Raw genomic sequence first — 72089 nt, 5'->3', positions numbered from 1 at the left:
TACAACTTCCGTACGGGCTCGGGAGAGACGAAGGTTGAAAGTCATGCGTCCTGTATATGGTAATGGATATATTGTAAAACACAGAATCCCACATGATCCATATGTCCAGGTAGTTTACTTTTCCCTCATCAGTCTGCAAGGTGAATTTGAGTTTTTCAGAGCTCCTGTTTTGTAGAGTTTGGAATTCATTTAGTTCCTGCTGACTTCCCTCCCAGAGCACAAAGACATCATCTATGTATCTTTTCCATAGAAGGATTTTAGAAACTTACCCTGAAGGCACAGTGATGCCGAAACATTGGTAAATACCAAAATAAATTACTGGGAGTTTAGATAAGGAGTGTGCAACTTTCTTTATTTTGATCTAAAGTATTTAAGTAAAAATACTGTTTCTGTACTTAAGTACTTGGTTTTTTTTTTTTTACATATTTTACTTAACAACATTCCTAAAGAATGTTGTCATACCTACTGCCTCTGATCTGACGGACTCACTAATCACTAATGCTTTGTTTTAAAATTATGTCTCTGGTTTGCTTAATTTAAGGAATTTGAAATTCATACTTTTACTTTTGATACTTAAGTATATTTAAAAACAAACACTTTTAGACTTTTAATCAAGTAGTATTTATTGGCTGACTATCAATTTTACTTGAGTCATTTTCTACTAATGTAACTTTACTTTTATTCAAGTATGTCATTTGAGTACTTTTTCCACCACTGGTTATTTACATTTTAGTCATTTAGCATACGGTCACACTGGTCACCCGTGGGAATCACACCCACAACCCTGGCAACTAAACCACACTGTGCTTCATCAAATTGCATAACCAAATTATTTGGTTTGAAGTTGAGATTACATTAAAAGTACATGGTGCAAGTGATCAATGCTGTTCGAGATTCTACAGACTACAGCAATTGTGAATATCTCCACAGATCTGCCACAAACTACAGTATGCATGCCATCTTGAACATGCACGCTTCATAAGATTAACGTTACAAATGTATAGTTACAGTAACCTCAAAATATGGCTAAGACACTGGCTTAATTCCTTTCTATAACTTGTTGGTTGAGTTGGAGACATGAAGACGAATAAAATGTATTAACTTGTTTTGTCGACAAATTAATAGGCTATTTATTGTATTTCAAAAATTATATTGAAATGTGTTTAGTCGACAACATCAATTTAGGCATCAGGCATGTCACTTCCCCCATTGGCTGACGGTGCTAATACCGAATGGGACCAAAATATACAAGAAAACCAGTTTTTCCAACTTAGCAACTATTCAGACTCCTAAAGATAAATTTTTTTTAAAGTGACTAGCGATAAATCTAGCGACTTTTTCCAGGGTTATTGGAGACCGATCGTTCTTACTCTTCTCAATGTGGGCCCCACCCCCGTCCCAAAGCACTCACAGGCGGCCCAATACTCGGGCAGCAGTCCCTCCCAGCTGCAGTCAGAGCAGGAGATGTTCACCTCTCCAAGTACAGACTGCAAATTAATTGCGCATGCGGGAAGCTGCCGCTGGCTGAATAAATATAAAATGTTCTGTGTCTAAAATAAATCACTGCATTTGACTCACACAGCCTCAGTCACTTACTCACCTTGTCCACTGTGTGTGTGCCTCTCTGTGACGTAAGCTAAACATCTAGCTTCATGTCTCAGTCCAAACTCTACACTCAAAAATACAGAAAGGAGTGGGAATCAAACCCTGAATCCAAAGGCTGGTCGAAGCCGTTTATTGGAGATGATACACAGGCATTCTGCATGTATTGTAAGGCTGATTTCTACGCCAAACTTAGTGATGCAAAAAAACACATGACAACTATGAGGATTCTGTGTTATGCACTATAGCCCGTTACCATATATGTGATTGAATAATATCTGCTGTTGGCTTGTGTGGATGTATGTAGGTGTTATGCAACATAGCTGACTTGAAACATTGTTAACAGTTTCAGGGCCATGGGCCTTCCTCATGATGGAAAAATACAGAATAACATAAAAACGGACACATACAGAACGTGGTGTAGCAAACCACAGACTGTTAGAACTCAAACTTAACAATAACAGAAACCAGATATGTGATAACGGTATCTAGGGAACGAGCGCATAGATACTCGACACAGCAAGTTACATCTATCAACTGGAGCGCCCGGGGGCTGGTACCAGCTCGTACGACAACAATCAACGATTGGGCGTGGTTTAAACTCACCCAGCCTGTCTCTACTTTGACAGGCCGGCTCGGAAGCAAGAACTACTACTGTCAGGATATACAGTGCCTTGCGAAAGTATTCGGCCCCCTTGAACTTTGCAACCTTTTGCCACATTTCAGGCTTCAAACATAAAGATATAAAACTGTATTTTTTTGTGAAGAATCAACAACAAGTGGGACACAATCATGAAGTGGAACGACATTTATTGGATATTTCAAACTTTTTTAACAAATCAAACTGAAAAATTGGGCGTGCAAAATTATTCAGCCCCCTTAAGTTAATACTTTGTAGCGCCACCTTTTGCTGCGATTACAGCTGTAAGTCGCTTGGGGTATATCTCTATCAGTTTTGCAAATCGAGAGACTGAATTTTTTTCCCATTCCTCCTTGCAAAACAGCTCGAGCTCAGTGAGGTTGGATGGAGAGCATTTGTGAACAGCAGTTTTCAGTTCTTTCCACAGATTCTCGATTGGATTCAGGTCTGGACTTTGACTTGGCCATTCTAACACCTGGATATGTTTATTTTTGAACCATTCCATTGTAGATTTTGCTTTATGTTTTGGATCATTGTCTTGTTGGAAGACAAATCTCCATCCCAGTCTCAGGTCTTTTGCAGACTCCATCAGGTTTTCTTCCAGAATGGTCCTGTATTTGGCTACATCCATCTTCCCATCAATTTTAACCATCTTCCCTGTCCCTGCTGAAGAAAAGCAGGCCCAAACCATGATGCTGCCACCACCATGTTTGACAGTGGGGATGGTGTGTTCAGGGTGATGAGCTGTGTTGCTTTTACACCAAACATAACGTTTTGCATTGTTGCCAAAAAGTTCAATTTTGGTTTCATCTGACCAGAGCACCTTCTTCCACATGTTTGGTGTGTCTCCCAGGTGGCTTGTGGCAAACTTTAACCAACACTTTTTATGGATATCTTTAAGAAATGGCTTTCTTCTTGCCACTCTTCCATAAAGGCCAGATTTGTGCAATATACGACTGGTTGTTGTCCTATGGACAGAGTCTCCCACCTCAGCTGTAGATCTCTGCAGTTCATCCAGAGTGATCATGGGCCTCTTGGCTGCATCTCTGATCAGTCTTCTCCTTGTATGAGCTGAAAGTTTAGAGGGACGGCCAGGTCTTGGTAGATTTGCAGTGGTCTGATACTCCTTCCATTTCAATATTAATCGCTTGCACAGTGCTCCTTGGGATGTTTAAAGCTTGGGAAATCTTTTTGTATCCAAATCCGGCTTTAAACTTCTTCACAACAGTATCTCGGACCTGCCTGGTGTGTTCCTTGTTCTTCATGATGCTCTCTGCGCTTTTAACGGACCTCTGAGACTATCACAGTGCAGGTGCATTTATACGGAGACTTGATTACACACAGGTGGATTGTATTTATCATCATTAGTCATTTAGGTCAACATTGGATCATTCAGAGATCCTCACTGAACTTCTGGAGAGAGTTTGCTGCACTGAAAGTAAAGGGGCTGAATAATTTTGCACGCCCAATTTTTCAGTTTTTGATTTGTTAAAAAAGTTTGAAATATCCAATAAATGTCGTTCCACTTCATGATTGTGTCCCACTTGTTGTTGATTCTTCACAAAAAAATACAGTTTTATATCTTTATGTTTGAAGCCTGAAATGTGGCAAAAGGTCGCAAAGTTCAAGGGGGCCGAATACTTTCGCAAGGCACTGTATTATAATATCTTTGTCAGGAACAAGTCAGTTCTCTGTTTGCCCTGCGAGGTGGGACAGAGAGCCCGTATATAGAAAAATTGCATTTACCACTTATTGCTTAGCTAATAAAAAATGCATAGTATACAATCGGTGACTCATTGTCATATTTATCCTGATACCAGATTCGAATTGACGCAAATCGAACACAACTCAAAAACAAAAGGCATACATAGCCTTATAACAGTTCCACCCAAAACAAGCTGCCATTTATGGTTAAAAAAATTGACTCTGCAAAAAAGGCTGAGGCCACCATGGCATTAGCTATTGCTGAACACTGTTCCATGCTGGCATGTGATCACATTGGAGAAACATGTAGAGCTGCTTTCTCAGACTCCACTACTGCTACCCACTTCAAAATGCACAGGACAAAGTGCACAGAAATGATTAATGGTGTTCTAGCACCATACTTTCTGAAAAAGTTGGTCGCAGATGTGGGTGACCAGCGTTTCAGCCTCCTCCTCGATGAGTCCACGGATGTAATTGTTTCTAAGTACCTGGGGGTTGTGATAAGGTAATTTAGTGACACCAAGCGGACACTTGTATCAACATTTCTGGGGCTTGTTGAGTTGGAGGGAGGAGATGCCAAATCTATAGCCCGTGCTGTTGTGGCTTTCCTCGAGAAGTGTTGTCATAAAAAAGAGAAACTCCTGGGGATAGGGACTGACAATGCCTCTGTTATGACGGGGATTAACAATGGGGTCCATAAAGTGCTGAAGGAGGAGTATGGCCTCAAATATCTGGTTCTTATTCGCTGTGTGTGCCACTCTCTGCAGCTTGCTGTAAGTCATGCTTCCAATGACACCATCCCCGTAGTGTGGAGTACTTGGTACGAGAGACATTTATAACTGTTTTTCAGTGTCTCCAATGTGCAGGGAGGCCTACAAGGCCATATATGAGACCATCAAATGTGGGGAGAGACTTTTACAGATAACCAAAGTGTGTGCCACACGTTGGCTCTCCATTGAACCCGCGGTTTCACGCATATTAGACCAGTGGGAGGAGCTTAGGCTGCATTTCGCTGTCACCATGTTCAGTGAACAGTGCTACATGGCTGAGGTTTTATACTCCATGTACAGTGATCCTCAAAACATATTATATCTGACTTTTTTGACATCAGTGCTGGGTGAGGTACAGTTGGCCATCAAGGCTTTTGAGGGAGAGCAAGTAGATCCTCTTAAGCTACTTGACAGCTTGGTTAGCCTGATAAGGTCTGTGAAGCAGCAGGGTGCTGAATCCACTGGCAAATGTTGATGTACTCAAAAGGGCCAAAAAAATTGATGGATACATCAGTCCCAAACCGTACCTTGGTTACCTTTTTGAGTCAAAAGCAGCTGAACTCCACCTTGCTCCTGAGGCTGAAAACAATGTCTGAAAGCGGTGTGTAGCCTTCACCATCTCCCTCACTAATTAATGAGTTGAGGGTAAATGGAATGAGACAAAAAACACACCGGGCTTCTGGAGTGAGAGTTGGATGTTCAGGGATGCAGCTGATATCAACCTAGTTGAGAACAAGTTCTCATTTACAACTGCGACCTGGCCAAGATAAAGCAAAGCAGTGCAACACAAACAACACAGAGTTACACATGGAATAAACAAACATACAGTCAATAATACAATAGAAAACGTCTGTATATAAAGTGTGTGCAAATGAGGAAAGATTAACGGAGGTAAGGCAATAAATAGGCCATAGTGCCGAAATAATTACAATATAGCAATTAAACACTGGAATGTGCAGAAGATGGGTGTACAAGTAGAGATACTGGGGTGCAAAGGAGCAAAATAAATCAATTAGATAACAGTATGATGATGAGGTAGTTGGATGGGCTAATTACAGGTGGGCTATGTACAGGTGCAGTGATCTATGAGCTGCTCGGACAGCTGGTGCTTAAAGCTAGTGAGGGAGATATGAGTCTCCAGCTTCAGTGATTTTTGCAGTTCGTTCCAGTCATTGGCAGCAGAGAACTGGAAGGAAAGGCGACCGAAGGAGGAATTGGCTTTGGGGGTAACCAGTGAAATATACCTGCTGGAGCGCGTGCTACGGGTGGGTGCTGCTATGGTGACCAGTGAGCTGAGATAAGGCAGGGCTTTACCTAGCAAAGACTTATAGATGACCTGGAGCCAGTGGGTTTGGCGACGAATATGAAACGAGGGCCAGCCAACAAGAGCATACAGGTCGCAATGGTGGGTAGTTGACAAAACGGATGACACTGTGATAGACTGCATCCAATTTGCTGAGTAGAGTGTTGGAGGTTCTTTTGTAAATGATATCGCCGAAGCCAAGGATCAGTAGGATAGTCAGTTTTACGAGGGTATGTTTGGCAGCATGAGTGATGGATGCTTTGCTGCAAAATAGGAAGCTGATTCTAGATTTAATTCTGGATTGGAAATGGTTAATGTAAGTCTGGAAGGAGAGTTTAGTCTAACCAGGCACCTAGGTATTTGTAGTTGTCCACATATTCTAAGTCAGAACCGTCCAGAGTAGTGATGCTGGGCAGGTGTGGGAAGCGATCGGTTGAAGAGATAACGGTAGTTGTTGTAAAATTGTTAGATTACTTGTTAGATATTACTGCACGGTCGGAACTAGAAGCACAAGCATTTTGCCACACTCGCATAAACATCTGCTAACCATGTGTATGTGACCAATAACATTTGATTTGACTACAAAGTGAAAATGCACTGACTGAAGGAAGCAGGAAACATGCTTAACGTGTGAGCCTCTTTTGTCCCACCTTTCCCTTGGTTATTGGCTGTTTGGCCCGAATCGCTGACATCTCTCCTGGAAAACATGTCATTTTCGAAAAAGACATTGTAATTAAGAATAGGTCCATGTGTATGTAAGGTATAGGCATACCGGTCAGATTTTCTTCATAGAAATTGCCTTCCACTGATGATCCTGATGGCCCTGGGACATAACCATCTTCACTGTTGTCAATACTGGTTATTGAGTCATCAGTCTTGTATCCAAGTATAGCTTTGGTCAACTGTACTGCAGAAAAAAAGTATTTGGACACTGGCATATTTTGATTAGTTATGGCTCTGTGCTCCTCTACTTTACATTTTGTTATAATACAATGAATATGGGATGAAAGTGCAGACTTGCCTATCTTTGATTTTCAAAGCTGATTCACAAGAACTTACAGTATGTGCTGGTGTTAAATGACACTAACTTACATATACACGGTCTGTTCTGATCAACGGCAGTGCATCATCCAACACATGGACTATCGACCCAGAGGTACTGGCAGCCTCGGTGTCTGACATCTAACGATAGAATAAAATGAAATTAGTAATGTGCAAATTAGGCAATTGAATATGATTCAACCATCCCCAGTATCCTCATTCTAGCAACTGACAAACCTGAGCTTCGGGATTTATTATTTCCTTTTCAAATCTAGCCTACAAGTTGAATTATGTTTCTTTTAGTTTCCATGCGTCTTCTTAGACTCTGCAGTGCCTGCGTAAAGGAAGACAAGTTGGGCTGGGGGACACCAATGACTGTTATCATTGACTGAATGAGGTCCAACAAAAATCTATTACAATTTCCTTTTTTAAACGACTTTCAAGGAAAAAAGCAAGTATAAGCATAACATAAGCATATTATACAAGTTCCTGGATACAACTAAAGCTGATATGCTTTTATGGATGGACTAAACGAGAAACAGTATGAGTGATATGGCTAAAGGAAGGCATGTGAATTGGCACAGTCCTAACAAATGTTACACTTTCCACAATCCTTATTCCTGTTGTGGTGTAGCTCCCTCCAGTAACCACGAGCACAACCGTGCCTTGATTTTTTAACTATAGCGGCTTTATTCTATAGATTTAGTCAGAATTATCACCTTCCGTGAGAACTATAAAATAAATGAAAATACATTTAAGCACACTCTTACAAACTTATCTTACGAGTGACTTATTAGCTTGGGATAACTGAAGTGCTTACATACATAAACAATTTAGCCGACGCTGTAACTGTTTCAGATTAAACACGAATAAAGGAAAAATAACTAATTGGCTGCTTATTACAGAAGGGAGGAAATCAAACTTCACCCTTATTATTCCTGGCATGAATTCACACTTCATCCTTAATTATAATAACGTTACCATCCTAACATACACACTTCAACCTTTACGAACTTCACCCGATGACATGGAAATTTAGCTAACAGAGCGCGGGTTTGCCTTCCCTCCAAAAGTGTGTTGCTACAATAAGGATCCCCGTTACAACAGTTATTAGCTACGTAGTTCCGCTTGTCTTATCATTTCCCACGCACAGCGAACAAGGTAAACAATTCAAACAAAAAACAACGACATAGACTTACAGGTGAACTGTCAGATACATGTGGTGTTTCACTCTTTTACATGCAAAGCTAAAATAACTTGCAACGTATTTATCTTTGGGTGAGAAAGGGCGATAAAAAAACTGCCAAAACTTAAAATAATTTAATAAGGGGATGTATTTAAATATTTCGGCACACATGCATGCTTATGACTTGACAAAACAGATGAAAATGAACTGGCTTTTCTAGCTAGCTTGTAAACCAATTCAAGTTACACTGGCAATATTATTTTCCAATGCATGTAACATTGGGTTAACCAAAATCATATATTCTGAATCAAGGACATGTTTACCAATTATGCTAAACTAGCACGCTAACCGCTAGCTAGCACGCTACTCATTAGCAAGCAGTAAATAAGTATAAGGTAAATAAGTATAAGTACAAAGTAACAATTGCACATTAATAAATTGTTTGGATAAGCCTACCAATTTCAAACTCATGGTGAAGTATATCTGATACAATGCGGCTTTCGGCCATTGTCAATGTATGTTGTATTCCACCGAAAGACATACATGAGCTAACATTAATTACAAATAAAGACAATGGGAACATGCATTGCTTGCCAATACACCACATACAATTATAGTTAAAATATTGGTTAATAGCTTACCTTCTTGCATGAATGTGAACGTCTGCAACCATCCTCCTCATCCTTACAAAAACGTGCTGCACAGCTACTTTTGTTGTGATCATGCTCAGGCAGAGACAGGCTTGCCAGGTCATTTCCCATTTCTAGTAAATTCAGTAAAAGTTTTCAGGCTTTGAAACAGTTATCACAATCTCTTCAAATTACAGGGAAATTGATGGATTATTTAAACATACCATGTTGGTAACGGTGCAATATAGAAGTAGTATAAAAACGTGCACCCAGCGACCAAAACTTTTCAGCTGCAGCAAAGTTTTAAAACGACCTCAATAAAAGAAAAACAATTGCATAAATGGCAACCCTGGGGAGAGATTTGTCACTGCTGCATGGTGGAGGGGGAACTGTGTTGACCTGTGAAATTGTTGGTAGTTTGGTACTTTTGTGCACTCTGCAGTGGGGGAAGGGCAGAGTCACGAGTGAAAATTATGGAGAGTAGACAATGATTCCACCAGGCCAGATTTCTGAAAATGTGTGCAATAATATTACTGTCACCTACATTTCCTTAGACAATTTGGGTTTGTAGCTTACACAGTTAGTATCAGTGAGGTGTTCAGTGCAGCTACTTGAATGGTCTGTAGACTTGCTGACACAAAAGTAGTTTATGGCAGGTTAAGATTCTAACTAGCAACCTAACCCCTCAGCAATCAGGTTCACTACCTGCACACAGACCAAACAGCCTAGTGATATTAACAGCCATCTCTTACTATAGGCACTCAGCTACTCTCACCATCTCTCTTTCTCTCTCATAACAGGCCTTTTTAAAAAAAATCCTATTCACATTTACCCTCCACTAGACCCCTGGTTTCACAAGGTGGAATAAAATGTACTGATAATAAGTGATTTCAGGTTTGTACTGCTGTGAAGACGTAGGCCGTTACATCAAGATTGATCTCTTTGCAAAAAGCCTCAAGAAAACTCATAATAAACTTGGGTAACTGATGTTCATATCTTAAAGGACAAATCCCTATAAGCTTTTGTCAGGAATCAGGATTAGATTAATAAAGCCAACGCAACCTCATGTTTTACAAATGGTAGGCTACCTTATGGTAGGACTAGTTATAAAATTACATTATAGGCAGACACTGTACTATAGGCCTATTTCTTTGCCGGATTATGGCCTGGTCATGGATAAAAAGCACCTGTTCAAAATGAGGTAAAGCTGAGGGAACATAAGGCGGTCCCCAGGATTTCAGCTCCCTGTGTTAGCTGTTGTAATCCTCTTTCTGCATTTATTTGTAGATAGACTCACCCCAACAGGGAGTTATGAGTTGGGAGATATAATAAAAATGTCTGCTTAATGCTTTAGAGGGAGCAGAAGAAAAGTGTATCCAAGCTGGGGTACCCCTTGCTAGAATTGTTAGTTGTAGCAGCAGTAGTAGCCATGTAATGGCAGCAGTGTTGTAGTCAAGTCACTAAAGCATAAATCCGAGTCAATACACAAGACCCTATGGCTAACTCTGAATTGAGTCAAAGTCGTCAATGTCTGAGTCGTGTCACAAGTCCCTGCGTTTGAATCCCGGTCCAAGATTTCAAGTCTAAGACAATGGGTCCATATTAACTTAATATTAAGTTGTTAACCCAGTCAGATAGTGGCGGGGGGAATTTGATCAATTATTTTTTCAATTTATGTGCCAACAAATGTTTATATGCTACAGGCTGACCAGATAACATGATTGAACATGGTGTGAGTGCACAGCTTCTCTATCTTTGATGTAATCTAAACAGAAACTGTAAGACACAGACAAACACAGATACACTTTTATAAACGATACTGATGTCAGATATTAGTGGCTAATGTTCACATTCTGTGGAGGTCAACTGCTCCTAAATCTGTGTGTACGTGGTTTGGTTTGAAGCTTCTCTAACCAGCTCTGTGTTGTTGTCCTCTGGAAACACCTCTTTTCAGCGCTGCAGTCGGACATAGACCGTCTGGCCTGAGCAGGAGGAGAGCGGGGCCTTTGGTCCTGGATGTTTGACCTCTGGAGAGGATTGGCCTGGATCCTTCTAACCAGCTCTGTGTTGTTTGTCCTCTGGAAACACCTCTGGTTGTCAGTGCTGTGATAGAAGATTAGCGCAGCAGCTGTGGCAGACAGATTCTGCTAGTGAGCGTAAACTGAGAGCACACGGCTGATTAACCCCTTCACTGCCGGCCAGAGAAATGTATGCAAATGTTTTCCAGTTTATGCAAATACTTGCACCATGACGTGACCAGAAGGCCATGTTTCAGTTATGGTGACGCACGATCACATGTAGCCTAACTAACCTAACCTTCTTTCTTGAACCAGTTCTAGAACAATTGATACAGTCATACTGCTAAGTCATAGCTTCTCATGCATGTTTCTAGAGAGGAACTGGGTACGATGCATGACTGATCTTACACTGCAAGTTGAGCCTTTGCACTGCCCCCATATAAATCTCTACAAAAATGTGGTAACACCTCTTAAACGTGATGGATATCTTTATAATGCTAGTAAGCTTTGGGCTTTGGTGGAGAGAATACGTTTTGGAATTAACCTTAGACAACAATACATAAGTTGCCAAAAATTATTTATTATGATGGACTGTGAAAAACCCAAGGGATCATCATCTATTAATGTACAGTGTGAGAGCAGATATGACATTTTCTGTCATTTAGATAGTTGAGGCTGTGTGTAAGTTCAGATGGTGTTCAAGGTACAATGTGTTCAACCTTTCGTTACAGACCTTTAGTGCCCCCCTGTGGAATATCACGTGTATCACATGGGGATCAACATTTGTTTGTGAGGGTTGAAAAAACAACATCATGCTGAGGAAGCTTTATTCAAATGACAGAGGATGAGACACGAGGTGTCGTACAGTGTCAGGCTTCAGATCAAAAGAAAAACGATACAGTCACTGCCTCGCAGTCCAACCAACGGTATTTTAAACTAAGCACAGTTTGAAGGCTAAGCAAAAGTCATTCATATTTCACAAATGTAAGGCAACACTACACATATTCCAGATAAAGGGGTCATTTTTATTTGTATAAATGGAAGATTTATATAAGCATTGTGTTATGTGGCACTATCCAGGTCTTTCTTGCAAAAGTGGGTTATTTTGGCAAGAGAGACCTGGTTACCGTGTAACCCAGCAGTTATATTAAATCTGCAGCTGTCTGCTTCCCTTACATGTGCAATTTGAGACAGGGCTTCTTGACTCAAGCGAAGAAACCTTTGGTCAAATATTATGAAAAACAAGCCTATTGGTCAGAAAATGTTGTTCAGCATTCTCGCATTTAATAAACACTGTGTTTGGATAGATCCTCATTTCCAATGCTGTAGTACAAATAGTTTCACCTTAGAATTTGTCAGTATTGCTATACATTGATAACATGAAGAATTATGACACTAAGATGTGCCACCTTCGGAATAATACAAATTTGAATTGGAACTTCACTTATATTAGTCCGGTCAGCACTTACCTCTTCTCTTTGGTCAACAAATCAACCAATCCAATGAAGAAATAAACATTCTACTAAAAGGGTATACTTCATAGCTCACAAGAAACCAACAACACACACCACAGATCATTTTCAACTGCAATAAAACTGTATAGAAACAATTCTTTGGAACACGGTGATGATAAATTAACATTTTCCTGACTAGAATAACAAGTGAATTAATATTAATCTCTAGTTGATACTGAGGGACATATTCTATCATCACACCAGTGTACTCGATACTCTGGATACTCCTAAGGGGTTGAAGCAGTCCATCTTCAGGAAGAGAACACTATTCGAGAAGCTCCACACCCCAGGGATGAAAGTACTTTGACAGCTTGTGGCTCCTGTTGGGTCTCATAGGAAACGTCTGTTCCAACAGTACTTCCGACAGTAGCTGCTGCTGCTCATGCAGAACAGGCTGGATCGGTGGGCACTGGATCATTTCTGTCACCTGCCCTTTGTGGTTTGGGGTTGAAAGGGCAGTGGAGGAACTAGGATGGCAGGCATGGCAGACGCTGGGATGATGCTGGCTGATCCTCTCTGGTTCATGGGAGGCCATGAGGTCTCAATAGGGCTCCTGATTGGCGCAGCGGTATAAGGCACTGGTCCCATAGGGCGGCTCACAAGAATTTGTTCTTAACTAACTCCACAATTTAAATAAAGGTTAAAAAAATGAAAGGAAGATATGCGTGTGTGTGTGCGACCCCTTACAACTGTCTTTGCTCCATCTCTTCAGAAAGAGCCTCTTCTTCCACCTCCAAGATCGAGGGCAGTGATGGAGAGACACACACTGGGAAGAAAGGCCCAGACTTAAAGTTAACGTCCCAGTGAATGGGCTTCACTCTCTTCCTGCGCCCTCGTTGGCTATTCTCCCATTCCCGCTCGGCCTTAGCACGGGAGGCGGGCATGTGCCCCCACTTGATAGGCTGTTCTGCCAGTGGGACCAAGGGGGTCAAGAGGATTTCAACGGGGCACTTCTCACCCGCCTGCCGAATGGGACCAAAATATTGTGGGATTAGCGTTGACTCAAAACGAATGCACGACAAGAAAACACACACAACTACTACTATTATAGTATAGAAGTCAAAATACCTGTAGCTATGTTCCTACTTGGACATAATCAAAAACATTGACACCACAGTGATTCTCCTTCTAAGAGGATGCTATAATAAATAGATCATTGCGATTTTCAGATTTATTTGAGTACTGGGAATTTATTTGTCGTGCATATATGCTGATAAATTGAATATGAAACTAAAATCATGAATTTTTTTCAAAGGCGTCTGTGTGGCGTCAGGTTTTCAGGTTTTGATTTGTTAAAAAAGTTTGAAATATCCAATAAATGTCGTTCCACTTCATGATTGTGTCCCACTTGTTGTTGATTCTTCACAAAAAATACAGTTTTATATCTTTATGTTTGAAGCCTGAAATGTGGCAAAAGGTCGCAAAGTTCAAGGGGGCCGAATACTTTCGCAAGGCACTGTATGTTCCCTCAGTTCTACCCCATTTTGAACAGATGCTTTCATCCATGACCAGGCCATGTTTTGGCAGTTTTGCTGCACTAGGCAAGACAATTGCAGACATTCTCCAATCCGGCAAAAGAATAGGCCTAAACACTGTACAGTGTCGGCCTATAATGCCATTTTATAACTAGGCCTAACGTAAGATATCCTACCATTTTTAAAACATGCAGTTGCGTTGGATTTATTAACCTAGTCCTGATTCCTGACAAAAGCTTATAGGGACTTGTCCTTTAAGATATGAACATCAGTTATCCATCAGCTACCCAAGTTTATTACAGGCTTTTTGCAAATAGATCAATCTTGATGTAACGGCCTACGTCTTCACAGCAGTACAAAGCTGAAATCACTTATTATCAGTACATTTTATTCCACCTTGTGAAACCAGGGGTCTAGTGGAGGGTAAATGTGAATAGAATTTAAAAAAGGCCTGTTATGAGAGAGAAAGAGAGATGGTGAGAGTAGCTGAGTGCCTATAGTAAGAGATGGCTGTTACTATCACTAGGCTGTTTGGTCTGTGTGCAGGTAGTGAACCTGATTGCTGAGAGGTTAGGTTGCTAGTTAGAGTCTTAACCTGCCATAAGCTACTTTTGTGTCAGCAAGTCTACAGACCATTCAAGTAGCTGCACTGAACACGTCACTGATACCTGACTGTGTAAGCTACAAACCCAAATAACACCAAGGAAATGTAGGTGACTGTCACGGTTTTCGTCCTCCTCTTCTGAGAAGGAGTAGGAAGGATCGGACCAATACGCAGCGTGGTAAGTGTTTGTCATATTTTTAATCAAAACTGAACACTACACAAACTGAAAACGAAACAGTTCTGTGTGGAAAACACAGACACAGAAAACAATCACCCACAACCAAAATGGGGAAAACAGGCTACCTAAGTATGATTCTCAATCAGAGACAACGATCGACAGCTGCCTCTGATTGAGAACCATACCAGGCCAAACATAAAAAAAAAAACATAGACTACCCACCCCAACTCACGCCCTGACCAAACTAACACAAAGACATAATAAAGGAACTAAGGTCAGAACGTGACAGTACCCCCCCCCCCCCCCCCCCCCCCTAAAGGTGCGGACTCCGGCCGCAAAACCTGAACCTATAGGGGAGGGTCTGGATGGGCGTCTGTCCACGGTGGCGGCTCTGGCGCGGGACGTGGACCCCACTCCACCATAGTCTTGGTCCACTTAAGTGGCGCCTTTGGAGCGGCGACCCTCGCCACCGCCCTCGGACTGGGGACCCTTGCAGCGGGCCCCTAATAGATGGGAGACTCTGGCAGCTCTGGACAGGCGGGAGACTCTGGCAGCGCCGTAGTGAAGGGCGACTCCGGAAGCGCCGCAGTGAAGGGAGACTCCGGCAGCTCAGGACAGACGGGCGGCTCCGGCAGCTCCTGACTGACGGGCGGCTCCGGCAGCTTCTGACTGACGGGCGGCTCCGGCAGCTACTGACTGACGGGCGGTTCCAGCAGCTCAGGACAGACGGGCGGCTCCGGCAGCTCAGGACAGACGAGCGGCTCCGGCAGCTCAGGACAGACGGGCGACTCCGGCAGATCTGGACAGAAGGGCGGCTCCGGCAGCTCAGGACAGACGGGCGGCTCCGGCAGCTCACGACAGACGGGCGACTCCGGCAGCTCAGGACAGACCGGCGACTCTGGAAGCGCTGGACAGACAGGCGACTCTGGAAGCGCTGGACAGGAGGGAGACTCTGGAAGCGCTGGACAGGAGGGAGACTCTGGAAGCGCTGGACAGGAGGGAGCACCTGGAGGGAGGAGACGGAAAGACAGCCTGGTGCGTGGGGCTGCCACCGGAGACCTGGTGCGTGGAGGAGGCACCGAATGGACCGGACCGCAATGGAGATCTTGAGCACCGAGCCTGCACAAACTGTCCTGGCTGGATACTCCTCGTAGCCCAGCAAGAGCGGTGGGTTGGAATAGACCGCACTGGGCTGTGCTGGCGAACCGGGGACACCTTGCGTAGAGCTGGTGCCATATAACCCGGGCCGAGGAGACGCACTGATTGAGAACCATACCAGGCCAAACAGAGAAATACAACATAGAAAAAATGACATAGACTACCCACCCCAACTCACGCCCTGACCAAACTAACACAAAGACATAGTAAAGGAACTAAGGTCAGAACTTGACAGGGACAGTAATAATATTGCACACATATTCAGAAATCTTCAAGTTTTTATACTACTTCTATATTGCATGATATTTTTTTTTTATCCATTAATTTCCCTGTAATCTGCTGAGATTTTGATAGTTTTCAGGTTTTGAAGGGAGTTTTCACTGGATTTACTAGAAATGTGAAATTGACCTGGCAAGCCTGTCTCTGCCTGAGCATGATCACAACAAAAGTAGCTGTGCAGCACGTTTTTTAAGGAAGAGGAGGATAGTTGCAGACGTTCGCATTCATGCAAGAAGGTAAGCTATTAACTAAACTGTTAACCAATATATTAACTAAAATGGTATGTGGTGTATTGGCAAGCAATGCATGTTCCCATTGTCTTTATTTCTAATTTCTGTTAGCTCATGTATGTCTTTCGGTGGAATCCAACATGCATTGACAATGTCCGAAAGCTGCATTGTATCAGATATACTTCATCATGAGATTGAAATTGGTAGGCTCATCCAAACAATTCATTAATGTGCAATTGTTACTTTGCATGTTTTTACCTTATACTTATTTACTGCTTGCTAATGATTAGCGTGCTAGCTAGCGGTTAGCGTGCTAGCTAACGGTAATTGTGCTAGTTTAGCATTATTGGTCAAAATGTCTTTGATTCAGAATAAATAATTGTGGTTAACCCAATGTTACATGCATTGGAAAATAATATATATAATAATAATATTGCCAGTGAATTCAATAACTTGAATTGGTTTACAAGCTAGCTAGAAAAGCCAGTTCCTTTTCATCTGTTTTGTCAAGTCATAAGCATGCATGTGTGCTGAAATATTTAAATAAATCCCCTCATTTAATTATTTTATTGAAGTTTTGGCAGTTTTTTTATCACCCTTTCTTACCCAAAGAGAAATAAGTTACTAGTTATTTTGGCTTTGCACGTAAAAGAGTGAAACACCACAACAGGAATAAGGATTCTGGAAAGTGTCAAATTTGGTAGAACTGCCAATTCACATGCCTTCCTTTAGCCATATCACTCATACTGTTTCTTGTTTAGTTCATCCATAAAAGCAGATGTGCTTTAGTTGCATCCAGGAACTTGTATAATGTGCTTATGTTATGCTTATACTTGCTTTTTTCCCCCAGCTCATCCCCTTTGTTGTGTGCCGAGCAATCTTGTCATTCTTTTAAGTGTCAACCATTCTTTTAGAAACTTGTCTTCCTTTACTCAGGCACTGCAGAGTCTAAGAAGACGCATGGAAACTCTATAAGAAACATAATTCAATTTGTAGGCCAGATTTGAAAAGGAAATAATAAATCCTGAAGCTCAGGTTTGTCAGTTGTTTAGAATGAGGATACTGGGGATTGTTGAATCATATTCCATTGCCTAAGTGGCACATGACTAATTTAATATTATTGTATCCTTAGATGTCAGACACCGAGGCTGCCAGTACCGTATACATAAGTTAGTGTCATTCAACACCCGCACATACTGTAAGTTCTTGTGAATCTGCTTTGTAAATCAAAGACAGGCAAGTCTGCACTTTCATCCCAAATGATTTGTATTATAACAAAATGTAAAGTAGAGGAGCACAGATCCATAACTAATCAAAATGTCCAAATACTTTGTGTTATCTCTCTAGTTATCTAAGATGCTTTTTTCTGCAATACAGTTGGATACAAGACTGATGACTCAATAACTAGTATTGACAACAGTGAAGATGTTATGTCTCAGGGCCATCAGGTTCATCAGAGGAAGGCAATTTCTCTGAAAAAAATCTGACCGGTATGCCTATACCTTACATACACATGGACCTATTCTTATCTGATATGTCAGTGCATTTTCACTCTGTAGTCAAATCAAATGTTATTGGTCACATGCACATGGTTAGCAGATGTTTATACGAGTGTAGCGAAATGCTTGTGTTTCTATTTCTGATTTTGCAGTAATATCTTACAAGTAATCTAACAATTTCACAACAACTACCTTATCTCTTCAACTGATCACTGCTCACACCTGCCCGCCAGCCCAGCATCACTACTCTGGATGGTTCTGACTTAGCATATGTGGACAACTACAAATACCTAGCTGTCTGGTTAGACTGTAAACTCTCCTTCCAGACTCACATTAAGCATCTCCAATCCAAAATGAAATCTAGAATCAGCTTCCTATTTCGCAGCAAAGCATCCATCACTCATGCTGCCAAACGTACTCATGCTGCCAAATGATCCTTGACTTCGGCGATGTCATTTACAAAATAGCCTCCAACACTCTACTCAGCAAATTGGATGCAGTCTATCACAGTGCCATCTGTTTTGTCACCAAAGCCCCATATACTACCCACCATTGCGACCTGTATGCTCTCGAAGGCTGGCCCTCGCTTCATATTCGTCGCCAAACCCACTGGCTCCAGGTCATCTATAAGTCTTTGCTAGATAAAGCCCCGCCTTACCGCTCACTGGTCACCATAGCAGCACCCACCCGTAGCACGCACTCCAGCAGGTATATTTCACTGGTCACCCCCTTAGCCAATTCCTCCTTCGGCCACCTTTCCTTCCAGTTCTCTGCTGCCGATGACTGGAACGAACTGCAAAAATCACTGAAGCTGGGGACTCATATCTCCCTCACTAGCTTTAAGCACCAGCTGTCCGAGCAGCTCATAGATCACTGCACCTGTACATAGCCCTCCTGTAATCAGCCCATCCAACTACCTCATCCCCATATTGTTATCTATTTTATTTATTTTACTCCTTTGCACCCCAGTATCTCTACTTGTACACTCATCTTCTGCACATCTATCACTCCAGTGTTTAATTGCTATATTGTAATTATTTCGCCACTATGGCCTATTTATTGCCGTACCTCCGTTATCCTACCTCATTTGCACACATTATATAGACGTTTTCTATTGTATTATTGACTGCATGTTTGTTTATTCCATGTGTAACTCTGTGTTGTTGTTTGTGTTGCACTGCTTTGCTTTATCTTGGCCAGGATGCAGTTGTAATTGAGAACATTTTCACTCTGTAGTGTCAACTTATGGCCGTACTGTGCTGGTCCAGATCAATCCTGTCTTTATCAGTTAGTGTATTTCCAACCATGCCAGCACAGAACGGTTCGGTTTGGATTGGACACAAGTCAGCCTACCTGGTTAAATAAAGGTGAAATAAAAAAATAAAAAATACACACAAGTGTAAAGGAATGAATAAGAATATGTACATGTAAGTATATGGATGAGGGAGATACAGTAGATGGTATAGAGTACAGTATATACATATGCGATGAGTAATGTAGGGTATGTAAACAGTTTAGTAAGTGGCATTGTTAAAAGTGACTAGTGATACATTTATTACATCCAATTTTTTATTATTAAAGTGGCTAGAGATTTGAGTCAGTATGTAAGCAGCAGCCACTCAATGTTAGTGATGGCTGTTTAACAGTCTGATGGCCTTGAGATAGAAGCTTTTTTTTCAGTCGTTTAGCTCAGTTACATTAGCTTTCTTGGGAACAGGAACAATGGTGGCACTCTTGGAGCATGTGGGTACAGCAGACTTGGATAGGGATTGATTGAATATGTCCGTAAACACACCAGCCAGCTGGTCTGCGCATGCTCTGAGGACACGGCTAGGGATGCTGTCTGGACCGGCAGCCTTGCGAGGGTTAACTAGTTTGAATGTTTTACTCACGTTGGCTGCGGTGAAAAAGAGCCCGCAGGTTTTGGTTTGGTCAGTGTATTGTCCTCAAAGCGAGCAAAGAAGTTGTTTGAGTTTGTCTGGGAGCAAGACGTCAGTGTCCACGACGGTGCTGGTTTTCTTTTTATAATCCGTGATTGACTGTAGACCCTGCCACATACAGTGGGGAGAACAAGTATTTGATACACTGCCGATTTTATAAAATGCAAATTAATTACTTAAAAATCATACAATGTGATTTTCTGGATTTTTGTTTTAGATTCCGTCTCTCACAGTTGAAGTGTACCTATGATAAAAAATTATGGACCTCTACATGCTTTGTAAGTAGGAAAACCTGCAAAATCGGCAGTGTATCAAATACTTGTTCTCCCCACTGTAGGTCTCATGTCTGAGCCGTTGAATTGCGACTCTACTTTGTCTCTATACTGATGCTTAGCTTGTTTGATTGCCTTGCGGAGGGAGTAGCTACACTGTTTGTATTCGGTCATGTTTCCGGTTGCCTTGCCATGATTAAAAGCAGTGGTTTGCGTTTTCAGTTTTGTGCGAATGTTGCCATCAATCCACGGTTTCTGGTTGGGAAAGGTTTTAATAGTCACCGTGGGTACAACATCACCGATGCACTTGCTAATAAACTCGCTCACCGAATCAGCGTATACATCAATGTTGTTGTCTGAGGCTATCCGGAACATATCCCAGTCCACGTGATCGAAGCAATCTTGAAGTGTGGAATCAGATTGGTCGGACCAGCATTGAACAGACCTGAGCACGGGCGTTTCCTGTTTTAGTTTCTGTCTATAGGCTGGGAGCAACAAAATCGAGTCGTGGTCAGATTTGCGACTCGTTAATCATAAGACATACACCCCCGCCCTTCTTCTTTCCAGAGAGATGTTTGTTTCTGTCAGCGCGATGCGTGAAGAAACCGGGTGGCAGTACCGAGTCTGATAACGTATCCCGAGTGAGCCATGTTTCCGTGAAACAGAGAATGTTACAATCTGATGTCTCTCTGGAATGCAACCCTTGCTTGAATTTCGTCTACCTTGTGGTCAAGAGACTGGACATTGTCGAGTAGTATACTCGAGAGTGGTGAGCGATGTGCCCGTCTACGGAGCCTGACCAAAAGACCGCTCCGCCTTCCTCTTCTGGGGCGCAATTGTTTTTGGTCGCCTTCAGGAATCCGATCCATTGTCCTGGGTGGTGGTCCAAACAGAGGATCCACTTTGGGAAAGCCATATTCCTGGTCGTAATGTTGGTATGTTGACGTTGCTCTTATATCCAATAGTTCCTCCCGGCTGTATGTAATAAGACTTACGATTTCCTGGGGAACAGTGTTAGAAATAATACATAAAAAAAAAAAATTCTGCATAGTTTCCTAAGAACGCGAATCGAGGCGACCATCTCTGTCAGTTAGTGTATTTCCAACCATGCCAGCACAGAACGGTTCCGTTTGGATTGTACAGTGGTGTGAAAAAGGTTAGGATCCACCCTGATGGAGTCTGCCTTCATTTCAGCATGGTATTGTGCGTTCCCCTCTCACTACATGGTTGTAGGGTTTGTGTGGCTGTAGCCGTCCCTCTCATACCATATTCAATAGGCTTGAATGGCACAGCTGTTATAAACCTGCATTTTGAGTTGCTCCAACAGTTATCGCTTATGGATTGGTTCATAGGTTGGATTGGGTGAAACTGACATGATTCCCACTGATGTTTTCCAGGAGAGATGTCGGCGATTCGGGCCAATGACCAAGGGAAAGCTGGGACAAAAGAGAGGTTCACACGGTAAACATTTTTACTACTGTCTTCAGTCAGTGCATTTTCACTCTGGCAAAACATGCTGACTCTAATTTGTTGTGCATTGATTTAACTTGCTGCAATTTGATTTTGTTTTTTGTCTTTTACAAACTATTATGTCTGAAGAAATGGATGCTGCGGCCACTGATTGCGCATCAGAGAATGACTCTGAGAGGAGTCATCTGAAGAATCCTATGAAGAAAATCTGACCGGTATGCCTATACCTTACATACACATGGACCTATTCTTAATTACAATGTCCTTTTCAACATGTTTTCCAGGAGAGATGTCAGCGATTCGGGCCAAACAACCAATGACCAAGGGAAGACTGGGACAAAAGAGAGGCTCACACGGCAAGCATGTTTCCTACTGCCTTCAGGCAGTGCATTTTCACTCTGTAGTGTCAACTTATGGGCCGTACTGTGCTGGTCCAGATAAATCCTGTCTTTATCAGTTAGTGTATTTCCAACCATGCCAGCACAGAACGGTTCGGTTTGGATTGGACACAAGTCAAGACGTTAGATCTGGAACTAGTGTGTCAGGATAGATGATAACACAGAAGGATTACTACGCTTTACATTTTTTCTCTTGAGGGAGGGAACTTGATATAATAGGTATTGCTTTTATTAGAAGGTTTACATTGCAAACAGATTGTTGGGCTTAGATTCCATACAGATTGAGTCTGCCTTGATGTCAGCATTGCACATTCTCCTCTCACATCCTTATCTATGTAGTTATTTAGTTGGGATTGTTAGTTTAATTTCAACACAGTCTCTGCAGATACAGCTGTAACCTTGTAGAGTTAATACAGAGAGATGTTCAAGTACTGTATTGTAGTCAACCTTTATTTAATGTAGTCATTCATAATGCCATCTCTATACAAAGGTGACAAAGGAACAAAAAGGTATTGGTCGACAATAGAGGTGGATGCAGTTGAAGATTCCTTGATGAACTTTATCCGAATGGGGAAAAATGCCTGGAAAACAAGACTGTGAGAAATGCATTGCTGCTTCTCCCCAAGCGCTTTTAAACAGGGACTGGAGAGCAGTACAGTTCTATAGACACAACAGAATAGTTGCAGATCAGAGAAAATAAGTGTATGAGATGCTTCTGGCTATCTCATAGGCAGATGACAAATGTCGTCTATCTCACTGTTCAGGGGAAGTTTTTCCTGGTGGATGGTTCACGAGGTGAGATCTTGCATGGAGCCCCAGATCGAGGGTGATTGACCGTCATCTTGAACTTCTTCCATTTTCTTTTAATTGCGCCAACAGTTGTTGCCTTCTCACCAAGCTGATTGCATATTGTCCTGTAGCCTATCCCAGCCTTGTGCAGGTCTACAATTTTATCCCTGATGTCCTTACACAGCTCTCTAGTCTTGGCCATTGTGGAGAGGTTGGAGTCTGTTTGATTGAGTGTGTGGATAGGTGTCTTTTATACAGGTAACGAGTTCAAACAGGTGCAGTTAATACAGGTAATGAGTGGAGAACAGGAGGGCTTCTTAAAGAAAAACTAACAGGTCTGTGAGAGCCGGAATTCTTACTGGATATATTGAATCCATTACTAAAATGGTTGTTCCAGTTTAAATACTTTAATGAAGAACTACACTAAAGCCGTTGAGTTGCCTTCCGTGTTGCTTCATTCTGGCATTCTACATGGATATTTTCAGTCATAAAATAGAAATAATGTGTCAAATATAGAGATTTTAAAATGGTTAATTATTTTATGCTTTCATTAGGTACAACTTAGGCAGTTGGATAGCTTTTATAGATTTCATAGGAGACATTCTCTCGATGGCTGATGGCAATGCATTGAGTGGCTGCTGCCAACATACAGACTCAATCTCTAGCCACTTTAATAATGAATTATTCGATGTAATAAATGTATCACTAGTCATTTAAACTGTGCCACTTTATATAATGTTTACATACCCTACATTTCTGTCATTTAAATAGTTGAGGCTGTGTGTTAGTTTAGATGGTGTTCAAGGTACAAAGTGTTCAACCTCCTTTCTTACAGAACTTTAGTGCCCCCCTGTGGAATATCACGCATCGTTACATGGGGATCAACATTTGTTTTTGAGGGTTGAAAAAAACAAACATGGATAATGTTAGAATAAAATCATGCTGAGGAAGTTTTATTCAAAAGACGAAGGATGAGACATGACGTGTCGTACAGTGTCAGGCTTCAGATCAAAAGAAAAACAATACAGTCTCTTCCTCGCAGTCCAACCAACGGTATTTTAAACGAAGCACAGTTGGAAGGCTAAGCAAATGTCATTCATATTTCACAAATGTAAGGCAACACTACATATATTCCAGATAAAGGGGTGGTTTTTATTCGTATAAAAGGAATAATTTATATAAGTGTTTCTTATGTGGCACTATCCAGGTCTTTCTTGCAAAAGTGGGTTATTTTGGCAAGAGAGACCTGGTTACCGCAGAACCCAGCAGTTATATTTCATCTGCAGCTGTCTGCTTCCCTTACATGTGCAAGTTGAGACAGGGCCTCTTCGCGTCAGATGTACCTCCTTCGGAATAATACAAATTTGAATCGGAACTTCACTTATATTATTATTCCGATCAGCACTTACCTCTACTCTTTGGTCAACAAATCCAATGAAGAAATAAACATTCTACTAAAAGGGTATACTTCATAGCTCACAAGAAACCAACAACACACACCACAGATCATTTTCAACTGCAATAAAACTTTATAGAAACAGAATTCTTTGGAACATGGTGATGATAAATTAACATTTGCCTAACTAGAATAACAAGTGGATTAATATTAATCTCTAGTTCATACTGAGGGACATATTCTATCATCACATCAGCGTACTAGATACTCTGGATACTCCTAAGGGGTTGAAGCAGTCCATCTTCAGGAAGAGGCTCACAATTGGCCCAGTGTCGTCCGGTTTAGGGTTTGGCCGGGGTAGGTCGTCATTGTAAATAAGAATTTGTTCTTAACTAACTTCACAATTTAAATAAAGGTACAAAATAAATTAAATTAAGACGTGTGTGTGCGACCCCTTACAACTGGCTTTGCTCCATCTCTTCAGAAAGAGACTCTTCATCCACCTCCAAGATAGAGGGCATTGATGGAGAGACACACACTGGGAAGAAAGGCCCAGACTTAAAGTTAACGTCCCAGTGAATGGGCTTCACTCTCTTCCTACGCCCTCGTTGTCTATTCTCCCGCTCGGCCTTGGCACGGGAGGCGGGCATGTGCCCCCGCTTGATAGGAGGCTGTTCTGCCAGTGGGACCAAGGGGGTCAAGAGGGTATCAAAGGGGCACTTCTCATCCGCCTGCACGGCTCTCCCACTGGTCAGTAAAGGGGAGTGGTCGGTGCGACCTGTGTGGCTGGGTGTATGTCTGGTCAGGGGGTGACAGCCATCTCCGCAGACTAAAGGTGGACCACAGAGGAACATCCTCTCAGTGCTACTGAAGGACAGGGGCTCAGAGGGTAATATGATTTGTTTGTCACCCAGTTGTTCTGGAAGCTGCTGGTCCAGCATAGCAGACTGGATCTGTAATAGCTGGATCTTCTTCGACACACGCCGTGATCTGGTGTTGGCAGGCCGGGCTGGCACTGGGGAGGCAGGTGGGGCAGGCACTCGGCTGGAAGGAACCGGAGATGCAGATGGAGTAGGCACCAGAAGGTCAGGTACATAGCTGACCATTGGGGTAGGCAATGGGATGGCCATCAGGGGAGGTGAGGCTGACACTGCAATGGTTGGCAGCACAGGGAAAGAATTGGTGCTCTCCCTCCTACCCATGTAGTTTATAATCTCTAAGGTCTGGTTAGGGAACCTCAGAGTGCTGCCATCAGTATGTCTTGTTATCCTAGCTATCCCGGTCTTGGGTCGAGCCAGGCTTCTGCTGGCCTGGACCTCCGGCTGGAGGACATCCACAGGAGAACATGGCGGTTGCAAGAGGCTTCCGTCGGGCAGAGACCGTCTGGCCTGAGCAGGAGGAGAGCGGGGCCTTTGGTCCTGGATGTTAGACCTCTTGAGAGGATTGGCCTGGATCCTGACCTCAGACTGGCTGCATGGAGTCCCAGATAAAGGAGCTACTGCCTTGGCTGCAGTGGAGCATAAATTGGGTCTCCTAGGGATGCTTCCTGGTATCTGTGGTCTGCTGGATTTAACCTCTGGCTCCTTCTTGTGGCTGGAGATCAATGTGCTCCCTCCGGTTTTGGTTTTAACCGGACCCAGAGGCTTGCTACCCATCTGTCCCTCCAGCTGCAGACGAGGCATGCGAGGCACCTTGAGGGTGTTTTTGTTCCTTTGGGCATTGAGAGAGGTCACAGTGAGCATTGGGAGCCTGATGGGTGGAGTGGCCAATGGAAGCCTTCCCATGTCAGCCCTCTCTTTAATCACATCCATGTTGTGGAAGTGGGATCGGCTATTCTTTCTCCCTGGTGGCATTGGCTGTAGGACAATATCACTGGCACACCGGACACTGAGGATGTCTGTCAGGCTGTTCTCAGAACTGTTCTGACTGGTCTCTTGTGTCCTAGTCCTGGACTTCCCTCTGTCTTTCATGGCTGTGAGAGTCACAGTGGAAGAGCAAACAATATGTTTGAGAATAAGAATATAGAATAAATTACATATATTACAATAGAATTTGATCAAAGTTGTTTTTATGAACTAGTGTTTTTCCACTTTCAAAGGACATTCCAATTCCTGCCAAAATGTTCACAAATTCATAAAAATGAAAGATTCACAGACTAAGGCCTACCTTCAATTTGGACTTCCAGATAATTTGCTCACGTAGGATTTGACTGTACAGTTTCAAGAATATATTAAGACCACAATACCTAGTTTAAATAAATACTTTTTTTTGTCACAAATCACAAAACATAACCGTTTTTCTTACAGTTATTGATCAAATAAAGTTCTCATAAGATAAAAGTAGTGTATTTGAGATTATTTCATTAAATTATAGGTCCTACCTCAGTTCAGGAATAGCATCAATGACCTGTCTATGGTATGTCTTCATTTAACAAAATAATGCTTCATTATGACATCATGTACATTATGACATAGTAGCCGTCCACATAATAAAAGTTTGTCAAAACCACTTGAATGGGCATGAAATGTAAAATTAAATAAAATAGACCTAATTCAACATTTGAATAAGATAGTACTTTGACAGTAAATATTCAGTTTATTGGCTTTTATTTTCATTACAGTAGTGGATTTGAATGTATTAAAATGAGAGTAGGCCTAGTGAGTTTCCTAGAACTCAATCGCTCATTGAACATCTGTGTGGAACGTTCGCAGCTGACGCCACGGACGCCTTTGAAAAACATTCACGATTTTAGTTTCATATTCAACTTATCAGCAATAATGCACGGCAAATAAATTCCCAGTACTCAAATAAACCTGACAATCGCAATTGTTTATTTATTAGAGCATCCTCTTAGAATGAGAATCACTGTGGTGTCAATGTTTTTGATTATGTCCAAGTAGGAACATAGCTACTGGTATTTTGACTTCTATACTATAATAGTAGTAGTTGTGTGTGTTTTCTTGTTGTGCATTCGTTTTGAGTCAAAGCTAAACCCACAATTTTTTGGTCCCATTCAGTATTAGCACCATCAGCCAATAGGGGAAGTGACATGCCTGAAGCCTAAATTGATGTTGTCAACTAAACACAATTCAATATTACTTTTGTAATACAGGTAATAGCCTAAAGTTAAGGCTCTCTTACAAACTAATGTAACAGTATTTATTCAACCTTAACATAAGTAACAGATTCATGGCCACATTTTGAGGTTACTGTAACTATACATGTATTCATATGTAAAGTTAATCATATAAAATGTAGAGATAGCATGCATACTATACTGTAGGTTGTGGAGATCTGTGGAGATATTCACAATTGCTGTAGTCAATGTAGAATCTCGAACGGCACTGATCACTTGCACCATGTCATCTCAACTTCAAACCAGGTCATTTGGTTCTGCTTTTTGATGAAGCAGTGTGGTTTAGTCGCCAGGGTTGTGGGTGTGATTCCCACGGGTGACCAGTGTGACCGTATGCGAAATGACTAAAATGTAAATAACCAGTGGTGGAAAAGTACTCAATTGTCATACTTTTTTTTTTACAATATATTTATTGGCATTTCTTTTTTTGTTACAATTTAACAATCATCAGAATATGATACAGATAATGCCCCGTTATTCCTTCCACCTAAACAAAACACCATGCTACATGGGAGCACATCGTGCAAAACCCTTCCCTCCCCAACACAGGAACACCCTCCTCCCTCCCCTCTACCGGTATTAACTTCACTGATTAACAACAAAAAAAGAAACAGAATGACCTTCACATTCCATGCTAGAAAATAAATGATTCAACACAAAAACAAATAATAATAATAGATTCATGAAGAAAGTAGTAATGAGGCAGCTAAGGTGACGTCTCTAGAAACTACTGAAAGTCCCCCCAGACATCAGTAAATTCAAAGGGTTTATTACGTCAATTGTATGTTATTCTATCAGATGGAATATAGGAAGATAGTTATTTTAGCCACATCTGCTTGCTTGGCGGAGTGTCACTCTTCCATATAATAGCTCTGCCAATTTAATGAATCTGGTTTTGCTACAAATATAATACATTTGTACAGTAATCTAATCAGACCTACATACTTAGGTCCAATATTCTTCCTCTGTAAAACTTCAAACAGATAGTTCCATTCTATGCGGTCAAAAGCTTTTTCCGGTCATTCTCTACATAATGCATAATATTAAATAATCTTCTGATATTATCAGAAGATGAGCGGTTTCTTACAAAGACTGTTTGGTCCGTATCAACCAAGTCAGGTAGAACCTTATCCAGTCTAAGAGCAATGAGTTTCGCAAGAATCTTATATGAAGTGTTCAATCGAGATAGATATTGGTCTATACGACACACAAAGCATAGGATCTTTCCCAGGTTTTAACAAAACTGTGATCTGTGTCTGGGAGCTTTTCTGTCTCTTCGACATAATTAAACTTACTGTAAAGAGGCTCAATTAGTTTGGGTAAAAAGGATCGATAGAATTCAATAGGGAATCCGTCTAACCCTGGTGATTGTCCCCCAGCAGTGTTGAAAATGGATTCCCTAATTTCCTCTGATGTAATCTCTTTCTCCAAGTGCTCTCTATCCTCATCATTAAAGTTTGTAAATTGAGTTTGTTCAAAAACTCATGACTTGTACAATGTTTCATAAAACTTCCTGAAGACTGGATAAATTTCCTCAGGACTGTGAACAACTGTGTTACTGGGTAGCTTAATAGAGCTAATAACTCTACTAGCATCCTCTCGTCTTATCTGGCCAGGAAGCAACTTTCCTGCTTTATCTCCATGTTCGTAGTGGTTTTGTTTTGTTCTCCTGAGAGCATTTTCCACTTCATGGGTCGTCAGGGTGTTATATTCCAATCGCTTTGAGTCTAATTTTTGTAGAGTTGAGTCGTCAAATGTTACAGTATGTTCATTTTCCAGATCTGTAATTTCATTCTCCAACGAATCTACTTGAGCCTTATACATCTGACAAGCATCTGAACTAAAGGATATGATTTGCCCCCTCAGATATGCAAGGAGAGCTTCTCATAAAATTAGGGAAGAGGCAGAGTTGTTATTGGTGCTAAAAAATAAGTCTATATGAGTGTTCAGAAATGTTACAAATGTGGGACTATTTAGTAAATATGTACCAAACCTCCATCTTCTTGAGGGTGGCTGTGCTCTACTGACGGGTACTGAAGCCAGCAGGGCAGAATGATCTGATATACATCATGGTAAGTACTTACAACCAGTAGTTAAACTTCCCCTGGCTGCAGGAATAAGAAATACGTCTCTTCTAGAGTAACTGTTATGGACAGGGGATTAAAATGAGTATTCTTTAACCCTTTGGTTGTGAAATCTCCATAAGTCTACGAGTCCAAAGTGTTTCATTTCTGTTTTTAACATTTTAGCTGCCTGTGTGAGGTTGATACTATTAGAGGAAGATCTATCACTGGAAGGGTCCAGTACCAAGTTAAAATCCCCTGCCATTATCTCTGATGGGCACATTAACTTTAAAAAGATGTCTTGGTAAAATGTAGGATCATCATGGTTAGGACCATACACAATCACAATGGTAATGGGCTCAGTATTAATGAAACCTTGAATGATCACAAACCTTCCCCCTTTGTCTTTATTCTGAGATTGTATCTGAAAGGGGCAATGCTTATTAATGAGTATGGCCACCCCTCTTGCCCGAGATGTGAAAGATGAATAGTACACTTGGCCCACCCATTCTCTTCAGTTTGTCATGCTCAGAGTCAGGTGTGTCTCCTGAAGAAGAGCTATATCAACCTTATGCTGCTTTAGATAATACAGAATGCGTTTGCGCTTGACTGGGCATTTAGTACCCTTAATGTTAAGTGTCATAAAAGTATAGTTATTAGGTGCAGACATCTTTAAAGAAAATAAGAAATAGGGAAAAGGAAAGAAACAAAATTGCATTGAGTGTATACAACTTGAAAATTTAAAGTAGTAAACATCTCGTGAGCTAATACCCTGACCCTACCACAAACCCACCCAACCCCCTCCCCAACTGAGGGAGTGAAAGTACCCATATCCTTAGATGCTAGTCTTTAAACTAGATGTACCTACTATGCATAGCATCGCTCTAATTAGGTTAATTCTAAATTATATGTATATGGAATTGGAACTACATTGACTGTTCCTTGTAGCATAAAAATATTGTTAGTCAAGTAACAAAATACACTACCTGGACTTATGGATCATCAAATAGAATGATGCAGTACACACAGACTTATATACAAAGCCCACAGACCGCAATACCTTGCTATGTGTGAATAGTATGCATCCCCTTCCCCTCAAGAATGGTCAACCATACAGTCAGTTATGCAGGATTAAACAAATCTGTGGCCACCAGACAGATTTTGACAGCAATGCTAAAAAAATGACAGATCAATTCAAAATGAGAAGCTACAAGGACAAAACTCTTGATGCTGCAATGATGAAAATATCTCATAAACCAAGAGAGGAATTACTTAAAACTCAACCAGAGAAGAAAAACAACGCAACCATCTTTTGCACTAAATACACCAAGGGTTCGGAGAAAATGAAAGCAATCCTGAAAAAGGACTGGCATATTCTGCAATCAGACAAAAATAATAATTGCACACCTCTTCAAGGAATCCCCGCTGGTGGTCTATAAGCGTGGTCACAATATTGGAGATAGCTTGGTGAGATCTGACATGCCCCCTGAGCTCACTCAGACACTCTTGACACCTATCCCAAATGGGAACTACAAATGTGGATCATGCGCACAGTGCAATAGCATTATAAAAACATCCTTCTTCAGACACCCACATACAGGTCGAAACATCCCTGTTAGGGGTAATCATCTCATGCAAGACCACGGGAGTAATCTATCTCATCATCTGTTCGTGTGGAAAAGCCGACAAAGGGAGCCTTACAGGATATCCTCTCTAAAAACATTGACCCCTAGTGGTCTGAATATTGACTTTGATCTCAGGCCCTTCTTATGAACAATTCCTTCTTTTATGAACAAGTCTTATAAATTGAAATAATCTTTCTACAGCTTATTAGTGTACACCTAATATGTTCCCCTTGTTGATGATGCTCATTATAGATTAAGGTTGAACCAAAAGATTACATGTAACAAATATGAAATGAAATACGAAACAATTAAATATGTGAAATTGAATTGAACAATAATGTATGTGGATGCTAATATGATGTACTATATTCAATGATGTTTCTATACGATAACAATAGCCTAATATATTTAATATGCCATCAACGATTGTTTAAAAAAAAAAAATCTAATTAACTTAATCATTATGGCATTAATTGCACTGTTTCTCTACATAACCTGGTTCAAGTATTCATGACATTACCCTGAAGAAGGCATAGTGATGCTAAAACATTGGTAAATACCCAATACATTACTGGGAGTTTATATATGGAGGGTGCAACTTTCTTTATTTTGATAAAAAAAAGTATTTAAGTAAAAATAATTTAAAGTACTGTATCTGTACTTTATTATTTATGTTTTTGACATATTTTACTTTTACTTAACATTTCTAAAGAATATGATGTATTTTTACTCCATATATTTTCCCTGACACCTAAAAGTACTCATTACATTTTGAATGCTTAGCAGGACCGAAAATGGTCCTCAATTCCCACACTTATCAAGAGAACATCCCTGGTAATCCCTACTGACTCTGATCTGGCGGACTCAAAATCACTAAACACAAATTCTTTGTTTTTAAATGATGTCTGGGTGTGACTCTGGCTATCTGATTTGCTTAATTTAAGGAATTTTAAATTCATACTTTTACTTTTGATACTTAAGTATATTTTAGCAACTACATTTACTTTTGATACTTAAGTATATATAAAACCAAATACTTTTAGACTTTTACTCAGGTAGTCTTTTATTGGCTGACTTTTACTTTTTTTTTTAGTCATTTTCTACTAAGGTAACTTTTACTCAAGTATGGCAATTGAGTACTTTTTCCATCACTGGTTATTTACATTTTGGTCATTTAGCATAAGGTCACACTGGTCACCCGTGGGAATCGCACCCACAACCCTGGCGACTAAACCACACTGTGCTTCATAAAATAGCAAAACCAAATTACTTGGTTTGAAGTTGAGAATACATTAAAAGTGAAATTGAAATGTGTTTGTTCGACAACAGCAATTTAGGCATCAGACATGTCACTTCCCCCATTGGCTGACAGTGCTAATACCGAATGGGACCAAAATATTGTGGGATTAGCGTTGACTCAAAACGAATGCAAGACAAGAAAACACACACAACTGCTACTATTTTAGTATAGAAGTCAAAATACCTGTAGCTATGTTCCTACTTGGACATAATCAAAAACACTGACACCACAGGGATTCTCGTTCTAAGAGGATGCTATAATAAATAGATAATTGCGATTTTCAGATTTATTTGAGTACTGGGAATTTATTTGTCGTGCATATATGCTCATAAATTGAATATGAATGTCACGTTCTGACCCTAGTTCCTGTGTTATTTGTTTGTCTTAGTTGGTCAGGACGTGAGTTGGGTGGGCATTCTATGTTTTGTGTTTCTAGGTTGGTTTTCTGTGTTCGGCCTAGTATGGTTCTCAATCAGAGGCAGGTGTCGTTAGTTGTCTCTGATTGAGAATCATACTTAGGTAGCCTGGATTTCACTGTTGTTTTGTGGGTGATTGTTTCCGTGTCTGTGTTTGTTCGCCACACGGTACTGTTTCGGTTTTGTTCACGTTTATTGTTTTGTATTCATTGAGTGTTCAGTTTGTTTTATTAAACGATATGGACACTTAGCACGCTGCGCGTTGGTCCTCCGATCCTTCTCGCTACTCCTCCTCAGAAGAGGAGGAGGAAAACCTTTACAATGAAACTAAAATTGTGGATGTTTTTGTGTGGCGTCAGCTGCGAACGTTCCACACAGATGTTCAATGAGCGATCGAGTTCAACTAAACTCACTAGGCCTACTCTCATTTAAATTAATTCAAAACCACTACTGTAATGAAAATAAAAGCCAATAAACTGAATAATTACTGTCAAAGTATTGTTTTTATTCAATTGTTGAATTAGGCCTATTGTATTTAATTTGACTATTCATTCCTATTCAAGTGGTTTTGACAAACTTTTATGATGTGGACAGCTGCTATGTCATAATGTACATGATGTCATAATGAAGCTTTCTTTTGTTAAAATTTGACATTCCATAGACAGGTCATTGATGCTCTTCCATATCTTAGGTAGGACCTATAATTTAATGAAATAATCTCAAATACACTACTTTTATCTCATGACAACTTTATTTAATCAATAACTAAGAAAAACATATGTTTTGTGATTTGTGACAAAAACATTTCTTTAAACTAGGTATTGTGGTCTTGTTTCTGTTTTCAATAATATATTGTTGAAACTGTATAGTCAAATTCTACGTGTGCAAATTATCTGGAAGTCCAAATTGAAGGTAGGCCTTAATCTTTCATTTTTATTAATTTGTGAACATTTTGGCAGGAATTGGAATGTCCTTTGAAAGTGGAAAAACACTAGCTTATAATAACAACTTTGATCAAATTCTATTGTAATAATGAAATTTATTCTATATTGTTATTCTCAAACATGTTGTTTGCTCCTCCACTGTGACTCTCACAGCCATGAAAGACAGAGGGAAGTCCAGGACTAGGACACAAGAGACCAGTCAGAACAGTTCTGAGAACAGCCTGACAGACATCCTCAGTGTCCGGTGTGCCAGTGATATTGTCCTACAGCCAATGCCGCCAGGGAGAAAGAATAGCCGATCCCACTTCCACAACATGGATGGGACTAAAGAGAGGGCTGACATGGGAAGGCTTCCAATGGCCACTCCACCCATCAGGCTCCCAATGCTCATTGTGACCTCTCTCAATGCCCAAAGTAACAAAAACACCCTCAAGGTGCCTGGCATGCCTCGTCTGCAGCTGGAGGGACAGATGGGTAGCAAGCGTCTGGGTCCGGTTAAATCCAAAACCGGAGGGAGCACATTTACCTCCAGCCACAAGAAGGAGCCAGAGGTTAAATCGAGCAGACCACAGACATCAGGAAGCATCCCTAGGAGGCCCAATTTATGCTCCACTGCAGCCAAGGCAGTGGCTCCTTTATCTGGGACTCCATGCAGCCAGTCTAAGGTCAGGATCCAGGCCAATCCTCTCAAGAGGTCTAACATCCAGGAACAAAGGCCCTGCTCTCCTCCTGCTCAGGCCAGACGGTCTCTGTCCGACGGCAGCCTCTTGCAGCCGCCATGTTCTCCTGTGGATGTCCTCCAGCCGGAGGTCCAGGCCAGCAGAAGCCTGGCTCGACCCAAGACCGGGATAGCTAGGATAACAAGACATACTGATGGCAGCACTCTGAGGTTCCCTAACCAGACTTTAGATCTTATAAACTCCATGGGTAGGAGGGAGAGCACCAATTCTTTCCCTGTGCTGCCAACAATTGCAGTGTCAGCCTCACCTGCCCAGATGGCCATCCCATTGCCTACCCCAATGGTCAGCTATGTACCTGACCTTCTGTTGCCTACTCCATCTGCTTCTCCGGTTCCTTCCAGCCGAGTGCCTGCCCCACCTGCTTACCCAGTGCCAGCCCGGCCTGCCAACGCCAGATCACGGAGTGTGTCGAAGAGGATCCAGCTCTTACAGATCCGGTCTGCTATGCTGGACCAGCAGCTACCAGAACAAGTGGGTGACAAACAAATCATATTACCCTCTGAGCCCCTGTCCTTCAGTAGCACTGAGAGGATGTTCCTCTGTGGTCCACCTTTAGTCTGCCACCCAGCTAACGTAGGCGGAGATGATGGCTGTCACCCCCTGCCCAGACCTACGCCCAGCCACACAGGTCGCACCGACCACTCCCCCTTATTGACCAGTAGGAGAGCCGTGCAGGCGGGTGAGAAGTGCCCCGTTGAAATCCTCTTGACCCCCTTGGTCCCACTGGCAGAACAGCCTCCTATCAAGCGGGGGCACATGCCCGCATCCCGTGCCAAGGCCGAGCGTGAATGGGAGAATAGCCAACGAGGGCGCAGGAAGAGAGTGAAGCCCATTCACTGGGACGTTAACTTTAAGTCTGGGCCTTTCTTCCCAGTGTGTGTCTCTCCATCACTGCCCTCGATCTTGGAGGTGGATGAAGAGTCTCTTTCTGAAGAGATGGAGTAAAGACAGTTTTAAGGGGTCGCACACACACACACACTCACTCACACACGTACACATATCCTCATTTTATTTTTTTGACCTTTATTTAAATTGTGAAGTTAGTTAAGAACAAATTCTTATTTACAATGACGACCTACCCCGGCCAAACCCTGACGACACTGGGCCAATTGTGAACCGCCCTATGGGACCAGTGCCTTATACCGCTGCGCCAATCAGGAGCCCTATTGAGACCTCATGGCCTTCCATGGACCAGAGCGGATCAACCAGCATCATCCCAGCATCTGCCCTGCCTGTCATCCTAGTACCTCCACTTCCCTTTCAACCCCAAACCACAAAGGGCAGGTGACAGAAATGATCCAGCGCCCACCGATCCAGGCTGTTCTGCATGAGCAGCAGCAGCTACTGTCGGAAGTACTGTTGGAACAGACTTTTCCTATGAGACCCAACAGGAGCCACAAGCTGTCAAAGTACTTTCATCCCTGGGGTGTGGAGCTTCTCGAACAGTGTTCTCTTCCTGAAGATGGACTGCTTCAACCCCTTAGGAGTATCCAGAGTATCTAGTACGCTGATGTGATGATAGAATATGTCCCTCAGTATCAACTAGAGATTAATATTAATCCACTTGTTATTCTAGTTGGGCAAATGTTAATTTATCATCAGCATGTTCCAAAGAATTCTGTTTCTATAAAGTTTTATTGCAGTTGAAAATGATGTGTGGTGTGTGTTGTTGGTTTCTTGTGAGCTATGAAGTATACCCTTTTAGTAGAATGTTTATTTCTTCATTGGACTTGTTGATTTGTTGACCAAAGAGAAGAGGTAAGTGCTGACCGGACTAATAGAAGTGAAGTTCCGATTCAAATTTGTATTAATCCGAAGGTGGCACATCTGACTCACAATTTAATGTCATAATTCTTCATGTTTTCAATGTATAGCAACACTGACAAATTCTAAGGTGGAACTATTTGTACTACATCATTTGAAATGAGGATATATCCAAACACAGTGGTTATGAATTGCGAGAATGCTGAACAACATTTTCTGACCAATAGGCTTGTTTGTCGTAATATTTGGCCAAAGGTTTCTTTGCTTGAGTCAAGAGGCCCTGTCTCAACTTGCACATGTAAGGGAAGCAGACAGCTGCAGATTTAATATAACTGCTGGGTTACACGATAACCAGGTCTCTCTTGCCAAAAGAACCCACTTTTGCAAGAAAGACCTGATAGTGCCACATAACACAACGCTTATATAATTCTTCCTTTTAAAATTAGCCCTTTAACTGGAATAGATGTAGTGTTGCCTTACATTTTCTGAAATGTGAATGACATTTGCTTAGCCTTCAAACTGTGCTTCGTTTAAAATACGTTGGTTGGACTGCGACGCAGTGACTATATCGTTTTTCTTTTGATCTGAAGCCTGACACTGTACGACACTTCGTGTCTCATCCTCCGTCATTTGAATAAAACTTCCTCGGCATGATTTTATTCTCACATTACCCATGTTTTTTTTTCAACCCTCGCAAACAAATGTTGATCCCCATGAAAAGACATGTTATATTCCACAGGGGGGCACTAAAGGTCTGTAAGAAAGGAGGTTGAACACTTTGTACCTTGACACCATCTGAATTTACACACAGCCTCAACTATTTAAATGACAGAAAATGTCATATCTGCTCTCACACAGTACATTGGGTTTTTCACAGTCCATCATAATAAATACTTTTTGGCAACTTATGTGTTGTTGTCTAAGGTTCATTCCGAAACGCATTATCTCCACCAAAGCCCAAAGTTTACTAGCATTATAAAGATATCCATCAAGTTTAAGAGGTGTTACCACATTTTTGTAGATATGTATCTGCGGGCCAGTGCAAAGACTCACATTGCATTGTAAGATTAGTCATGCATCGTACCCAGTTCCTCTCTAGAAACATGCATGAGAAGCTATGACTAAGCAGAGCAGTATGGCTGTATCAATTGTTCTAGAACTGGTTCAAGAAAGAAGGTTAGGTTAGTTAGGCTACATGTGATCCTGCATCACCATAACTGAAACATGGCCTTTCTTTCACTGTTTCACATCATGGTGCAAGTATTTCCATGAACTGGGAAACATTTGCATACATTTCAATTTCTCTGGCCGGCAGTGAAGGGGTTAGTCAGCTGTGTGCTCTCAGTATACGCTCACTCTCAACTCATAACTCCCTGTTGGGGTGAGTCTATCTACAAATAAACGCAGCAAGAAGATAACAGCTAACACAGGAAGCTGAAATCCTGGGGTCCGTCTTATGTTCCCTCAGTTCTACCCCATTTTGAACAGATGCTTTCATCCATGACCAGGCCATGTTTTGGCAGTTTTGCTGCACGACATTCTCCAATCCGACAAAAAAAATAGGCCTATAGTGTACAGTGTCGGCCTATAATGTCATTTTATAACTAGGCCTACCATAAGATAGCCTACCATTTTTAAAACATGCAGTTGCGTTGGATTTATTAACCTAGTCCTGATTCCTGACAAAAGCTTATAGGGACTTGTCCTTTAACGTATGAACATCAGTTATCCATCAGCTACCCAAGTTTATTACAAGTTTTCTTGAGGCTTTTTGCAAAGAGATCAATAGTGATGTAACGGCCTACGTCTTCACAGCAGTACAAAGTTGAAATCACTTATCAGTACATTTTATTCCACCTTGTGAAACCAGGGGTCTAGTGGAGGGTAAATGTGAATAGGATTTAAAAAAGTCCTGTTATGAGAGAGAAAGAGAGATGGTGAGAGTAGCTGAGTGCCTATAGTAAGAGATGGCTGTTAATATCACTAGGCTGTTTGGTCTGTGTGCAGGTAGTGAACCTGATTGCTGAGAGGTTAGGTTGCAAGTAAGAATCTTAACCTGCCATAAACTGCTTTTGTGTCAGCAAGTCTACAGACCATTCAAGTAACTGCACTGAACACCTCACTGATACTGACGGTGTGAGCTACAAACCCAAATTGTCTACGGAAATGTAGGTGACTGTCACGGTTTTCTTCCTCTTCTGAGGAGTAGGAAGGATCGGACCAATACGCAGCGTGGTAAGTGTTCGTCATATTTTTTATAAAAACTGAACCCTACACAGATTGTAAACGAAATAGTTCTGTGTGGAAAAAACAGAAAACAATCACCCACAACCAAAATGGGGAAAACAGGCTACCTAAGTATGATTCTCAATCAGAGACAACGATCGATCAACAGCTGCCTCTGATTGAGAACCATACCAGGCCAAACACAGAAATACAACATAGAAAAAAAGAACATAGACTACCCACCCCAACTCATGCCCTGACCAAACTAACACAAAGACATAATAAAGGAACTAAGGTCTGAATTTGACAGTGACAGTAATAATATTGCACACATATTCAGAAATCTTCAAGTTTTTATACTACTTCTATATTGCACCGTTACCAACATGATATATATTTTTTAAATCCATTAATTTCCCTGTAATCTGCTGAGATTGTGATAGTTTTCAGGCTTTGAAGGGAGTTTTGACTGGATTTACTAGAAATGTGAAATTGACCTGGCAAGCATGTCTCTAGGCCTGAGCATGATCACAACAAAAGTAGCTGTGCAGCACGTTTTTTAAGGAAGAGGAGGATGGTTGCAGACGTTCGCATTTATACAAGAAGGTAAGTTATTAACTAAACTGTTAACCAATATGTTAACTAAAATTGTATGTGGTGTATTGGCAAGCAATGCATGTTCCCATTGTCTTTATTTGTAATTAATGTTAGCTCATGTATGTCTTTCGGTGGAATTCAACATGCATTGACAATGTCCGAAAGCCGCATTGTATCAGATATACTTCATCATGAGATTGAAATTGGTAGGCTCATCCAAACAATTCATTAATATGCAATTGTTACTTTGCATGTTTTTACCTTATATTTATTTACTGCTTGCTAATCATTAGCGTGCTAGCTAGCGGTTAGCGTGCTAGCTAACGGTTAGCGTGCTAGTTTAGCATAATTGGTCAAAATGTCTTTGATTCAGAATACATGTTTGTGGTTAACCCAATGTTACATGATTTGGAAAATAATATTGCCAATGTAACTTGAATTGGTTTACAAGCTAGCCAGAAAAGCCAGTTCCTTTTCATCTGTTTTGTCAAGTCATAAGCATGCATGTGTGCTGAAATATTTAAATAAATCCCCATATTCAATTATTTTATTGAAGTTTTGGCAGTTTTTTTTATCACCCTTTCTTACCCAAAGAGAAATAAGTTGCTAGTTATTTTGGCTTTGCACTCAAAAGAGTGAAACACCACAACAGGAATAAGGATTGTGGAAAGTGTCAAATTTGGTAGGACTGCCAATTCACATGCCTTCCTTTAGCCATATCACTCATACTGTTACTGGTTTAAACCATCCATAAAAGCAGATGTGCTTTAGTTGCATCCAGGAACTTGTATAATGTGCTTATACTTGCTTTTTTTTTACCTTGAAAGTCGTCTTAAAAAAGGAAATTGTAATAGATGTTTGTAGGACCTCATTCAGTCAATGATAACAGTCATTGGTGTCCCCCAGCCCATCCCCTTTGTTGTGTGTCTAGCAATCTTGTCATTCTTTTAGAAACTTGTCTTTCTTTATGAAGGCACTGCAGAGGCTAAGAAGACATATGGAAACTCTAAAAGAAACATAATTCAACGTGTAGGCCAGATTTGAAAAGGAAATAATAAATCCTGAAGCTCAGGTTTGTCAGTTGTTTAGAATGAGGATACTGGGGATTGTTGAATCATATTCAATTGCCTAAGTGGCAAATGACTAATTTAATATTATTGTATCCTTAGATGTCAGACACCGAGGCTGCCAGTACCGTATACGTAAGTTAGTGTCATTCATTGCTCCATCTCTTCAGAAAGAGACTCTTCATCCACCTCCAAGATAGAGGGCAGTGATGGAGAGACACACACTGGGAAGAAAGGCCCAGACTTAAAGTTAACGTCCCAGTGAATGGGCTTCACTCTCTTCCTGCGCCCTCGTTGGCTATTCTCCCATTCCCGCTCGGCCTTGGCACAGGAGGCGGGCATGTGCCCCCGCTTGATAGGAGGCTGTTCTGCCAGTGGGACCAAGGGGGTCAAGAGGGTATCAAAGGGGCACTTCTCATCCGCCTGCACGGCTCTCCCACTGGTCAGTAAAGGGGAGTGGTTGGTGCGACCTGTGTGGCTGGGTGTATGTCTGGTCAGGGGGTGACAGCCATCATCTCCGCAGACTAAAGGTGGACCACAGAGGAACATCCTCTCAGTGCTACTGAAGGACAGGGGCTCAGAGGGTAATATGATTTGTTTGTCACCCAGTTGTTCTGGTAGCTGCTGGTCCAGCATAGCAGACTGGATCTGTAATAGCTGGATCTTCTTTGACACACGCCGTGATCTGGTGTTGGCAGGCCGGGCTGGCACTTGGGAGGCAGGTGGGGCAGGCACTCGGCTGGAAGGAACCGGAGATGCAGATGGAGTAGGCACCAGAAGGTCAGGCACATGGCTGACCATTGGGGTAGGCAATGGGATGGCCATCAGGGGAGGTGAGGCTGACACTGCAATGGTTGGCAGCACAGGGAAAGAATTGGTGCTCTCCCTCCTACCCATGGAGTTTATAAGCTCTAAGGTCTGGTTAGGGAACCTCAGAGTGCTGCCATCAGTATGTCTTGTTATCCTAGCTATCCCGGTCTTGGGTCGAGCCAGGCTTCTGCTGGCCTGGACCTCCGGCTGGAGGACATCCACAGGAGAACATGGCGGCTGCAAGAGGCTTCCGTCGGACAGAGACCGTCTGGCCTGAGCAGGAGGAGAGCGGGGCCTTTGGTCCTGGATGTTAGACCTCTTGAGAGGATTGGCCTGGATCCTGACCTCAGACTGGCTGCATGGAGTCCCAGATAAAGGAGCTACTGCCTTGGCTGCAGTGGAGCATAAATTGGGTCTCCTAGGGATGCTTCCTGGTATCTGTGGTCTGCTGGATTTAACCTCTGGCTCCTTCTTGTGGCTGGAGATCAATGTGCCCCCTCCGGTTTTGGTTTTAACCGGACCCAGAGGCTTGCTACCCATCTGTCCCTCCAGCTGCAGACGAGGCATGCGAGGCACCTTGAGGGTGTTTTTGTTCCTTTGGGCATTGAGAGAGGTCACAGTGAGCATTGGGAGCCTGATGGGTGGAGTGGCCAATGGAAGCCTTCCCATGTCAGCCCTCTCTTTAATCACATCCATGTTGTGGAAGTGGGATCGGCTATTCTTTCTCCCTGGTGGCATTGGCTGTAGGACAATATCACTGGCACACCGGACACTCCTGAGGATGTCTGTCAGGCTGTTCTCAGAACTGTTCTGACTGGTCTCTTGTGTCCTAGTCCTGGACTTCCCTCTGTCTTTCATGGCTGTGAGAGTCACAGTGGAAGAGCAAACAATATGTTTGAGAATAAGAATATAGAATAAATTACATATATTACAATAGAATTTGATCAAAGTTGTTTTTATGAACTAGTGTTTTTCCACTTTCAAAGGACATTCCAATTCCTGCCAAAATGTTCACAAATTCATAAAAATGAAAGATTCACAGACTAAGGCCTACCTTCAATTTGGACTTCCAGATAATTTGCTCACGTAGGATTTGACTGTACAGTTTCAAGAATATATTAAGACCACAATACCTAGTTTAAATAAATACTTTTTTTTGTCACAAATCACAAAACATAACCGTTTTTCTTACAGTTATTGATCAAATAAAGTTCTCATAAGATAAAAGTAGTGTATTTGAGATTATTTAATTAAATTATAGGTCCTACCTTAGTTCAGGAATAGCATCAATGACCTGTCTATGGAATGTCTTATTTTAACAAAATAATGCTTCATTATGACATCATGTACATTATGACATAGTAGCCGTCCACATAATACAAGTTTGTCAAAACCACTTGAATAGGCATGAAATGTAAAATTAAATAAAATAGGCCTAATTCAACATTTGAATAAGATAGTACTTTGACAGTAAATATTCAGTTTATTGGCTTTTATTTTCATTACAGTAGTGGTTTTGAATGTATTAAAATGAGAGTAGACCTAGTGAGTTTCCTAGAACTCAATCGCTCATTGAACACCTGTGTGGAACGTTCGCAGCTGACGCCACGGACGCCTTTGAAAAACTTTCACGATTTTAGTTTCATATTCAACTTATCAGCAATAATGCACGGCAAATAAATTCCCAGTACTCAAATAAACCTGACAATCGCAATTGTTTATTTATTAGAGCATCCTCTTAGAACGAGAATCACTGTGGTGTCAATGTTTTTGATTATGTCCAAGTAGGAACATAGCTACTGGTATTTTGACTTCTATACTATAATAGTAGTAGTTGTGTGTGTTTTCTTGTTGTGCATTCGTTTTGAGTCAAAGCTAAACCCACAATTTTTTGGTCCCATTCGGTATTAGCACCGTCAGCCAATAGGGGAAGTGACATGCCTGAAGCCTAAATTGATGTTGTCAACTAAACACAATTCAATATTACTTTTGTAATACAGGTAATAGCCTAAAGTTAAGGCTCTCTTACAAACTAATGTAACAGTATTTATTCAACCTTAACATAAGTAACATTTTGAGGTTACTGTAACTATACATGTATTCATATGTAAAGTTAATCATATAAAATGTGCATGTTCAAGATAGCATGCATACTGTAGGTTGTGAAGATCTGTGGAGATATTCACAATTGCTGTAGTCAATGTAGAATCTCGAACGGCACTGATCACTTGCACCATGTCATCTCAACTTCAAACCAGGTCATTTGGTTCTGCTTTTTGATGAAGCAGTGTGGTTTCGTCGCCAGGGTTGTGGGTGCGATTCCCACGGTTGACCAGTGTGACCGTATGCTAAATGACTAAAATGTAAATAACTAGTGGTGGAAAAAGTACTAACTTGTCATACTTTTTTTTTTAGAATATATTTATTGGCATTTTTTATTTTTTTAACAATTTAACAATCATCAGAATATGATACAGATAATGCCCCGTTATTCCTTCCACCTAAACAAAACACCATGCTACATGGGAGCACATCGTGCAAAACCCTTCCCTCCCCAACACAGGAACACCCTCCTCCCTCCCCTCTACCGGTATTAACTTCACTGATTAACAACAAAAAAAGAAACAGAATGACCTTCACATTCCATGCTAGAAAATAAATGATTCAACACAAAAACAAATAATAATAATAGATTCATGAAGAAAGTAGTAATGAGGCAGCTAAGGTGACGTCTCTAGAAACTACTGAAAGTCCCCCCAGACATCAGTAAATTCAAAGGGTTTATTACATCAATTGTATGTTATTCTTTCAGATGGAATATAGGAAGATAGTTATTTTAGCCACATCTGCTTGCTTGGCGGAGTGTCACTCTTCCATATAATAGCTGTGCCAATTTAATGAATGTGGTTTTTGCTACAAATATAATACATTTGTACAGTAATCTAATCAGACCTACATACTTAGGTCCAATATTCTTCCTCTGTAAAACTTCAAACAGATAGTTCCATTCTATGCGGTCAAAAGCTTTTTCCGGTCATTCTCTACATAATGCATAATATTAAATAATCTTCTGATATTATCAGGAGATGAGCGGTTTCTTACAAAGCCTGTTTGGTCCATATCAACCAAGTCCGGTAGAACCTTATCCAGTCTAAGAGCAATGAGTTTCGTAAGAATCTTATATGAAGTGTTCAATAGAGATATTGGTCTATACGACCCACAAAGCATAGGATCTTTCCCACGTTTTAACAAAACTGTGATCATTGTCTGGGAGCTTTTCTGTCTCTATGGCATAATTAAAAACTTACTGCAAAGAGGCTCAATTAGTTTGGGTAAAAAGGATCGAAAGAATTCAATAGGGAATCCGTCTAACCCTGGTGATTTTCCCCCAGCAGTGTTGAAAATGGATTCCCTAATCTCTTTCTCCAAGTGCTCTCTATCCTCATCATTAAAGTTTGTAAATTGAGTTTGTTCAAAAACTCATGCATTGTGGCAGGGGCATCCCCTTCAGACTTGTACAATGTTTCATAAAACTCCCTGAAGACTGGATAAATTTCCTCAGGACTGTGAACAACTGTGTTAATGGGTAGCTTAATAGAGCTAATAACTCTACTAGCATCCTCTCGTCTTATCTGGCAAGGAAGCAACTTTCCTGCTTTATCTCCATGTTCGTAGTGGTTTTGTTTTGTTCTCCTGAGAGCATTTTCCGCTTTATGGGTCGTCAGGGTGTGATATTCCAATCGCTTTGAGTCTAATTTTTGTAGAGTTGAGTCGTCAAATGTTACACTATGTTCATTTTCCAGATCTGTAATTTCATTCTCCAACAAATCTACTTGAGCCTTAAACATCTTACGAGCATCTGAACTAAAGGATATGATTTGCCTCCTCAGAAATGCAAGGAGAGCTTCTCATAAAATTAGGGAGGAGGCAGAGTTGTTAAAAAATGTCTATATGAGTGTTCAGAAATGTTACAAATGTGGGAGTATTTAGTAAATATGTACCAAACCTCCATCTTCTTGAGGGTGGCTGTGCTCTACTGACGGGTACTGAAGCCAGCAGGGCAGAATGATCTGATATACATCTTGGTAAGTACTTACAACCAGTAGTTAAACTTCCCCTGGCTGCAGGAATAAGAAATAAGTCTCTTCTAGAGTAACTGTTATGGACAGGGGAGTAAAATGAGTATTCTTTAACCTTTTGGTTGTGAAATCTCCTTAAGTCTACGAGTACAAAGTGTTTCATTTCTGTTTTTAACATTTTAGCTTCCTGTGTGAGGTTGATACTATTAGAGGAAGATCTATCACTGGAAGGGTCCAGTACCAAGTTAAAATCCCCTGACATTATCTCTGATGATGGGCATATTAACTTTAAAAAGATGTCTTGATAAAATGTAGGATCATCATGGTTAGGACCATTCACAATCACAATGGTAATGGGCTCAATATTAATGAAACCTTGAATGATCACAAACCTTCCCCCTTTGTCTTTATTCTGAGATTGTATCTGAAAGGGGCAATGCTTATTAATGAGTATGGCCACCCCTCTTACCCGAGAGGTGAAAGATGAATAGTACACTTGGCCCACCCATTCTCTTCAGTTTGTCATGCTCAGAGTCAGTCAGGTGTGTCTCCTGAAGAAGAGCTATATCAACCTTATGCTGCTTTAGATCATTCAGAATGCGTTTGCGCTTGACTGGGCATTTAGTACCCTTAATGTTAAGTGTCATAAAAGTATACTTATTAGGTGCAGACATCTTTAAAGAAAATAAGAAATAGGGAAAAGGAAAGAAACAAAATTGCATTGAGTGTATACAACTTGAAAATGTAAAGTAGTAAACATCTCGTGAGCTAATACCCTGACCCTACCACAAACCCACCCAACCCCCTCCCCAACTGAGGGAGTGAAAGTACCCATATCCTTAGATGCTAGTCTTTAAACTAGATGTACCTACTATGCATAGCATCACTCTAATTAGGTTAATTCTAAATTATATGTATATGGAATTGGAACTACATTGACTGTTCCTTGTAGCATAAAAATATTGTTAGTCAAGTAACAAAATACACTACCTGGACTTATGGATCATCAAATAGAATGATGCAGTACACACAGACTTATATACAAAGCCCACAGACCGCAATGCCTTGCTATGTGTGAATAGTATGCATCCCCTTCCCCTCAAGAATGGTCAACCATACAGTCAGTTATGCAGGATTAAACAAATCTGTGGCCACCAGACAGATTTTGACAGCAATGCTAAAAAAAAATGACAGATCAATTCAAAATGAGAAGCTACAAGGACAAAACTCTTGATGCTGCAATGATGAAAATATCTCATAAACCAAGAGAGGAATTACTTAAAACTCAACCAGAGAAGAAAAACAACGCAACCATCTTTTGCACTAAATACACCAAGGGTTCGGAGAAAATGAAAGCAATCCTGAAAAAGGACTGGCATATTCTGCAATCAGACAAAAATAATAATTGCACACCTCTTCAAGGAATCCCCGCTGGTGGTCTATAAGCGTGGTCACAATATTGGAGATAGCTTGGTGAGATCTGACATGCCCCCTGAGCTCACTCAGACACTCTTGACACCTATCCCAAATGGGAACTACAAATGTGGATCATGCGCACAGTGCAATAGCATTATAAAAACATCCTTCTTCAGACACCCACATACAGGTCGAAACATCCCTGTTAGGGGTAATCATCTCATGCAAGACCCCGGGAGTAATCTATCTCATCATCTGTTCGTGTGGAAAAGCCGACAAAGGGAGCCTTACAGGATATCCTCTCTAAAAACATTGACCCCTAGTGGTCTGAATATTGACTTTGATCTCAGGCCCTTCTTATGAACAATTCCTTCTTTTATGAACAAGTCTTATAAATTGAAATAATCTTTCTACAGCTTATTAGTGTACACCTAATATGTTCCCCTTGTTGATGATGCTCATTATAGATTAAGGTTGAACCAAAAGATTACATGTAACAAATATGAAATGAAATACGAAACAATTAAATATGTGAAATTGAATTGAACAATAATGTATGTGGATGCTAATATGATGTACTATATTCAATGATGTTTCTATACGATAACAATAGCCTAATATATTTAATATGCCATCAACGATTGTTTTTTAAAAACATTTTCACTAATTAATTCTAATTAACTTAATCATTATGGCACAAATTGCAATGTTTGTCTACATAACCTGGTTCAAGTTTTCATGACATTACCCTGAACAAGGCACAGTGATGCTAAAACATTGGTAAATACCCAATACATTACTGGGAGTTTATATATGGAGGGTGCAACTTTATTTTGATATAAAGTATTTAAGTAAAAATACTTTAAAGTACTGTATCTGTACTTTATTATTTATGTTTTTGACATATTTTACTTTTACTTAACATTTCTAAAGAATATGATGTATTTTTACTCCATATATTTTCCCTGACACCTAAAAGTACTCATTACATTTTGAATGCTTAGCAGGACCGAAAATGGTCCAATTCCCACACTTATCAAGAGAACATCCCTGGTCATCCCTACTGCCTCTGATCTGGCGGACTCACTAATCACTAAACACAAATGTTTTGTTTTTAAATGATGTCTGGGTGTGACTCTGGCTATCTGATTTGCTTAATTTAAGGAATTTTAAATTCATACTTTTACTTTTGATACTGAAGTATATTTAAAACCAAATACTTAGACTTTTACTCAGGTAGTATTTTATTGGCTGACTTTCACTTTTATTTGAGTCATTTTCTACTAAGGTAACTTTACTTTTACTCAAGTATGACAATTGAGTTATTTTTCCATCACTGGTTATTTACATTTGAGTCATTTAGCATACGGTCACACTGGTCACCCGTGGGAATCGCACCCACAACCCTGGCGACTAAACCACACTGTGCTTCATCAAACAGCAAAACCAAATTACTTGGTTTGAAGTAGAGAATACATTAAAAGTACATGGTGCAAGTCATCAATGTCGTTCGAGAATCTACTTAGACAACATCAATTGTGAATATCTCCACAGATCCGCCACAACCTATAGTACGCCACAACCTACCTATGCTGTCTTGAACATGCACGCTTTATATGATGAACATTACATACGAATAAATGTATAGTTACAGTACCCTCAATGTGGCCATGGATCTGTTACTTATTTTAAGGTTGAATAAATACTGTTAGATTAGTTTGTAAAATGGCTATTTACTGTATTACAAAAGTAATATTGACTTGTGTTTAGTTGACAACGCTTCCAAATATCAACATTTAAAGGATATATTTACTGCTTGGATAGTTCAATCTAAGACACTGGCTTAATTCCATTCTTTCACTTTCATTTTTGGTTGAGTTGGAGACGTGAAGCCAACATATAATTTATGAACTTGTTTTGTCGACAAATTAACAGGCTATTTATTGTATTTCAAAAGTGAAATTGAAATGTGTTTGGTCGACAACATCAATTTAGGCATCAGGCATGTCACTTCCCCCATTGGCTGACGGTGCTAATACCAAATGGGACCAAAATATTGTGGGATTAGCGTTGACTCAAAACAAATGCACGACAAGAAAACACACACAACTGCTACTATTTTAGTATAGAAGTTAAAATACCTGTAGCTATGTTCCTACTTGGACATAATCAAACACATTGACACCACAGTGATTCTCATTCTAAGAGGATGCTATAATAAATAGATCATTGGAATTGTCCGATTTATTTGAGTACTGGGAATGTATTTGCCGTGCATTATTGCTGATAAATTGAATATGAAACTAAAATCGTGAATGTTTTTCAAAGGCGTCTGTGTGGCGTCAGCTGCAAACATTCCACACAGATGTTCAATGAGCGATCGAGTTCTACTAAACTCGCTAGGCCTACTCTCATTTTAATTAATTCAAAACCACTACTGTAATGAAAACAAAAGCCAATAAACTGAATAATTAAATACAATAGGCCTAATTCAACAATTGAATAAAAACAATACTTTGACTATGTCATAATGTACATGATGTCACAATGAGCATTATTTTGTTAAAATACGACATTTCATAGACAGGTCATTGATGCTCTTCCATATCTGTGGTAGAACCTATAATTTAATGAAAAAATCTCAAATACACTACTTTTATCTTATGACAACTTTATTTGATCAATAACTGTAAGAAAAACTTATGTTTTGTGATTTGTGACAAAAAAAAAAAAAATTAAACTAGGTATTGTGGTCTTGTGTTTCTGTTTTCAAGAATATATTGTTGAAACTGTATAGTCCAATCCTACGTGTGCAAATTATCTGGAAGTCCAAATTGAAGGTAGGCCTTAGCCTGTGAATCTTTCATTTTTATGAATTTGTGAACATTTTGGCAGGAATTGGAATGTACTTTGAAAGTGGAAAAACACTAGTTTATAATTACAACTTTGATCAAATTCTATTGTAATATATGTAATTTATTCTATATTCTTGTTCTCAAACATGTTGTTTGCTCTTCCACTGTGACTCTCACAGCCATGAAAGACAGAGGGAAGTCCAGGACTAGGACACAAGACACCAGTCTGAACAGTTCTGAGAACAGCCTGACAGACATCCTCAGTGTCCGGTGTGCCAGTGATATTGTCCTACAGCCAATGCCGCCAGGTAGAAAGAATAGCCGGTCCCACTTCCACAACATGGATGTGATTAAAGAGAGGGCTGACATGGGAAGGCTTCCAATGGCCACTCCACCCACCAGGCTCCCAATGCTCCACCACTTCCGGCGCCGACAGAGATGGCCGCCTCGCTTCGCGTTCCTAGGAAACTATGCAGTGTTTTGTTTTTTTACGTGTTATTTCTTACATTAGTACCCCAGGTCATCTTAGGTTTCATTACATACAGTCGAGAAGAACTACTGAATATAAGATCAGCGTCAACTCACCATCAGTACGACCAAGAATATGTTTTTCGCAATGCGGATCCTGTGTTCTGCCTTTCACCCAGGACAACGGAGTGGATCCCATGCAGCGACCCAAAAAAACGACTCAGAAAAAGAGGGAAACGAGGCGGTCTTCTGGTCAGACTCCGGAGACGGGCACATCGTGCACCACTCCCTAGCATCCTTCTCGCCAATGTCCAGTCTCTTGACAACAAGGTTGATGAAATCCGAGCAAGGGTAGCATTCCAGATGGACATCAGAGACTGTAACGTTCTTTGCTTCACGGAAACATGGCTCACTGGAGAGATGCTATCGGAGTCGGTGAAGCCAGCTGGTTTCTCCACGCATCGCGCCGACAGAAACAAACATCTTTCTGGTAAGAAGAGTGGCGGGGGCGTATGCCTTGTGACTAACGAGACATGGTGTGATGAAAGAAACATACAGGAACTCAAATCCTTCTGTTCACCTGATTTAGAATTCCTCACAATCAAATGTAGACCGCATTATCTACCAAGAGAATTCTCTTCGATTATAATCACAGCCGTATATATCCCCCCCCAAGCAGACACATCGATGGCTCTGAACAAACTTTATTTGACTCTTTGCAAACTGGAATCCATTTATCCGGAGGCTGCATTCATTGTTGCTGGGGATTTTAACAAGGCTAATCTGAAAACAAGACTCCCCAAATTTTATCAGCATATCGATTGCGCAACCAGGGGTGGAAAAACCTTGGATCATTGTTACTCTAACTTCCGCGACGCATATAAGGCCCTGCCCCGCCCTCCTTTCGGAAAAGCTGACCACGACTCCATTTTGTTGATCCCTGCCTACAGACAGAAACTAAAACAAGAGGCTCCCACGCTGAGGTCTGTCCAACGCTGGTCCGACCAAGCTGACTCCACACTCCAAGACTGCTTCCATCACGTGGACTGGGACATGTTTCGTATTGCGTCAGATAACAATATTGACGAATACGCTGATTCGGTGTGCGAGTTCATTAGAACGTGCGTTGAAGATGTCGTTCCCATAGCAACGATTAAAACATTCCCTAACCAGAAACCGTGGATTGATGGCAGCATTCGCGTGAAACCGAAAGCGCGAACCACTGCTTTTAATCAGGGCAAGGTGACTGGTAACATGACCGAATACAAACAGTGCAGCTATTCCCTCCGCAAGGCTATCAAACAAGCTAAGCGTCAGTACAGAGACAAAGTAGAATCTCAATTCAACGGCTCAGACACAAGAGGCATGTGGCAGGGTCTACAGTCAATCACGGACTACAAGAAGAAAACCAGCCCAGTCACGGACCAGGATGTCCTGCTCCCAGGCAGACTAAATAACTTTTTTGCCCGCTTTGAGGACAATACAGTGCCACTGACACGGCCTGCAACGAAAACATGTGGACTCTCCTTCACTGCAGCCGAGGTGAGTAAGACATTTAAACGTGTTAACCCTCGCAAGGCTGCAGGCCCAGACGGCATCCCCAGCCGCGCCCTCAGAGCATGCGCAGACCAGCTGGCCGGTGTGTTTACGGACATATTCAATCAATCCCTATACCAGTCTGCTGTTCCCACATGCTTCAAGAGGGCCACCATTGTTCCTGTTCCCAAGAAAGCTAAGGTAACTGAGCTAAACGACTACCGCCCCGTAGCACTCACTTCCGTCATCATGAAGTGCTTTGAGAGACTAGTCAAGGACCATATCACCTCCACCCTACCCGACACCCTAGACCCACTCCAATTTGCTTACCGCCCAAATAGGTCCACAGACGATGCAATCTCAACCACACTGCACACTGCCCTATCCCATCTGGACAAGAGGAATACCTATGTGAGAATGCTGTTCATCGACTACAGCTCGGCATTCAACACCATAGTACCCTCCAAGCTCGTCATCAAGCTCGAGACCCTGGGTCTCGACCCCGCCCTGTGCAACTGGGTACTGGACTTCCTGATGGGCCGCCCCCAGGTGGTGAGGGTAGGCAACAACATCTCCACCCCGCTGATCCTCAACACTGGGGCCCCACAAGGGTGCGTTCTGAGCCCTCTCCTGTACTCCCTGTTCACCCACGACTGCATGGCCACGCACGCCTCCAACTCAATCATCAAGTTTGCGGACGACACAACAGTGGTAGGCTTGATTACCAACAACGACGAGACGGCCTACAGGGAGGAGGTGAGGGCCCTCGGAGTGTGGTGTCAGGAAAATAACCTCACACTCAACGTCAACAAAACTAAGGAGATGATTGTGGACTTCAGGAAACAGCAGAGGGAACACCCCCCTATCCACATCGATGGAACAGTAGTGGAGAGGGTAGCAAGTGTTGAGTTCCTCGGCATACACATCACAGACAAACTGAATTGGTCCACTCACACAGACAGCATCGTGAAGAAGGCGCAGCAGCGCCTCTTCAACCTCAGGAGGCTGAAGAAATTCGGTTTGTCACCAAAAGCACTCACAAACTTCTACAGATGCACAATCGAGAGCATCCTGGCGGGCTGTATCACCGCCTGGTACGGCAACTGCTCCGCCCACAACCGTAAGGCTCTCCAGAGGGTAGTGAGGTCTGCACAACGCATCGCCGGGGGCAAACTACCTGCCCTCCAGGACACCTACACCACCCGATGTTACAGGAAGGCCATAAAGATCATCAAGGACATCAACCACCCGAGCCACTGCCTGTTCACCCCGCTATCATCCAGAAGGCGAGGTCAGTACAGGTGCATCAAAGCTGGGACCGAGAGACTGAAAAACAGCTTCTATCTCAAGGCCATCAGACTGTTAAACAGCCACCACTAACATTGAGTGGCTGCTGCCAACACACTGACACTGACTCAACTCCAGCCACTTTAATAATGGGAATTGATGGGAAATGATGTAAATATATCACTAGCCACTTTAAACAATGCTACCTTATATAATGTTACTTACCCTACATTATTCATCTCATATGCATACGTATATACTGTACTCTATATCATCGACTGCATCCTTATGTAATACATGTATCACTAGCCACTTTAACTATGCCACTTTGTTTACATACTCACCTCATGTATATACTGTACTCGATACCATCTACTGTATCCTGCCTATGCTGCTCTGTACCATCACTCATTCATATATCCTTATGTACATATTCTTTATCCCCTTACACTGTGTATAAGACAGTAGTTTTGGAATTGTTAGTTAGATTACTTGTTGGTTATTACTGCATTGTCGGAACTAGAAGCACAAGCATTTCGCTACACTCGCATTAACATCTGCTAACCATGTGTATGTGACAAATAACATTTGATTTGATTTGATGCTCACTGTGACCTCTCTCACTGTCCAAAGGAACAAAAACACCCTCAAGGTGCCTCGCATGCCTCGTCTGCAGCTGGAGGGACAGATGGGTAGCAAGCGTCTGGGTCCTGTTAAAACCAAAACCAGAGTGAGCACATTTACCTCCAGCCACAAGAAGGAGCCAGATGTTAAATCGAGCAGACCACAGACATCAGGAAGCATCCCTAGGAGCCCCAAAATATGCTCCACTGCAACCAAGGCAGTAGCTTCTTTATCTGGGACTCCATGCAGCCAGTCTGAGGTCAGGATCCAGGCCAATCCTCTCCAGAGGTCTAACATCCAGGACCAAAGGCCCCGCTCTCCTCCTGCTCAGGCCAGACGGTCTCTGTCCGACGGAAGCCTCTTGCAGCCGCCATGTTCTCCTGTGGATGTCCTCCAGCCGGAGGTCCAGGCCAGCAGAAGCCTGGCTCGACCCAAGACCGGGATAGCTAAGATAACAAGACATACTGATGGCAGCACTCTGAGGTTCCCTAACCAGACCTTAGATCTTATAAACTCCACGGATGGGAGGGAGAGCACCAATTCCTTCCATGTGCTGCCAACAATTGCAGTGTCAGCCTCTCCTGCCCAGATGGCCATCCCAATGCCTACCCCAATGGTCAGCTATGTACCTGACCTTCTGGTGCCTACTCCGTCTGCTTCTCCGGTTCCTTCCAGCCGAGTGCCTGCCCCACCTGCCAACGCCAGATCACGGAGTGTGTCGAAGAGGATCCAGCTCTTAGAGATCCGGTCTGCTATGCTGGACCAGCAGCTACCAGAACAACTGGGTGACAAACAAATCATATTACCCTCTGAGCCCCTGTCCTTCAGTAGCACTGAGAGGATGTTCCTCTGTGGTCCACCTTTAGTCTGTGGAGATGATGGCTGTCACCCCCTGACCAGACCTACGCCCAGCCACACAGGTCGCACCGACCACTCCCCTTTACTGACCAGTAGGACAGCCGTGCAGGCGGGCGAAAAGTGCCCCTTTGATACCCTCTTGACCCCCTTGGTCCCACTGGCAGAACAGCCTCCTATCAAGCAGGGGCACATGCCCGCCTCCCGTGCCAAGGCCGAGCGGGAGAATAGACAACGAGGGCGCAGGAAGAGAGTGAAGCCCATTCACTGGGACGTTAACTTTAAGTCTGGGCCTTTCTTCCCAGTGTGTGTCTCTCCATCACTGCCCTCGATCTTGGAGGTGGATGAAGAGTCTCTTTCTGAAGAGATGGAGCAAAGACAGTTGTAAGGGGTCACACACACACATCTTAATTTAATTAATTTTTTACCTTTATTTAAATTGTGAAGATAGTTAAGAACAAATTCTTATTTACAATGACAACCTACCCCGGCCAAACCCTAAACCGGACGACACTGGGCCAATTGTGAGCCTCTTCCTGAAGATGGACTGCTTCAACCCCTTAGGAGTATCCAGAGTATCTAGTACGCTGATGTGATGATAGAATATGTCCCTCAGTATCAACTAGAGATTAATATTAATCCGCTTGTTATTCTAGTTAGGCAAATGTTAATTTATCATCACCATGTTCCAAAGAATTCTGTTTCTATAAAGTTTTATTGCAGTTGAAAATGATCTGTGGTGTGTGTTGTTGGTTTCTTGTGAGCTATGAAGTATACCCTTTTAGTAGAATGTTTATTTCCTCATTGGATTTGATGACCAAAGAGAAGAGGTAAGTGCTGATCGGAATAATATAAGTGAAGTTCCGATTCAAATTTGTATTATTCCGAAGGAGGTACATCTGATGCGAAGAGGCCCTGTCTCAACTTGCACATGTAAAGGAAGCAGGCAGCTGCAGATGAAATATAACTGCTGGGTTCAGCGGTAACCAGGTCTCTCTTGCCAAAATAACCCACTTTTGCAAGAAAGACCTGGATAGTGCCACATAACACAACGCTTATATAAATTATTCCTTTTATACGAATAAAAACCAATCCTTTATCTGGAATAGATGTAGTGTTGCCTTACATTTGTGAAATATGAATGACATTTGCTTAGCCTTCCAACTGTGCTTCGTTTAAAATACTGTTGTTTGGACTGCGAGGCAGAGACTGTATTGTTTTTCTTTTGATCTGAAGCCTGACACTGTACGACACGTCGTGTCTCATCCTTCGTCATTTGAATAAAACTTCCTCAGCATGATTTTATTCTAACATTATCCATGTTGTTTTGTTGCAACCCTCAAAAACAAATGTTGATCCCCATGTAACGACACGTGATATTCCACAGGGGGGCACTAAAGGTCTGTAACGAAAGGAGGTTGAACACTTTGTACCTTGAACACCATCTAAACTAACACACAGCCTCAACTATTTAAATGACAGAAATGTAGGGTATGTAACATTATATAAAGTGGCATTGTTTAAGTGACTAGTGATACATTTATTACATCAAAATATTCATTATTAAAGTGGCTAGAGATTGAGTCTGTATGTTGGCAGCAGCCACTCAATGCATTGCAATGCATTGCCATCAGCCATCGAGAGAATGCCTCCTATGAAATCTATAAAAGCTATCCAACTGCCTAAATTGTACCTAATGGAAGCGTAAAATAATTAACCATTTTAAATTCAATATTATTTCTATTTTATGACTGAAAATATCCATGTAGAATGCCAGAATGAAGCAACACGGAAGGCAACTCAACGGCTGTAGTGTAGTTCTTCATTAAGTATTTAAACTGGAACAACCATTTTAGTAATGGATTCAATATATCCAACTAACAGATTAACAGCTTAGAATTGTATTTATTTTTCTGTAACATTCAAAGTCAGCAGGCTTTGTATTCTTGAGACCTTAGTCAATCCAAAAGTGAACCATCCACCAGGAAAAACTTCCCCTGAACAGTGAGATAGAGGACATTCGTCATCTGCCTATGAGCTTAAGTCAAGTAAGTCCCATTAAATCCTCAGAAGTACACCAAGAGAGCCAGAAGCATCTCATACACTTATTTTATCTGATCTGCAACTATTCTGTTGTGTCTATAGAACTGTACTGCTCTCCAGTCCCTGTTTAAAAGCGCTTGGGGAGAAGCAGCAATACATTTCTCACAGTCTTGTTTTCCAGGCATTTTTCCCCATTCGGATAAAGTTCATCAAGGAATCTTCAACTGCATCCACCTCTATTGTCGACCAATACCTTTTTGTTCCTTTGTCACCTTTGTAAAGAGATGGCATTATGAATGACTACATTAAATAAAGGTTGACTACAATACAGTACTTGAACATCTCTCTGTATTAACTCTACAAGGTTACAGCTGTATCTGCAGAGACTGTGTTGAAATTAAACTAATAATCCCAACTAAATAACTACATAGATAAGGATGTGAGAGGAGAATGTGCAATGCTGACATCAAGGCAGACTCAATCTGTATGGAATCTAAGCCCAACAATCTGTTTGCAACGTAAACCTTCTAATAAAAGCAATACCTATTAAATCAAGTTCCCTCCCTCAAGAAAAACAATGTAAAGCGTGGTAATCCTTCTGTGTTATCATCTATCCTGACACACTAGTTCCAGATCTAACGTCTTGACTTGTGTCCAATCCAAACCGAACCGTTCTGTGCTGGCATGGTTGGAAATACACTAACTGATAAAGACAGGATTGATCTGGACCAGCACAGTACGGCCATAAGTTGACACTACAGAGTGAAAATGCACTGCCTGAAGGCAGTAGGAAACATGCTTACCGTGTGAGCCTCTCTTTTGTCCCAGTCTTCCCTTGGTTATTGGTTGTTTGGCCCGAATCGCTGACATTTCTCCTGGAAAACATGTTGAAAAGGACATTGTAATTAAGAATAGGTCCATGTGTATGTAAGGTATAGGCATACCGGTCAGATTTTCTTCATAGGATTCTTCAGATGACTCCTCTTTCTCAGAGTCATTCTCTGATGCGCAATCAGTGGCCGCAGCATCCATTTCTTCAGACATAATAGTTTGTAAAAGACAAAAACAAAATCAAATTGCAGCAAGTTAAATCAATGCACAACAAATTAGAGTCAGCATTTTTTGCCAGAGTGAAAATGCACTGACTGAAGACAGTAGTAAACATGTTTACCGTGTGAACCTCTCTTTTGTCCCAGCTTTCCCTTGGTCATTGGCCCGAATCGCTGACATCTCTCCTGGAAAACATCAGTGGGAATCATGTCAGTTTCACCCAATCCAACCTATGAACCAATCCATAAGCGATAACTGTTGGAGCAACTCAAAATGCAGGTTTATAACAGCTGTGCCATTCAAGCCTATTGAATATGGTATGAGAGGGACGGCTACAGCCACACAAACCCTACAGATACAGCCATGAGGTGAAAGGGGAACACGCAATACCATGCTGAAATGAAGGCAGACTCCATCAGGGTGGATCCTAACCTTTTTCACACCACTGTACAATCCAAACGGAACCGTTCTGTGCTGGCATGGTTGGAAATACACTAACTGACAGAGATGGTCGCCTCGATTCGCGTTCTTAGGAAACTATGCAGTATTTTGGTTTTTTTATGTATTATTTCTAACACTGTTCCCCAGGAAATCTTAAGTCTTATTACATACAGCCGGGAAGAACTATTGGATATAAGAGCAACGTCAACATACCAACATTACGACCAGGAATATGGCTTTCCCAAAGTGGATCCTCTGTTTGGACCACCACCCAGGACAATGGATCGGATTCCTGAAGGCGACCAAAAACAATGGCGCCCCAGAAGGGGAAGGCGGAGCGGTCTTTTGGTCAGGCTCCGTAGACGGGCACATCGCTCACCGCTCTCGAGTATACTACTCGCCAATGTCCAGTCTCTTGACCACAAGGTAGACGAAATTCAAGCAAGGGTTGTCTTCCAGAGAGACATCAGAGATTGTAACATTCTCATTGTAACATTCTCTGTTTCACGGAAACATGGCTCACTCGGGATACGTTATCAGACTCGGTACTGCCACCCGGTTTCTTTACGCATCGCGCTGACAGAAACAAACATCTCTCTGGAAAGAAGAAGGGCGGGGGTGTATGTCTTATGATTAACGAGTCGCAAATCTGACCACGACTCGATTTTGTTGCTCCCAGCCTATAGACAGAAACTAAAACAAAACGCCCGTGCTCAGGTCTGTTCAATGCTGGTCCGACCAATCTGATTCCACACTTCAAGATTGCTTCGATCACGTGGACTGGGATATGTTCCGGATAGCCTTAGACAACAACATTGATGTATAAGCTGATTCGGTGAGCGAGTTTATTAGCAAGTGCATCAGTGATGTTGTACCCACGGTGACTATTAAAACCTTCCCCAACCAGAAACCGTGGATTGATGGCAGCATTCGCACAAAACTGAAAACGCGAACCACTGCTTTTAATCATGGCAAGGCAACCGGAAACATGACCGAATACAAACAGTGTAGCTACTCCCTCCGCAAGGCAATCAAACAAGCTAAGCATCAGTATAGAGACAAAGTAGAGTCGCAATTCAACGGCTCAGACATGAGACCTACAGTGGGGAGAACAAGTATTTGATACACTGCCGATTTTGCAGGTTTTCCTACTTACAAAGCATGTAGAGGTCCATCATTTTTTTATCATAGGTACACTTCAACTGTGAGAGACGGAATCTAAAACAAAAATCCAGAAAATCACATTGTATGATTTTTAAGTAATTAATTTGCATTTTATTGCATGACATAAGTATTTGATCACCTACCAACCAGTAAGAATTCCGGCTCTCACAGACCTGTTCGTTTTTTTTAAGAAGCCCTCCTGTTCTCCACTCATTACCTGTATTAACTGCACCTGTTTGAACTCGTTACCTGTATAAAAGACACCTATCCACACAATCAAACAGACTCCAACCTCTCCACAATGGCCAAGACTAGAGAGCTGTGTAAGGACATCAGGGATAAAATTGTAGACCTGCACAAGGCTGGGATAGGCTACAGGACAATAGGCAATCAGCTTGGTGAGAAGGCAACAACTGTTGGCGCAATTAATAGAAAATGGAAGAAGTTCAAGATGACGGTCAATCACCCTCGATCTGGGGCTCCATGCAAGATCTCACCTCGTGGGGCATCAATGATCATGAGGAAGGTGAGGGATCAGCCCATAACTACACGGCAGGACCTGGTCAATGACCTGAAGAGAGCTGGGACCACAGTCTCAAAGAAAACCATTAGTAACACACTACGCCGTCATGGATTAAAATCCTGCAGCGCACGCAACATCCCCCTGCTCAAGCCAGCGCATGTCCAGGCCCGTCTGAAGTTTGCCAATGACCATCTGGATGATCCAGAGGAGGAATGGGAGAAGGTAATGTGGTCTGATGAGACAAAAATATAGATGTTTGGTCTAAACTCCACTCGCATTGTTTGGAGGAAGAAGAAGGATGAGTACAACCCCAAGAACACCATCCCAACCGTGAAGCATGGAGGTGGAAACATCATTCTTTGGGGATGCTTTTCTGCAAAGGGGACAGGACGACTGCACCGTATTGAGGGGAGGATGGATGGGGCCATGTATCACGAGATCTTGGCCAACAACCTCCTTCCCTCAGTAAGAGCATTGAAGATGGGTCGTGGCTGGGTCTTCCAGCATGACAACGACCCGAAACACACAGCCAGGGCAACTAAGGAGTGGCTCCGTAAGAAGCATCTCAAGGTCCTGGAGTGGCCTAGCAAGTCTCCAGACCCGAACTCAATAGAAAATCTTTGGAGGGAGCTGAAAGTCCGTATTGCCCAGCGACAGCCCCGAAACCTGAAGGACCTGGAGAAGTTCTGTATGGAGGAGTGGGCCAAAATCCCTGCTGCAGTGTGTGCAAACCTGGTCAAGAACTACAGGAAACGTATGATCTCTGTAATTGCAAACAAAGGTTTCTGTACCAAATATTAAGTTCTGCTTTTCTGATGTATCAAATACTTATGTCATGCAATAAAATGCAAATTAATGACTTAAAAATCATACAATGTGATTTTCTGTATTTTTGTTTTAGATTCCGTCTCTCACAGTTGAAGTGTACCTATGATAAAAATGTACAGACCTCTACATGCTTTGTAAGTAGGAAAACCTGCAAAATCGGCAGTGTATCAAATACTTGTTCTCCCCACTGTATGTGGCAGGGTCTACAGTCAATCACGGATTATAAAAAGAAAACCAGCACCGTCGTGGACACTGACGTCTTGCTCCCAGACAAACTAAACAACTTCTTTGCTCGCTTTGAGGACAATACACTGACCAAACCAAAACCTGCGGGCTCTTTTTCACCGCAGCCAACGTGAGTAAAACATTTAAACTAGTTAACCCTCGCAAGGCTGCCGGTCCAGACGGCATCCCTAGCCGTGTCCTCAGAGCATGCGCAAACCAGCTGGCTGGTGTGTTTATGGACATATTCAATCAATCCCTATCCAAGTCTGCTGTACCCACATGCTCCAAGAGTGCCACCATTGTTCCTGTTCCCAAGAAAGCTAATGTAACTGAGCTAAACGACTGAAAAAAAAAAAGCTTCTATCTCAAGGCCATCAGACTGTTAAACAGCCATCACTAACATTGAGTGGCTGCTGCTTACATACTGACTCAAATCTGTATGTAATAGGTCCATGTGTATGTAAGGTATAGATAGGCATACCGGTCAGATTTTTTTCAGAGAAATTGCCTTCCTCTGATGAACCTGATGGCCCTGGGACATAACATCTTCAAGGTTGTCAATACTAGTTATTGAGTCATCAGTCTTGTATCCAACTGTATTGCAGAAAAAAGCATCTTAGATAACTAGAGAGATAACAAAGTATTTGGACATTTTGATTAGTTATGGCTCTGTGCTCCTCTACTTTACATTTTGTTATAATACAATGAATATGGGATGAAAGTGCAGACTTGCCTGTCTTTGATTTACAAAGCAGATTCACAAGAACTTACAGTATGTGCTGGTGTTGAATGACACTAACTTATGTATACGGTACTGGCAGCCTCGGTGTCTGACATCTAAGGATACAATAATATTAAATTAGTCATGTGCCACTTAGGCAATGGAATATGATTCAACAATCCCCAGTATCCTCATTCTAAACAACTGACAAACCTGAGCTTCAGGATTTATTATTTCCTTTTCAAATCTGGCCTACAAATTGAATTATGTTTCTTATAGAGTTTCCATGCGTCTTCTTAGCCTCTGCAGTGCCTGCGTAAAGGAAGACAAGTTGGGCTGGGGGACACCAATAACTGTTATCATTGACTGATAGAGGTCTTACAAACATATATTACAATTTCCTTTTTTTAAGACGACTTTCAAGGTAAAAAAAGCAAGTATAAGCATAACATAAGCACATTATACAAGTTCCTGGATGCAACTAAAGCGCATCTGCTTTTATGGATGAACTAAACAAGAAACAGTATGAGTGATATGGCTAAAGGAAGGCATGTGAATTGGCAGTCCTACCAAATTTTACACTTTCCACAATCATAATTCCTGTTGTTGTGTTTCAATCTTTTAAGTGCAAAGCCAAAATAACTAGCAACTTATTTCTCTTTGGGTAAGAAAGGGTGCTAAAAAAACTGCCAAAACTTAAAATAATTAAATGAGGGGATTTATTTAAATATTTCGGCACACATGCATGCTTATGACTTGACAAAACAGATGAAAAGGAACTGGCTTTTCTAGCTAGCTTGTAAACCAATTCAAGTTACAATGGCAATATTATTGTTCAATGCATGTAACATTGGGTTAACCACAATCATGTATTCTGAATCAAAGACATTTTGACCAATTATGCTAAACTAGCACGCTAACCGTTAGCTAGCACGCTAACCGCTAGTTAGCACGCTAATCATTAGCAAGCAGTAAATAAGTATAAGGTAAAAACATGCAAAGTAATAATTGCACATTAATGAATTGTTTGGATGAGCCTACCAATTTCAATCTCATGATGAAGTATATCTGATACAATGCGGCTTTCTGACATTGTCAATGCATGTTGGATTCCACCGAAAGACATAGACATGAGACATGAGCTAACATTAATTACAAATAAAGACAATGGGTACATGCATTGCTTGCCAATACACCACATACCATTTTAGTTAACATATTGGTTAACAGTTTAGTTTATAACTTACCTTCTTGCATGAATGCGAACGTCTGCAACCATCCTCCTCTTCCTTAAAAAACGTGCTGCACAGCTACTTTTGTTGTGATCATGCTCAGGCAAAGACAGGCTTGCCAGGTCAATTTCACATTTCTAGTAAATCCAGTGAAAACTCCCTCCAAAACCTGAAAACTATCACAATCTCAGCAGATTACAGGGAAATGAATGGATTTTTTTTAAAAGATCATGCAATATAGAAGTAGTATAAAAACTTGAAGTGTTAGTTGTAGCAGTAGTAGTAGCCATGTCATGGCAGCAGTGTTGTAGTCGAGTCACTAAAGCATAAGTCTGAGTCAATTCACAACACCCTGTGGCTAACTCTGAATTGAGTCAAAGTCGTCAATGTTTGAGTCGAGTCACAAGTCCCTGTGTTTGAATCCCGGTCCAAGATTTCAAGTCTAAGACAATGGGTCCATATTAACTTAATATTAAGTTGTTAACCCAGTCAGAATGTGGCAGGGGGAATTTCAATCAATCATTTTTAAATCCCCTTTCTTTCTGCGTCAACAAATGTTTATATGCTACAGGTCAAACAGATTGTCAGCTAGCTAGCTAGCTAATTAGGTAACATGATTGAACATGGTGTGGCTGCACAGCTTCTCTATCTTTGATGTAGTCTAAACAGAAACTGAAAGACAGAGACAAACAGATACACTTTTATAAACTATACTGATGTCAGATATTAGTGGCTAATGTGGAGGTCAACTGCTCCAAGATCTGTGTGTGTGTGTGTGTGTGCGTACGTGGTTTGGTTTGAAGCTTCTCTAACCAGCTCTGTGTTGTTGTCCTCTGGAAACACCTCTGGTTTTCAGCGCTGTGATAGAAGATAAGCGCAGAAGCTGTGGCAGACAGATTCTGCTAGTGAGCGTATACTGAGAGCACACAGCTGATTAACCCCTTCACTGCCGGCCAGAGAAATTGAAATGTATGCAAATGTTTCCCAGTTTATGCAAATACTTGCACCATGACGTGAAACCGTGAAAGAAAGAAGGCCATGTTTCAGTTATGGTGACGCACGATCACATGTAACCTAACTAACCTAACCTTCTTTCTTGAACCAGTTCTAGAACAATTGATGCAGCCATACTGCTCTGCTAAGTCATAGCTTCTCATCATGTTTCTAGAGAGAAACTGGGTACGATGCATGACTGATCTTACACTGCAATATGAGTCTTTGCACTGCCCCCCATATACATCTCTACAAAAATGTGGTGACACCTCTTAAACTTGATGGATATCTTTATAATGCTAGTAAGCTTTGGGCTTTGGTGGAGAGAATGCGTTTCGGAATGAACCTTAGACAACAATACATAAGTTGCCAAAAAGTATTTATTATGATGGACTGTGAAAAACCCAATGTACTGTGTGAGAGCAGATATGACATTTTCTGTCATTTAAATAGTTGAGGCTGTGTGTAAGTTTAGATGGTGTTCAAGGTACAAATTGTTCAACCTCCTTTCGTTACAGACCTTTAGTGCCCCCCTGTGGAATATCACGTGTCGTTACATGGGGATCAACATTTGTTTGTGAGGGTTGCAAAAACAACATGGGTAATGTTAGAATAAAATCATGCTGAGGAAGCTTTATTCAAATGATGTAGGATGAGACACGACGTGTCGTACAGTGTCAGGCTTCAGATCAAAAGAAAAACGATACAGTCTCTGCCTCGCAGTCCAACCAACGGTATATTAAACTAAGCACAGTTTGAAGGCTAAGCAAATGTCATTCACATTTCACAAATGTAAGGCAACACTACATCTATTCCAGATAAAGGGGTCATTTTTATTTGTATAAATGGAAGATTTATATAAGCATTGTGTAATGTGGCACTATCCAGGTCTTTCTTGCATTAGTGGGTTATTTTGGCAAGAGAAACCTGGTTACTGTGTAACCCAGCAGTTATATTAAATCTGCAGCTGTCTGCTTCCCTTACATGTGCAAGTTGAGACAGGGCCTCTTAACTCAAGCGAAGAAACCTTTGGCCAAATATTACGACAAACAAGCCTATTGGTCAGAAAATGTTGTTCAGCATTCTCGCATTTCATAAACACTGTGTTTGGATAGATCCTCATTTCCAATGCTGTAGTACAAATAGTTCCACCTTAGAATTTGTCAGTGTTGCTATACATTGAAAACGTGAAGAATTATGACACTAAGGTGTGAGTCAGATGTGCCACCTTCGGAATAATACAAATTTGAATCAGAACTTCACTTCTATTAGTCCGGTCAGCACTTACCTCTTCTCTATGGTCAACAAATCAACCAATCCACCACAGATCATTTTCAACTGCAATAAAACTTTATAGAAACAGAATTCTTTGGAACATGGTGATGATAAATTAACATTTGCCTAACTAGAATAACAAGTGGATTAATATTAATCTCTAGTTGATACTGAGGGACATATTCGATACTCTGGATACTCCTAAGGGGTTGAAGCAGTCCATCTTCAGGAAGAGGGTCACAATTGGCCCAGTGTCTTCCGGGTCAGGGTTTGGCCGGGGTAGGTCGTCATTGTAAATAAGAATTTGTTCTTAACTAACTTCACAATTTAAATAAAGGTAAAAAATAAATTAAATTAAGATGTGTGTGTGCGACCCCTTACAACTGGCTTTGCTCCATCTCTTTAGAAAGAGACTCCTCATCCACCTCCAAGATCGAGGGCAGTGATGGAGAGACACACACTGGGAAGAAAGGCCCAGACTTAAAGTTAACGTCCCAGTGAATGGGCTTCACTCTCTTCCTGCGCCCTCGTTGGCTATTCTCCCGCTCGGCCTTGGCACGAGAGGCGGGCATGTGCCCCCGCTTGATAGGAGGCTGTTCTGCCAGTGGGACCAAGGGGGTCAAGAGGGTATCAAAGGGGCACTTTTCGCCCGCCTGCACGGCTCTCCTACTGGTCAGTAAAGGGGAGTGGTCGGTGCGACCTGTGTGGCTGGGCGTAGGTCTGGTCAGGGGGTGACAGCCATCATCTCCACAGACTAAAGGTGGACCACAGAGGAACAACCTCTCAGTGCTACTGAAGGACAGGGGCTCAGAGGGTAATATGATATGTTTGTCACCCAGTTGTTCTGGTAGCTGCTGGTCCAGCATAGCAGACCGGATCTGTAAGAGCTGGATCCTCTTCGACACACGCCGTGACCTGGTGTTGGCAGGCCGGGCTGGCACTGGGGAGGCAGGTGGGGCAGGCACTTGGCTGGAAGGAACCGGAGAAGCAGATGGAGTAGGCACCAGAAGGTCAGGCACATTGCTGACCATTGGGGTAGGCAATGGAATGGCCATCTGGGCAGGTGAGGCTGACACTGCAATGGTTGGTAGCACAGGGAAAGAATTGGTGCTCTCCCTCCTACCCATGGAGTTTATAATCTCTAAGGTCTGGTTAGGGAACCTCAGAGTGCTGCCATCAGTATGTCTTGTTATCCTAGCTATCCCGGTCTTGGGTCGAGCCAGGCTTCTGCTGGCCTGGACCTCCGGCTGGAGGACATCCACAGGAGAACATGGCGGCTGCAAGAGGCTGCCGTCGGACAGAGACCGTCTGGCCTGAGCAGGAGGAGAGCGGGGCCTTTGGTCGTGGATGTTAGACCTCTTGAGAGGATTGGCCTGGATCCTGACCTCAGACTGGCTGCATGGAGTCCCAGATAAAGGAGCCACTGCCTTGGCTGCAGTGGAGCATAAATTGGGCCTCCTAGGGATGCTTCCTGGTGTCTGTGGTCTGCTGGATTTAACCTCTGGCTCCTTCTTGTGGCTGGAGGTAAATGTGCTCCCTCCGGTTTTGGTTTTAACCGGACCCAGACGCTTGCTACCCATCTGTCCCTCCAGCTGCAGACGAGGCATGCGAGGCACCTTGAGGGTGTTTTTGTTCCTTTGGGCATTGAGAGAGGTCACAGTGAGCATTGGAAGCCTGATGGGTGGAGTGGCCATTGGAAGCCTTCCCATGTCAGCCCTCTCTTTAATCACATCCATGTTGTGGAAGTGGGATCGGCTATTCTTTCTCCCTGGTGGCATTGACTGTAGGATAATATCATTGACACACCGGACACTGAGGATGTCTGTCAGGCTGTTCTCAGAACTGTTCTGACTGGTCTCTTGTGTCCTAGTCCTGGACTTCCCTCTGTCTTTCATGGCTGTGAGAGTCACAGTGGAAGAGCAAACAACATGTTTGAGAATAAGAATATAGAATAAATTACATATATTACAATAGAATTTGATCAAAATTGTTTTTATAAACTAGTGTTTTTCCACTTTCAAAGGACATTCCAATTCCTGCCAAAATGTTCACAAATTCATAAAAATGAAAGATTCACAGACTAAGGCCTACCTTCAATTTGGACTTCCAGATAATTTGCACACGTATGATTTGACTATACAGTTTCAACAATATATTATTGAAAACAGAAACACAAGAATACCTAGTTTAAAGAAATGCTTTTTTTTGTCACAAATCACAAAACATAACAGTTTTTCTTACAGTTATTGATCAAATAAAGTTCTCATAAGATAAAAGTAGTGTATTTGAGATTATTTCATTAAATTATAGGTCCTACCTTAGTTCAGGAATAGCATCAATGACCTGTCTATGGAATGTCTTTTTTTAACAAAAGAATGCTTCATTATGACATCATGTACATTATGACATAGTAGCCGTCCACATCATAAAAGTTTGTCAAAACCACTTGAATGGGCATGAAATGTAAAATTAAATAAAATAGACCTAATTCAACATTTGAAAAAGATAGTACTTTGACAGTAAATATTCAGTTTATTGGCTTTTATTTTCATTACAGTAGTGGTTTTGAATGTATTATAATGAGAGTAGACCTAGTGAGTTTCCTAGAACTCGATCGCTCATTGAACATCTGTGTGGAACGTTCGCACCTGACGCCACACAGATGTTTTTGAAAAACATTCACGATTTTAGTTTCATATTCAACTTATGAGCATATATGCACGGCAAATAAATTCCCAGTACTCAAATAAATCTGACAATCCCAATTATTTATTTATTATAGCATCCTCTTAGAATGAGAATCACTGTGGTGTCAATGTTTTTGATTATGTCCAAGTAGGAACATAGCTACAGGTATTTTGACTTCTATACTATAATAGTAGTAGTTGTGTGTGTTTTCTTGTTGTGCATTCGTTTTGAGTCAACGCTAATCCCACAATATTTTGGTCCCATTCGGTATTAGCACCGTCAGCCAATAGGGGAAGTGACATGCCTGAAGCCTAAATTGATGTTGTCGACCAAACACATTTCAATTTCACTTTTGAAATACAGTAAATAGCCTGTTAATTTGTCGACAAAACAAGTTCATAAATTATATGTTGGCTTCAGGTCTCCAACTCAACCAAAAATGAAAGTGAAAGAATGAAATTAAGCCAGTGTCTTAGATTGAACTATCCAAGCAGTAAATATATCCTTTAAAATGTTGATATTTGGTTGCTTTGTCAACTAAACACAATTCAATTTTACTTTTGTAATACAGTAAATAGCCTAAAGTTAAGGCTCTCTTACAAACTAATGTAACAGTATTTATTCAACCTTAAAATAAGTAACAGATCCATGGCCACCGAGGTTACTATAACTATACATGTATTCATATGTAAAGTTAATCATATAAAATGTGCATGTTCAAGATAGCATGCATACTGTAGGTTGTGGAGATATTCACAATTGCTGTAGTCAATGTAGAATCTCGAACGGCACTGATCACTTGCACCATGTCATCTCAACTTCAAACCAGGTCATTTGGTTCTGCTGTTTGATGAAGCAGTGTGGTTTAGTCGCCAGGGTTGTGGGTGTGATTCCCACGGGTGACCAGTGTGACCGTATGCTAAATGACTAAAATGTAAATAACCAGTGGTGGAAAAAGTACTCAATTGTCATACTTTTTTTTTTACAATATATTTATTGCCATTTATTTTTTTGTTACAATTTAACAATCATCAGAATATGATACAGATAATGCCCCGTTATTCCTTCCACCTAAACAAAACACCATGCTACATGGGAGCACATCGTGCAAAACCCTTCCCTCCCCAACACAGGAACACCCCCCTCCCTCCCCTCTACCGGTATTAACTTCACTGATTAACAATAAAAAAAGGAACAGAATGACCTTCACATTCCATGCTAGAAAATAAATGATTCAACACAAAAACAAATAATAATAATAGATTCATGAAGAAAGTAGTAATGAGGCAGCTAAGGTGACGTCTCTAGAAACTACTGAAAGTCCCCCCAGACATCAGTAAATTCAAAGGGTTTATTACATCAATTGTATGTTATTCTTTCAGATGGAATATAGGAAGATAGTTCTTTTAGCCACATCTGCTTGCTTGGCGGAGTGTCACTCTTCCATATAATAGCTGTGCCAATTTAATGAATCTGGTTTTGCTACAAATATAATACATTTGTACAGTAATCTAATCAGACCTACATACTTAGGTCCAATATTCTTCCTCTGTAAAACTTCAAACAGATAGTTCCATTCTATGTGGTCAAAAGCTTTTTCCGGTCATTCTCAACATAATGCATAATATTAAATAATCTTCTGATATTATCAGGAGATGAGCGGTTTCTTACAAAGCCTGTTTGGTCCATATCAACCAAGTCCGGTAGAACCTTATCCAGTCTAAGAGCAATGAGTTTCACAAGAATCTTATATGAAGTGTTCAATAGAGATATTGGTCTATACGACCCACAAAGCATAGGATCTTTCCCAGGTTTTAACAAAACTGTGATCTGTGTCTGGGAGCTTTTCTGTCTCTTCGACATAATTAAACATACTGTAAAGAGGCTCAATTAGTTTGGGTAAAAAGGATCAAAAGAAATCAATAGGGAATCCGTCTAACCCTGGTGATTTTCCCCCAGCAGTGTTGAAAATGGATTCCCTAATTTCCTCTGATGTAATCTCTTTCTCCAAGTGCTCTCTATCCTCATCATTAAAGTTTGTAAATTGAGTTTGTTCAAAAACTCATGCATTGTGGCAGGGGCATCCCCTTCAGACTTGTACAATGTTTCATAAAACTCCCTGAAGACTGGATACATTTTCCTCAGGACTGTGAACAACTGTGTTAATGGGTAGCTTAATAGAGCTAATAACTCTACTAGCATCCTCTCGTCTTATCTGGCAAGGAAGCAACTTTCCTGCTTTATCTCCATGTTCGTAGTGGTTTTGTTTTGTTCTCCTGAGAGCATTTTCCACTTCATGGGTCGTCAGGGTGTTATATTCCAATCGCCTTGAGTCTAATTTTTGTAGAGTTGAGTCATCAAATGTTACACTATGTTAATTTTCCAGAGCTGTAATTTCATTCTCGAACGAATCTACTTGAGCCTTATACATCTTACGAGCATCTGAACTAAAGGATATGATTTGCCCCCTCAGATATGCAAGGAGAGCTTCTCATAATATTAGGGAGGAGGCAGAGTTGTTAAAAAATATGTCTATATGAGTGTTCAGAAATGTTACAAATGTGGGACTATTTAGTAAATATGTACCAAACCTCCATCTTCTTGAGAGTGGCTGTGCTCTACTGACTGGTATTTTTTTATTTATTTTTTTATTTCACCTTTATTTAACCAGGTAGGCTAGTTGAGAACAAGTTCTCATTTGCAACTGCGACCTGGCCAAGATAAAGCATAGCAGTGTGAACAGACAACACAGAGTTACACATGGAGTAAACAATTAACAAGTCAATAATACAGTAGAAAAAAGGAGAGTCTATATACATTGTGTGCAAAAGGCATGAGGAGGTAGGCGAATAATTACAATTTTGCAGATTAACACTGGAGTGATAAATTATCAGATGGTCATGTACAGGTAGAGATATTGGTGTGCAAAAGAGCATCAAATAAAATACATAAAAACAGTATTGGGGTGAGGTAGGTAAAAATGGTTGGGCTGACCAGTAAGGCGGAGCTTTACCTAGCATGGACTTGTAGATGACCTGGAGCCAGTGGGTCTGGCGACGAATATGTAGCGAGGGCCAGCCGACTAGAGCATACAGGTCGCAGTGGTGGGTGGTATAAGGTGCTTTAGTGACAAAACGGATGGCACTGTGATAAACTGCATCCAGTTTGCTGAGTAGAGTGTTGGAAGCAATTTTGTAGATGACATCGCCGAAGTCGAGGATCGGTAGGATAGTCAGTTTTACTAGGGTAAGTTTGGCGGCGTGAGTGAAGGAGGCTTTGTTGCGGAATAGAAAGCCGACTCTAGATTTGATTTTCGATTGGAGATGTTTGATATGAGTCTGGAAGGAGAGTTTACAGTCTAGCCAGACACCTAGGTACTTATAGATGTCCACATATTCAAGGTCGGAACCATCCAGGGGGGTGATGCTAGTCAGGCGTGCGGGTGCAGGCAGCGAACGGTTGAAAAGCATGCATTTGGTTTTACTAGCGTTTAAGAGCAGTTGGAGGCCACGGAAGGAGTGTTGTATGGCATTGAAGCTCGTTTGGAGGTTAGATAGCACAGTGTCCAAGGACGGGCCGGAAGTATATAGAATGGTGGCGTCTGCGTAGAGGTGGATCAGGGAATCGCCCGCAGCAAGAGCAACATCATTGATATATACAGAGAAAAGTGTCGGCCCGAGAATTGAACCCTGTGGCACCCCCATAGAGACTGCCAGAGGACCGGACAGCATGCCCTCCGATTTGACACACTGAACTCTGTCTGCAAAGTAGTTGGTGAACCAGGCAAGGCAGTCATCAGAAAAACCGAGGCTACTGAGTCTGCCGATAAGAATATGGTGATTGACAGAGTCGAAAGCCTTGGCAAGGTCGATGAAGACGGCTGCACAGTACTGTCTTTTATCGATGACGGTTATGATATCGTTTAGTACCTTGAGCGTGGCTGAGGTGCACCCGTGACCGGCTCGGAAACCAGATTGCACAGCGGAGAAGAGGGTCCAGATTGTCAAGCCCAGCTGATTTGTACGGGTCCAAGTTTTGCAGCTCTTTCAGAACATCTGCTATCTGGATTTGGGTAAAGGAGAACCTGGAGAGGCTTGGGCGAGTAGCTGCGGGGGGAGGTCGGAACCATCCAAGGTACTGAAGCCAGCAGGGCAGAATGATCTGATATACATCTTGGTAAGTACTTACACCCAGTAGTTAAACTTCCCCTGGCTGCAGGAATTATAAATAAGTTTATTCTAGAGTAATTGTTATGGATAGGGGAGTAAAATGAGTATTCTTTAACCTTTTGGTTGTGAAATCTCCATAAGTCTACGAGTCCAAAGTGTTTCATTTCTGCTTTTAACATTTTAGCTTTCTGTGTGAGGTTGATACTATTAGAGGAAGATCTATCACTGGAAGGGTCCAGTACCAAGTTAAAATCCCCTGCCATTATTATCTCTGATGATGGGCCATATTAACTTTAAAAAGATGTCTTGGTAAAATGTAGGATCATCATGGTTAGGACCATACACAATAACAATGGTAATGGGCTCAATATTAATGAAACCTTGAATGATCACAAACCTTCCCCCTTTGTCTTTATTCTGAGATTGTATCTGAAAGGGGCAATGCTTATTAATGAGTATGGCCACCCCTCTTACCCGAGAGGTGAAAGATGAATAGTACACTTGGCCCACCCATTCTCTTCAGTTTGTCATGCTCAGTGTCAGTCAGGTGTGTCTCCTGAAGAAGAGCTATATCAACCTTATGCTGCTTTAGATCATTCAGAATGCGTTTGCGCTTGACTGGGCATTTAGTACCCCTAATGTTAAGTGTCATAAAAGTATAGTTGTTAGGTGCAGACATCTTTAAAGAAACTAAGAAATATGGAAAAGGAAAAACAAAATTGTATTGAGTGTATACAACTTGTAACAACTAAAATTATGAAAGTTTAAAGTAGTAAACATCTCGTGAGCTAATACCCTGACCCTACCACAAACCTACCCAACCCCCTCCCCAAC

General features: G+C 41.6%; 3 protein-coding genes and 3 long non-coding RNA genes across 10 annotated transcripts; 3 read left to right on the top strand and 3 right to left on the bottom strand.

Moving 5' to 3' along the window:
• Nucleotides 1-3896: 3896 nt before the first annotated feature.
• Nucleotides 3897-9278, bottom strand: LOC110524064 (uncharacterized). Of its 5 annotated transcripts, XR_016495446.1 has the most exons (6): nt 7988-8147; nt 7298-7394; nt 7112-7201; nt 6792-6926; nt 6670-6716; nt 3897-5473 (listed from the first exon to the last, which is right to left on the bottom strand). It is a non-coding gene; the product is annotated as an uncharacterized LOC110524064 (long non-coding RNA). The 5 variants fall into 5 exon arrangements; XR_002473536.3 differs by lacking the exons at nt 3897-5473; nt 7988-8147 and adding an exon at nt 8888-9278 and having other exon boundaries at nt 6194-6716; XR_016495455.1 differs by lacking the exons at nt 3897-5473; nt 7988-8147 and adding an exon at nt 8888-9278 and having other exon boundaries at nt 6194-6716; nt 6792-6921.
• LOC110524061 (uncharacterized) lies at nt 8166-13746 on the top strand. The gene is made up of 3 exons (XR_016495461.1): nt 8166-8221; nt 10830-11083; nt 13120-13746. It is a non-coding gene; the product is annotated as an uncharacterized LOC110524061 (long non-coding RNA).
• A 2500-nt stretch (nt 13747-16246) lies between these two features.
• Nucleotides 16247-23417, top strand: LOC118964701 (uncharacterized). The gene is made up of 4 exons (XR_005051924.2): nt 16247-16337; nt 21440-21503; nt 21642-21727; nt 21797-23417. It is a non-coding gene; the product is annotated as an uncharacterized LOC118964701 (long non-coding RNA).
• Nucleotides 23418-33734: 10317 nt separating this feature from the next.
• LOC149985549 (uncharacterized) lies at nt 33735-35264 on the top strand. The gene has a single exon (XM_090233093.1). It carries the CDS (start codon nt 33735-33737, stop codon nt 35262-35264), a length of 1530 nt encoding a protein of 509 aa, XP_090089219.1.
• A 4859-nt stretch (nt 35265-40123) lies between these two features.
• LOC149985548 (uncharacterized) lies at nt 40124-41641 on the bottom strand. Its single transcript, XM_090233088.1, has one exon. It carries the CDS (start codon nt 41639-41641, stop codon nt 40124-40126), a length of 1518 nt encoding a protein of 505 aa, XP_090089214.1.
• A 23134-nt stretch (nt 41642-64775) lies between these two features.
• Nucleotides 64776-66293, bottom strand: LOC149985547 (uncharacterized). The gene has a single exon (XM_090182109.1). It carries the CDS (start codon nt 66291-66293, stop codon nt 64776-64778), a length of 1518 nt encoding a protein of 505 aa, XP_090038235.1.
• Nucleotides 66294-72089: the final 5796 nt, after the last annotated feature.

The sequence above is a fragment of the Oncorhynchus mykiss genome, chromosome 1 (genome assembly GCF_057628025.1).
Source record: "Oncorhynchus mykiss isolate SJ-2025 chromosome 1, ASM5762802v1, whole genome shotgun sequence".
Classification (NCBI taxonomy): domain Eukaryota; kingdom Metazoa; phylum Chordata; class Actinopteri; order Salmoniformes; family Salmonidae; genus Oncorhynchus; species Oncorhynchus mykiss.
The sequence above is the reverse complement of the archived record's forward strand: the minus strand, read 5'-3'. Positions and strand labels throughout refer to the sequence as shown.

Bases quoted from the DNA above. Each gene is read 5' to 3' on its own strand.
- LOC149985549 (XM_090233093.1), top strand. From the start codon at position 33,735: ATGAAAGACAGAGGGAAGTCCAGGACTAGGACACAAGAGACCAGTCAG.
- LOC149985548 (XM_090233088.1), bottom strand. From the start codon at position 41,641: ATGAAAGACAGAGGGAAGTCCAGGACTAGGACACAAGAGACCAGTCAG.
- LOC149985547 (XM_090182109.1), bottom strand. From the start codon at position 66,293: ATGAAAGACAGAGGGAAGTCCAGGACTAGGACACAAGAGACCAGTCAG.